This window comes from Microtus pennsylvanicus, chromosome 13, assembly GCF_037038515.1.
Source record: "Microtus pennsylvanicus isolate mMicPen1 chromosome 13, mMicPen1.hap1, whole genome shotgun sequence".
NCBI classification, from domain to species: Eukaryota; Metazoa; Chordata; class Mammalia; order Rodentia; family Cricetidae; genus Microtus; species Microtus pennsylvanicus.
The window spans coordinates 65,447,419-65,516,982 of record NC_134591.1 but is presented as its reverse complement, the minus strand read 5'-3'; the positions used below and the strand labels follow the sequence as shown (position 1 = coordinate 65,516,982).

General features: G+C 47.7%; 3 protein-coding genes across 6 annotated transcripts; all 3 read left to right on the top strand.

Moving 5' to 3' along the window:
* Positions 1-16,837: 16,837 nt before the first annotated feature.
* On the top strand, positions 16,838-28,677 carry Lin28a (lin-28 RNA binding posttranscriptional regulator A). The gene is made up of 4 exons (XM_075945602.1): positions 16,838-16,868; positions 17,329-17,525; positions 27,438-27,622; positions 28,461-28,677. Exons 1-4 carry the CDS (start codon positions 16,838-16,840, stop codon positions 28,675-28,677), a joined length of 630 nt encoding a protein of 209 aa, XP_075801717.1.
* Positions 28,678-33,472: 4,795 nt separating this feature from the next.
* On the top strand, positions 33,473-63,052 carry Dhdds (dehydrodolichyl diphosphate synthase subunit). Of its 4 annotated transcripts, none has more exons than XM_075946002.1 (9): positions 33,473-33,667; positions 33,975-34,088; positions 35,667-35,783; positions 37,942-38,084; positions 40,600-40,716; positions 41,975-42,076; positions 50,112-50,226; positions 53,889-53,996; positions 60,879-63,052. In XM_075946002.1, the coding sequence occupies exons 2-9, from the start codon at positions 34,026-34,028 to the stop codon at positions 61,113-61,115; spliced, it is 1,002 nt and encodes a 333-aa protein (XP_075802117.1). In that variant the 5' UTR covers positions 33,473-33,667; positions 33,975-34,025; the 3' UTR covers positions 61,116-63,052. The 4 variants fall into 4 exon arrangements, with proteins under 4 accessions (XP_075802117.1, XP_075802115.1, XP_075802118.1 ...); XM_075946000.1 differs by having other exon boundaries at positions 60,876-63,052; XM_075946003.1 differs by having other exon boundaries at positions 33,499-33,660; positions 60,876-63,052.
* A 685-nt stretch (positions 63,053-63,737) lies between these two features.
* On the top strand, positions 63,738-67,399 carry Hmgn2 (high mobility group nucleosomal binding domain 2). Its single transcript, XM_075945998.1, has 6 exons — positions 63,738-64,329; positions 65,120-65,164; positions 65,355-65,384; positions 65,673-65,723; positions 66,095-66,190; positions 66,566-67,399. The coding sequence occupies exons 1-6, from the start codon at positions 64,315-64,317 to the stop codon at positions 66,599-66,601; spliced, it is 273 nt and encodes a 90-aa protein (XP_075802113.1). The 5' UTR covers positions 63,738-64,314; the 3' UTR covers positions 66,602-67,399.
* Positions 67,400-69,564: the final 2,165 nt, after the last annotated feature.

Genomic DNA, 69,564 nt, shown 5'->3' with positions numbered 1-69,564 from the left:
GAAAGCCAGAAGAGGTCACCAGACCTCATTACAGATGATTGTGAGCCACTATGTGGTTGCTGGGAATTGAACTCAGGACCTTTGGAAGAGCAGGCAATGCTCTTAACCTCTGAGCCATCTCTCTAGCCCCTAAACAATGAATCTTAAAAACAAAACAAAAAGAACTCATTACTCAGCCAGGTGGTGGTGGCGCACACCTTTAATCCCAGTACTCTTGGGAGGCAGAGGCAGGTGGATCTCTGTGAGTTCAAGGCCAGCCTAGGCTACAGAGCAAAAAAGAAAGGAAGGAAGGAAGGAAGGAAGGAAGGAAGGAAGGAAGGAAGGAAGGAAGGAAAAGGAAAGGAAAAAAATTACTGAAACAGAAGTCTAGAGATGGCGCAGCAGTTAAGAGACTATGCAGTTATGGGGACCAGAGCTCATTCAGATCTCTGTACCCACCTAACAAAGTAGTTTTACCATTATGGCTTGCACATCCAGCTCTGAGGGATCCCACACCTTCCTCTTGCCTCTGTGTGTAACAGACTTGTGCATGAGCAAGCATGGGCACTGAAATACACGCATAAATAATTTTTTAAAATACTGTATTTGTTGAAAATTTAGTGAGAAGCAGGGTATTTACATAATGTGTCAATGACCGTTCCTATTAAATATTTCATTATGCCCCACGGCAGTGGCGCACAGTTTAATCCCAGCACTCGGGAGGCAGGGGCAGGCGGATCTCTGAGTTCAAAGCCAGCCTGGTCTACAGAGTGAGTTCCATAACAGCCATGGCTACACAGAGAAACCCTGCCCGGGGAAGAAAAAAAAATTACTTAATTATAAAGGGGTAATACTGGTATTGTCCTAGAGAAAGCTGGCAAACACCACTTCAACCATGTGGCTCAAATTTAACATCTCCTCTAATGAGACAAAGAGACATCACGTACCACTTGGTATGTAGAGAAAAAGATCAATTTTGTGATATTCTTGCCAAGAATCAGTGATTTGAATCTAATTATGAAGAAACATCAGGCAAATCTAAATTGAAGGACATTCAAGAATGTCCTTCTTGCAGAAGATTGAGTTCAATTCCCGCCCCCCCCAGTAGACCAGCTCCAGGGGATCCAGCGCCCTCTTCTGGCCTCTTCAGGGACCGTGCGCACACAGTGTACAGACTTCTGTGGAAGCCAAACATCACTTTGAATAAAAAGAAATCTTTACTTTTAAAAAATTATTTTATTGGGGCTGGAGAGATGGCTCAGTGGTTAAGAGCATTGCCTGCTCTTCCAAAGGTCCTGAGTTCAATTCCCAGCAACCACATAGTGGCTCACAACCATCTGTAATGAGGTCTGGTACCCTCTTCTGGCCTGCAGGCATACATGGAGGCAGAATGTTGTATACATAATAAATAAATAAATATTTAAAAAAATTATTTTATTTTATATGTATGAGTGTTTTGTGTGTGTGCGCACGTGCTTGTGTGTGTGTATACCATATTCATGCCTGGTCCCCGCAGCAGACTATGAGGAGGGGGTGCTGCCTGCTGGGTCACTCGCAGCTTCACATTTAGCTAGATTTTTCTTTTTCTTTCATAAAAATCTAAAAAATAATAAATAGGATCTAGAGAGATGGCTCAGTAGTTAAGAGCACCAACTGCTCTTTCAGAGGACCCAAGTTCAATCCCCAGCACCCACAGGGCAGCTCACAGCTGTCTATAACTCCAAGATCTGACATCCTCACACAGACATGTAGGCAAAACACCAATATACATAAAATAAAAATTAATAATTTTTTAAAGATTTATTTATTTATTAAGTGTACAGTGGTTTGCCTGCCTGTAGGCCGGAAGAGGGAACTAGATCTCATTACAGGTGGTTGTGAGCCACCATGTCGTTGTTGGGAACTGAACTCAGGACCTCTAGAAGAGCAAGCAGTGCTCTTAACCTCTGTGCCATCTCTCCAGTCCAAATAAATGATTTTTAAAAATAACATAAATATAAGGCATTATCAAGTATTACAAAAAGTAATAATATTGCTGATGGGCACATCACTGTGCTGTTTTCCAAGTCATTAGCTGCTGGCTACATATTAAATACATATATTATCTACAAATTAAATTTACAGTAGTAATTAAAATGCCATCCGGGCATACTCCCCCTTCCTCCCAGGAAGGACAGCCAAAGCTGGCATGGAGAACACCTCTGATCTACTCACTTCCTGAGGATGAGGTTTGTGGTACTTGGTTACTCTAGAAAAGCCCCGAGATTTGCTGGCTGGGAGCAACCTGAGCAGTGGAGGGTCCTTGAGTCCCAGCCATAGCACAAGAGGCTTCTGCCACTGAAAGGGTTAAGTCTCTGAGCACAGCAGAATTATATCCAGCCTTATCAGGCTCTGCCTACCCACCCGCATTTCCCCTACTGGGCCACCTTAGCCCACACACAGGGGTCCCAAATCTTTCCTGCGTCCGGGTCTTTGCAAACTGTTTCTTCAGCCTGCCCCAGTCTCCACACACAATCACATCATCTTCATCTTCATCATTACCACCATCTTCTTGACTACTTTCCATCTGGTCAAGAGAGAGAGATCTGTTAAGTCTCCATTTCTCAGGAGCTTTGTGTAGTTCCCTATCCCTGACATTAAATCGCGATGCTTAGCCATTCGCTGTCATCCTACCCTGCACGAGAGCCATGAGGTCTGGAACTTTGTGTCCTTTGAGCTTGTGTTTTTCCAGTCCGCGCATTGGATCTGGCGCACAGTGACTGGCACACAGTGGCACGCAAACATTTGCAAATGAATGAATGAACAAAGGAATTGGTGGCTAAGGAAAGGAGCCACGTGGGGAAGGAGCGCCCCCTGCTGGACATAGAGTGCCAGGAGCCCAGAACAGCCTCACTAAACTGGGAGGCGCAGTCTTAGGAACCCTCATCTCACGGCCAGATTCCTGTTCTCCCACTTCAACTCCACGATCACTCTCCTCCCAACTTTCTTGCTATCTGTCTAGTCCTGACCCCCAATAGTTTGGCTTTTACCCCCCACCCTCCCCCACACTGCAAACTACACTGGCCCCAGCTCCAGTAACCTCCATCCAATCCTATCTACAATTAATATCCCCTCCTCCTGGGCCTTTAGCTTTGAATAAGAATAGGACCAGATTCCTCATCGATCCTCTCTCTCTCTCCTCCCTAATCAATCAATCAGAGTGATTGGTTAAGGCACTGGGATGGGGGTGGGGGAGATACAGGGGTGTGAAGTTGGTTAGGGTTGGGGGTGTAGTGTTTTGTTTCTTTCCGAAACAAGAACCTACTCAGAAGAATAACAAAAGTCGGAAATACTGAAAATCTGGCAGAATCATAGGGACCTATGGCACATGGGCGTTGGGGGGGGGGGCGCAATGGCTAAAGACTCATGGCTACTTAGACAAAGGTGAAAGGGGAGTTGCCAGATACTGTTTTCTACCCAAGTCAGCTTAGCCTTCTAATACCCCCAGTTTACACACTCCGTGCAACCAGAGGGGAGGGGTTCAAAAGAGGAGCTACAGGTCAGAGCAGTGGGGAGGGACAGGAGGAAGGCAGGCTGTGGGAGACGACGGGGGCGGGGTCAAGGGGAGATAGAGGTCACGGAGGCAGAAAGAACCACACCGCGCGCGCGGTTCCCCATGCCTAGCTCTCCCTCCTCCCCCCAGCTATGCCTCCAAGCGGAACTGGGGGCGAGAGCCGTTTACTTAATGACCCAGAGTCCTGTGAGTTCTTTTTGAGTACCCTGTGGTCACTGGAGAGCTAAAGGGGACTGATACCAAAGCCCAGGTTAGTGACCTCTGGCCCCTCAGGTCAGGGCAGGGGCAGGAGTGTGTTGCCACTCTGGGGGATTGGAGGGACCCAAAGACAATGAGGACAGGCTGCACCTGGTCTGACTCCCCAACTCCCCATGTTCTTTCTTTCTTTCTTTCTTTTTTTTTTTTTTTTGATTTTTCGAGACAGGGTTTCTCCGTAGCTTTTTGGTTCCTGTCCTGGAACTAGCTCTTGTAGACCAGGCTGGCCTCGAACTCACAGAGATCCGCCTGCCTCTGCCTCCCGAGTGCTGGAATTAAAGGCGTGCGCCACCACCGCCCACACCCTCGTTAACCCCATCCTGGGGCAGGGTCGCACAACAGGCTTTGGCTATCTGGACTTTGGGGTGTCTAGGGAACAAAAAGCTGGACTTACAGGGATTAATTTACTGCTCCCTCACCCGAAAGACAAAGCCCTGGAAATCCATGATTTCCTGTTACCTAGAATCCAGTGAGATACTGAGTTCGAACACACTTTGAGGTCACAAAAGCATGGATGATAGAGAAAGCTCCAAACTCAAGACTCAGGGGGGCACAGAGCAAGCTGCTCTGGCTTTTGGCAAGCTAGGGGACCCAGAGGATCTCAGTGCTCTCAGCTGTAAAATGAAGGGATCGATCCTGTAACTTTACGATCCCTTGCAGATATGCAGATAAAAGATCCGATTCTTTCTTAAATTATATTATTTATTTATTGTTTATGTGTGAGTGGGGGGGTACTCACTTCCTAGATTGCACGCAGCGATCAAAGGACAACTTGAAGGAGTAAGTTCTAGCCACCACTGGGTGCTAGGGATGGAACTCGGGTCTTTAGGCTTAGCTGCAAGCACCTTTAACTGCTGAGCCATCCCCTCAGCCCATATCTGATTCTAAGGAAGGCAGACAGGAGTTGAGGCAATAAAAGGGGTTAGATTAGGAGATAGCAAAAAAGAATTATTGGAGCCGGGCGGTGGTTGTTCACACCTTTAATCCCAGCACGTGGGAGGCAGAGGCAAATGGATCTCTGTGAGTTCGAGGCCAGCCTGGTCTACAGAGCTAGTTCCTGGACAGGCCCCAAAGTTACAGCGAAACCCTGTCTTGAAAAATCAAAATAATAATAACAATGAAAATTATTATTATTGGAATTAAAAATGTAGGTCCTAATTTTGGCCATTATTAACTGTGGGAACAGAGGCAAATTCACTTAGCAAACAGTGCAAACACTTAACAAGGAATTATGCCAAGTCTTGACATGCACAGTACTAAAAGAACACTGGGCCAGGGTGTTGGATACGTGAGGGGCGGGGCAAAGAGATCCCTGAATGGATGAAGTGACAGCTGTGTTGAAGCATAAGGAATGGACAGAGGCCAGCGCACGCCTTTAATGCCAGCTCTCGGAAGGCAGAGGCAGGTGGATCTCTGTGAGTTCAAGACCACCTGGTCTACAGAATGAGTTCTAGGACAGCCAAGGCTATACAGAAAAATCCTGTCTTAAAAAAAAAAAGAGAAAGAAAGGAAGGAAGGAAGGAAGGAAGGAAGGAAGGAAGGAAGGAAGGAAGGAAGGAAGGAAGGATGTATGGACTAAGAAAGATGAAGCGTGGCCAGGCACGGTGGCTCATGCCTGTGACCCCTAGCACTTAGAAGGGTGAGGCAGAGCCAGTGAGACGGCCTCGCTGATTAAAGCAGTTACTGTGCAAAGCCTCGTGATCTGAGTTCAGTGCCCAGAACTGTCTTCCAGGCTGTCCTCTGACTTCTGCATGCACGTCCCTACGTCACACACACACTAATAATTATGGTAAGTTAATAAAATAAATTTTATTTTATTGCAACCAGGGTTGTAGAGAGCCTCTGTCTCAAAAGCCAGACAGGTGGGCTAGAGAGGCAGCTTCGCTGTCAAGAGCATTTGTTGCTCCTGCAGACGATCAAACCTGGGCTCAGTTGCCAGCACTCACATAGTGGCCCACGAGCTTCCCTGAGTTCCCAGGTCTGATACCCTCTCCTGACCTCCAAAGATGCCAGGCATGAACGTGGCGCACAGACATACATGCAGGCAAAGCCAGGGCTACCAGAGAAACCCTATCTGGGGACGCGGGGGGAAGCACAAAACAAAAAAACAAAACTCTATACTGTAACGGCGTAAACGAATGCAGACAGATTGTAAAAATATATATACAGCTTTAATGGCGAAATAGACTTACAGAACCACCGTTCCTGAGGAGACCAGGAAAGCAGAAGGGACGGCTGGGAGCATGGCTTGCCAAATTTATAGGCAAACATTAGCCAGAGGCGAACACGCCCCCCAAGGGGCGGGACTTATCCCTACACTATACCAGGTCTCACTCAATGCCACCCCTCTTTGAAGCTGTGACACACAACACACCTGTTTCCGCTGTGTCCCAATCACAAGTTGATGCATTTGTGTTTATCCCTCTGTCTGTTCTACTAGTTTCAGCCCTGCTAAACACAGAGGGGGAGAATGTGAATATGATCTTACGCATCTGTGAGGGTTTCACTGAGGATAGCACCCATAGGTTTATTTATTTAAATGCTTGGTTCTCACTTGGTGGAACTGTTTAGGAAGGATTAGGTGTGGCCTTGTTGGAGGACGTGTGTCACCGGGGCAGACTTTGAGATTTCTTTTTTTTTTTTTTTTTTTGGTTTTTCGAGACAGTGTGTGTCTCCCCACTTCGTTAGCAACATGGCAATACTCACAAAGCTAATATTTGTTGGTAGGGTTGACTTTCATTGGTTGGTTGGTTTTTGTGTTGTTTTGTTGAAACTGGGTTTCTCTGTGTAGCCTGGCTGTCCTAGAACTTGCTCTGTAGACCAGGATGGCCTCAAACTCACAGAGATCCATCCGTCTGCCTCTGCCTCCTGAGTGCTGGGATGAAAGGGCTGTGCCACCACCGCCCAGCTTGTTGGGAGAGATGAGAACTTGTGTACAGCATTTGGTACATTACCTGGCCAACGGTGAGCCTTCAACAAGGCTAACACTCATGTGTTTTGTTCCACTGAGAACTCAGAATCTGGAAAAGACATCTCCAGCTTCAGCGTCCTCGACGCTAGCCACAGAATGTCCTTCATTCAGCTACGGTGTGCAGAGCACAGTGTTAAAGAACACACACTGAAACTGTGGGATGCAGCTCAGCTGCTGAACACTCGCCTCATCGAAGGGCGCTCAAGGCTCTAGGTTTGATCCCCAGCCCTCAGCGCTGGGCAAACAGAACACAGTAACAAAAGATACTGCAGCAAGCTTGGACACAGAAGGTCTGCCAGGAATTTCTTTCTCCCTTCTTCTTTTCTCATGTGTGTGTGTGTGTGTGTGTGTGTCTGTCTGTCTGTTGAGGGCAGAGGATAACACTGAGGTTCTTCCTCAATAGCTTTTCCCTTTTTTTGGACACTTTCACTATGCAGTCCCGGCTGGTCTGAAACTTGTTATATAGATCAGGCTGGCCTTGAACTCACAGAAATCCCATCTGCCTTTGCTCCTGAGTGCACCACCAAATCTGGCTTCCAGGCATCTTTCACTGAGCCTGAAGCTTACTGCCTGGCCAGCGCCCAGAGAACACCGGGGATCTGCCTGCTCCTCCACACACCCTCACTATTGACTGGGTTTGCAGCCAGATGCTGAGATGCCTGGCTTCTTATGTGAGTGTTGGGAGTCAAACTCGGGTTTTTGTTTGTTTGCTTTTGAGACAGGGTCTCTCTGTAGCTTTGGAGCCTATCCTGGACCTCACTCAGTAGACCAGGCTGGCCTCGAACTCACAGAGCAAAGCCAGGTTCTGTTTTGTTTTGTTTTGCGAGGCTTTGGTGCCCATCTGTCCTGGAACTTGCTCTGTAGACCAGGCTGGCCTTGAACTCATGGAGATCTGCCTGCCTCTGCCTCCGGAATGCAGGGATCAAAGACTTGTGCCACCACCGCCCGACTCAAACTCAGGTTCTTATTCTTGAATAGCAAACACTTTTCCCCCTGGCCATCACCCCAGCCTACTCCAGTATAAACCTTTTCTTGGGTACTTACTAGAGAATATTCTCAGCCGGGCGGTGGTGGCGCACGCCTTTAATCCCAGCACTCGGGAGGCAGAGGCAGGCGGATCTCTGTGAGTTCGAGACCAGCCTGGTCTACTGAGCTAGTTCCAGGACAGGCTCCAAAACCACAGAGAAACCCTGTCTCGAAAAAACCAAAAAAAATAAAATAAAAAAAAAAAAGAGAATATTCTCTTTGATGCTGAACCCAAAACCTGTTCATGTATGAGCCAGAAAGCTGAGTATGGCGATATTGTGCCTTTAATCCCAGTACTCAGGAGGGGAATCTCTGAGTGTGAGGCCAGCCTGGTCTACATGGCAAGTAGACCAGGGGAAGCAAGCCAGAGAACAGGCAGGAGGAGGAAGAGGGACAGGCTGCAGAAGGGAGGGCTTAGCCAAAGAAAATGAGAGAACCTCTGAGAGTAAGTGAGGGTCCATCAGTGGAAAAGGCGGCGGCTAGAAAGCCAAGGGAAAAGAAAATGCCAAGCCGAAAAAGGAGAGGAGCATCTTGGTAAGGCACTGTGGGGCATTTCCATAGTCATGACAACGTAAACATCAGTTACCAATTTAGCTGGAAACGGTGATTTATCTGTACTTGGGAGGAAGGGAAAGGGACCCTGTAGGGGTAAGTTCTCATCCATCATAACAGGAAATCAATAGGGAAGAGCTAGAGCCAATAAATCAAGGAATAGACATCCATGTGTATTATTTAGAGATACAGAAGTCTCATCCAAAGAAGTGGCTCAGAGAGGCGGCCTAAAGGAACGGAGTGGCTTGGCCACGGTATCTCTTTTATTACAGTTCTTCCCACACAAACTGATTATTAATACTGTGTGTTAACTACTTTATCTGCTTTGATAGAGGAGTATCTTCTTTTGTGATCCTTCAGTTGAGGCTGTGCCTTGTCTAGTACAATGGGGGTCACGTTTGAGCTGCTGAGGACAGACAGTGAGCACAGGGTATATGACATAGTCTCACGATCAGGGGAGAGCAGGTCAAAAGAGCACTTAGGAAATGACAGTCCACGGCTAGTCACCCTGCCTCCTGCCTCTGCGGTACATGACACCCACTGGATACAGACAAATGGACACCTTGTGAGTGACAGCCGGATGGGCTGGGACAACCCTCCCCCGCCCCACGTCCGGACTAGAATCGGGGTGAGGACCCATGAAAGCAGCAGCAACTAGCTAAGCCCAGCTGGGCATCAGAAGCTCTGCTTCAGAGGCTACCTGGAGAGGGACCGACGCTGGACAGACAGACGGCTATCACATACGTGCTCATCATCTTCTCTTGTGGAGGCCGTGTCAGAAAGAGAAGATTTAGAGGCTGTCAGGGTGAGGGTCAGAGGTCAGCTGGGGTCAGGAAGTCTATTTCATTGAGGTCACTTTCGTCTCCTTTCAATCTAATGAAGCCATTATTGGTGAAAGCAAGTGCCTGGCGTCTTGCTCTGTGAAGCAGGACCGGCATGGGGAGCAGATGAAAGTCCCCTGGCTCGTCCTCCTGCCAACTCAACAGGCCTGCGAGGGGAGAGGTGCACAGCCCTGATGGATGTAGGAAGCACTGGTCCCTGCAATGGGATGGGGCTGACAGCACGGGGCGAGGACAGATTGTTTCTCATTAGAGTTAGCGATGGAGTCTCTCTTCACACACGCGCGCGCGCACACACACACACACACACACACACACGGCTGCAGGATTTCAGCTCTGGAAGACACATCTGTCACCACTGAATCCAACTCTCATTTCAGTCTTAAAGAATAAAGCTGGTCTTTGGCTGAGCACAGTGGCTTGCCTTTATCCCAGCACTCAGGAGGCAGAGGCGGGTGGGATCTCTGAGTTCAAGGCCAACTTGGTTTACGCTGTAAGACCCTGACCCAAAAATAAACAAATACCTGTGATAGTCTCTCGAGATCTCAGGGATGCACAGGCTGGAGGTACGTGCACCCTGTATCAACCCACGCTTGCTGTCTGCCTTTGTCTAGAAAGGGATGGACCGAAAACAGGAATTTGACCTCTCTGCTCCTTGCTATGTCCCCAGCATTTCACACAGTGCCACCTGGTACAAAGTAGACGCTCGATAAGTATCTGTTAGATAAGTCAGCTGATGAACTGCACACATCATGTTCCCTTCTAATGACATTTTACTGTGTGCACGTGTGTGTGTGTGTGCGTGCGTGCGTGTGTGTCTTTGTGTTCAGCGATGCTGTGGCACCCATGTGAAGGTCACAGGACAACTTGCAGTGTTAATTCTGTCTGCCATGTGGGTCTTGAGGATTGATATTAGGTCATCAGGCTGGACAGCAGGTGATTTACCTACTGAACATTCCTGATGGCCTCTCCACTGTTTTTAGTTTTGAGACAGGGCCTCACTACTGGCCCTGGCTGTCCTGCAATTCATTTTGTAGACCAGGCTAACCTCGAACTCACAGAGATCCACCTGCCTCTGCCTCCTGAGTGCTGAGATTAAAGATATGTACTTCCATACCCTCCACTGGTATATATATATTGTTTTTTGAGACAGGGTTTCTCTGTGGCTTTGGAACCTGTCCTGGAACTAGCTCTTGTAGACCAGGCTGGCTTCAAACTCACAAAGATCTGCCTGCCTCTGCCTCCCGGGTGCTGATATTCAAGGTGCACGCCACCACCGCCCGGCTCCAGTGGTAATTTTTAATTTTTTTTTTTTTTTGTCTTTTGAGACAAGGTTTCTTTCTACAGTCCTGTCTGTTCTGAAACTCACTCAGGCTGGCCTCAGACTCACAGAGACCTGCCTCTGCCTCCCAAATGCTGGGATTGAAGGTGTGTGCGGCCACACTGACTTCTCATTTTAAAATAACAATGACATTTTTTTCTTTTCAGTGTACGCACGTATGTGTGTATGTACGTGGGTACACTTGTGGACATCAGAAGATAACTTTTGGAACTTAGCCCTCTCCTTTGCCCCCGTGGGTCCCAGCAATCAAGCTCAAATCAGTAGGCTGGGTGGCAGGTTTCTTGCCGAGCCATCTTCTAGATCTTTCTTGATGAAGCACGGAACGTTTCACACCGCACAGGAAACGTGAGTAATACACTGCTTTCTGGATAATACTTTAACTGGGTTGTTTTTAATGTCAAGTTCTCAAATACAGTAAATGATGACCTTGAACTCCTGACACCCCCCCCCCCCCCCCCCCCGTCTTCGTGTTCACAGCACTGGGGTCACGGATACTCCTGTGTGAGAAAGCTTTTCCTGGGAAGACACAACACACTCGTCTACTCACCCAGATAGGGAGCCCATGATGAACCGAAGTACAGACATCCCCACAGCTCACCAAAGTCAACTTGGTGAACCGAGTTTTACTGGGGCTACTTATAGGAGGGCTGCAGGTGAGGGGTCACTTACAGGGGCAGAAATGACAGAATGATGGCTGCATGGCAAAGACCCATCATAGCGTGGCTGACAGCTCACAACCTGGGGGACCTGGAGCTCACAAAACTGGGGGACCTGGAGCACACCGTGCAGCCTGCAGGCAGCTCAACAGGTTGGGCTCTGTTGGTCTAAATCTCTTGCAGAGAGCTGACTGGTTTCTGCTTCTCCCAGGCAGCTGTCTGGCCTCAGAGACTTCTTTGTTTACTGGAGCAGGGAGAGGCTTGGTGAATCTAGTCAGTTTCAGGGCGTTCTTGAAGCATTTCGTTTAGTTGTTTACCTTCCTGTGTCAGGAGCTCCCCTGCAGAAGGGAATGTTTTGATCTGGGAGGAAACTGTTAAATAACACACGCACCACCATAACAGGCTTATATGGTCCTGGGGACCAAGCTTAGAGTTCTGCATGTGCTCATAGGCACTGCCCTGTATCTCCAGCCCCACTGGTCTGTTTTAAAGCATGGGGCGATGCATCAAAGGCTCTAAGGAGCTGGCATCTTTTCCTGTTTTATTTTGTCCTTTTGAGACACTGTTCTCATGTAGCCCAGGCTGGCCTTGAGCTTCAAATTCTGCCTCCCTCTCAGAGGTACTGGGATTTAGAGATATGCACACATGCATTTGTGTGTGTGTTCTGCCTCCCTGTCTCAGAGGTACTGAGATTTAGAGATAGGCACAAGTGCACTCGCACACGTGTGTGTGTGTGTGTGCGCGCACACACACACAGCTGCTGGGACAGGTATCTTATGGGACACATTGGGGGAATAGTTTTTTTCAAGGGCACAGTATCATTTGTGTTAGTAGATGGCCAGGGCTTTCCACTCAGCTGTTCTGGGAAGAGAACTTACAAAGATAGCTGAGGAAAAAGAGGATTAGGACTATTTTGATGATGTATCTTATTTCAATTCAAACCTGTTCAGGCTGGGTGTGTTGGCTCATACATGTAATCCTAGCATTCAGGATGCTGCGACAGGAAGATTGACGTGAGTGTGAGATGCAGAGGGTGTTGGATCCCCTGGGACTGCAGTTAGAGATGGCTGTGAATCATCCTGTAGGTGCTGGGAATTGAACTCCAGTCCTCCGGAAGAGCAGGCATCTCTTTAGCCTCATGCCCAATTTTATGAGGGCCTGTGTATCAAGCCCAGGCCTTGGCTCTAGGGCTCAAACTCGGGGCCCTGTGCATCTCCCAACTGAGCGGCATCCCCATTATAACAGTAATGACTTAAGGAATTAAAAACCACATGTCAGGTATTATTGTATGATGTTTTACTCTTTTGCTTTTGGGGGGGGCCCGCCACCCAGCTCCCAAATAAATCACATACAGAGGCTTATTCTTTTTCTTTCTTTCTTTCTTTCCTTCTTTCTTTCTTTCTTTTGTTTTTAATATAACTAACCATACTAGATTATCATTTTTGTTAATATTTATTTATTTATTTATTTATTATGTATACAATATTCTGTCTGTAGGCCAGAAGAGGGCACCAGACCTCATTACAGATGAGCCACCATGTGGTTGCTGGGAATTGAACTCAGGACCTTTGGAAGAGCGGGCAATGCTCTTAACCGCTGAGCCATCTCTCCAGCCCCCCAGAGGCTTATTCTTAGTTATGATTGACAAGCCTTAGCTTGGCTTGTTTCTTGCCCACTTAAATTATCCCGTCTATCTTTTGTCTCTGGACTTTTATCTTTCTCTATTTCTGTATACTTTTCTTTACTTCTTTCTCTGTGGCTTGCTGTGTAGCTGGGCGGCTGGCCCCTGTTATCCTCCCCTCCTTGTTCTCTTGTTTGCTCCTCTTTCCCTTCCTTGTTTCTCTTTTTATACTCCCTGCCTGCTAGCTCCGCCTGTCCTTGTTTCTGCCACGCTATTGGACCATCAGGTGTTTCAGACAGGCAAAGAATCACAGCTTCACAGTTAATCAAGTGCAGCTAAACAAAGTCACACACACCTGAAAACAATATTCCCCAACAAGGTACTATTATGAAAACATTGCCTTGGAATACCTAGTCCCTGCCCTTCATTCTCACAACGTCTCTGAGCACCAAGGTATTCTCAATATCTCCCCCAGGCAGGGCAGGAAGCTGAGGCACACAGAGAGTAAGAAAGTTGCCCCAGATCACAGAGTTGTAACATAAACGGGCAATGTTAATGCACCTGTGCTCTCAGGAAAGCATAAAGGTGGTGTGGTGGTGCACGTCTGGAATCTCAGCATGTGGGAGATGCAGGCAGAGAATTAGGACTCCAAAGTTTTTTGTGGCTATACAGTCCACCTGAGGCCAGCCTGGGCTACAGGGAACACCGCTGCTTCAAAACAATAATTTTAAAAAAGTGCTTTTCGCCAGGTGGTGGTGGCACAGGCCTTTAATCCCAGCATTCGGGAGGCAGAGGCAGGCGGATCTCTGTGAGTTCGAGACCAGCCTGGTCCAGAAGAGCTAGTTCCAGGACAGGAACCAAAAAGCTACGGAGAAACCCTGTCTAGAAAAATCAAAAAAAGAAAAGGTGCTTTTCAGCCAGGTGGTGATGGAGCACGACTCTGGTCCCAGCATTTAGGGAGCAGAGGCAGGCAGATCTCTGTGAGTTCAAGGCCAGCCTGGTCTATAGAAAGAGTTCCAGGAGAGCCAGGGCTACACCAGGAGAGCCAAGGCTACACAGGGAAACCCTGACTCAAAAACAAACAAACAAATTCAAAACCAAAACTGAAAAGCAAAAGGTACTTTTCAATAATGGAACTAATTTAAAATTATTAGTAAATAAACTATCATATTCAAAGATAATATCTTTATGATCACGTGAGTTGGCTTGAACATTGTTTTTTCCTAAAGGTGAGCTTGCAAAGCCTGCAATCCTCTAACAGAATCACTTACTTCTAGAAATTTCCTCTTCAGTATTCAAGAAATATTCAGGGCTGGAGAGAAGGCTCCATGGTTAAGAGCATGGATTATTCTTCCAGAGGATCTTAATTTGGTTCCCAGAACCCACATTTGTGATTCACAACTACCTGCAATTTCAGCTCCTGGGAATCCAACATCCTCTCCTGGCTTCTAAGGGCAGCAGTACATGCATGGCATATAAATACACATGAATACAAATATAATAAAATAAAATGTGAAAGAAAGATTGAGCCAGGCAGGTGACACACACCTGTAATCCCAGTTCTAAGGAGGCAGAGGCAGAAGAATTTCAGTGTGATTGAGGCCAGCATATAGCAAGGTCTTGTTTTAATAAAAAGCAAAAATAAAGTCAGGCGGTGGTGGTGCACACCTTTAATCCCAGCACTCGGGAGGCAGAGGCAGGCGGATCTCTGTGAGTTTGAGGCCAGCCTGGTCTATAGAGCGAGTTCCAGGACAACTTGAGCTATTAAACAGAGAAATTCTGTTTGGAGGGGAAAAAAAAGAAAAAAAGAAAGATTCTATTTGCCTCATGTGTGCCAGGGGACATTCAGGCTTTCTGAGAAAAGGGAAACCAGGCTTTCTGGGAAGGACTTGGAGGCGAGAACAAAGGAAGTTCTCAAGGCAGGAAACTGGGAAGCGTTTTCAGCACCAAGGACAGAGCCACAGACTCCCTCAGGACCCTGGACAGAGCAACTGATCGCGCCTGCCGGGGAACCCAACCACGTTGGTGTCGCCGAGAAACCTGAGCGCTCGCCTTGTTTCTCTACATCCCTTCAGAAGACCTCAGCCACCGACTTCTGAAGCTCAGGAGAAGAGGTACAGGGAGTAGCTATCTTAAAGGTGCTGATTCACGGGAGCGGGTTATGCAAATAGAGGGCTTCGGTTGTTACACTCCGTAAAGATTTACCAGTCCCATTGGGAATACGGCACTGTTAATGATACTTATGTTTTTTAGCTAAGTAACAGAAGGCTCACCAGAGTCTTTTTTTTTAAATCCTCCAAAGTCCTATCTCATACATTTTACGCTCAAAACTTTAGTCTCGTGCAAAGCACTTCCTAGGGAAGAGGAAAATATTCTTCATAGTCACTGATTCTCCTCCCTAACTTCCATTATCTTTTTTCTCGTTCTTAGATGCACACGTGCCCATGAGTGTGCACCAACACGCACACAGCTGCAGCGTGTGAACCACAAGAGATTCTACACATTCATGGAGAAGCCTGAATTCAGGGTAAGCGGATGCCCCTGAAAGCAGGCTCTGTCCCTTTAAATGGGTTGTAGCGGTGGGGGAGGGGAACTGACCGGAGCTGGCATTGTCCAGTTTGAACTGAGCACCGGAAGTGAAGGGGCAGGGCCAGGGCCGTGCACTGAGCCCCGGGCCATTGTCCATCTCTGACCAGGGCAGTGGCCACCCCCCCCCCGGTCCACCCTCTTTATCTTCTAGTAGGGAGTTTACCTCTTCAAATGAGAAACCTCCCTATCCAGTCCTTCCACCAGCCACGCTACCCGGAGGGGAGCGCAATTTAGGAAGGTGACTGAAAGCAGGAGGGTCTGGGAAGCAGAGTGTCCCGGGTACTGGAGGAAGTGCCTCCACCCACAGTATTGCCCTCTGCCAGCAAGGGATGGGACAGGACGGGACGCGCCGGACAGGATGAGGAGGCAGCTATCACAGAGGACACTCGTCCAGGCTTCCCCCATGTGCTCCCAGGAAGCTCTCTACCTAGGACCAACTTTAGATGCAGGCTGGGAAGGAAGCAAAGGATTCTCTGCACAAATCAACTAGCAGCTTGTTTCTGATTGGGACAAACCCAGAGGAACTGATGTTGAGACTTGGAGATGGAGACATCTAGTTGTAGTCAGAGGCAGGCTGAGTTTGAGAGGCAGCGCCTAGGTCAAGAGAGATCAGCTCTGTGGGGTCTCCTGCCGCCTCCCTGCACCCATATTCTGGCTTCCTAGTGCCAGAACTCCAGGTCTATCTAAGCACACGGGGGTGGGGGGTGAGAGCAGGTCAGCGCCAAGCAGCCGGGTCAGCTCGGAGGCCTGAGGGGGAAGGGGGGAGGGGCGCTGAGGGGCTGGGGGAGGGCTCATCCATTTCTCCCTTGACAGGTGGTTTGTGTTTCTGATTGGACAGCGCCAACAGGCTCACACCTCCCTCCCCCAACTCTCTGGAATGTATAATTATCTGCCCGGGGGGGGGTTGGGGGGGGGAGAGAGAGTGTGTGTGTGTGGTCACGTGGTTATAAAACTCCCCCCGTCCCCCACCTGTGTGTGTGGTCACGTGGTTATAAAACTATTTCCCCCCCCCAGGTCCCCCACCTGTGTCTGCTTTAGGTACCCGCATTGAGTCCTTAAAGTGCAGTACCCTAAATTCTAGGGTACTAAAGACTCCTAGGGCAAAAGACCCCCTGTCCTGATATGCGTATGTGGAGGGGGTGTCAAATCTCAAGGTTCTGGGAAGGGACACCCCAGAGGTGTCAGAGACCAGAGCAGTGGGGGAGGGCGGGAGCCAGAGCCGGAGGGAAAGGGAGGGGTAATGAGAGAGGGGAGGGGAGGGGGCTGCCCGCGGGGGGTTGGGTCATTGTCTTTTAGAATTTGGGAGCCTTTGAAAAGCCGTGGGCCCTCCCACCGCTATTGTGCGGGGGAAGATGTAGCAGCCTCTTCTCCGAACCACCCCTTTGCCTCCGGACTTCTCTGGGGCCAGCAGCCGCCCGACCTGGGGCCCGGGGCCACGGGCTCAGCCGACGACCATGGGCTCGGTGTCCAACCAGCAGTTTGCAGGTTCGAGCTTGCGATTCAGCGGGCACACCTTAGGGTGCAGGGCGCCCAAGAGCTAAATAGAAGGGAGGTGGGAAAGTGTCCCACGGACTTGCCCGCGGGACCCCAAGTCCCTGCGGCCTCCTGCTTCTTGGGGCCATCTCTGGAGCAGGGAACCCTGGTGTTCCAGTGGCTTGCGCGCCGAGTCTGTGGGGGCGGAGGGAGAGAAGAGGAGGGGCCTGTCCCGCCGCGTGTGCACGGGCAACGTGTTGTGGGAAGACATGCAAAACTTTCGGGGCTTCAGCATCCTCGGTGTAACCTTGGGGAGGCAGCCTGGACAGGTTTCTTCTTAGCAGCTGTTTGGTAGCTGCCTCCTCCTGGGTGTCTATCGCGGGCTCAACACCGAGATCTCCCAGACGGGTCCCAGAGAGGGCCCTGCGATGGCATGGCCCCCAGCTGATCACCTGGCCCTCCCTGTCTCCAGGTGGCTGCGCCAAGGCAGCGGAGAAGGCGCCCGAGGAGGCGCCGGCTGACGCGGCTCGGGCGGCAGACGAGCCGCAGCTGCTGCACGGGGCCGGCATCTGTAAGTGGTTCAACGTGCGCATGGGGTTCGGCTTCCTGTCCATGACCGCCCGCGCCGGGGTCGCGCTCGACCCCCCGGTGGACGTCTTTGTGCACCAGGTGAGACTGATTCTAGTAACTTTGCTAGGAAAAAGAAAAACTGGGTGTTATATGTATGGGCTTGGCTGATGGCCGCTCCTGTTGGATTGGAGGCGATAAAGGACACTCATTGTGCGTCCTTATCTGCCGGGACACCCCAATTTTGAGTTTCGAGTAACTACGGTGGAGCAAGGAGGAGGCACCACTGATTACCAGCACCCCCTCCCCGCCCCCTTCCGGGAACCCCTCCGGCTTACCACGTGTCTATTACCTCTTTTCCCCTGGGAAGGGAGCAGGGGGCAGGGAGGTGACCCCATGTGGCAGAAACTAAGGTTGTATTGTGCTTGCCGGTGGGGGAGGGCGAGCAGGCCAACCAGGGAAGCACATGCAGGGCCTGAATCGGGCGCTAGCGCCTTGAGTTCTGAAGGTCTGAATGTAGTTCACAGGGCAGGGGAGTGTGGCTGATTTGCCACCCTTCCCACGGGCATGAACCTGCGAAGTCAGGCTCTTCCCCTGTTTTAAGTGCAGACCTCAGTCAGGTGGCCATCTAAAAAGCCAGGTCCTGTGGCCAGAATAGGTTTGGCAGATCCCGGAAGGATGAGCGTGTGGCTGAAAAGCTCCCCTAGAAGGCTGGTTACGGTTCAGAACTAGCAGGCACCTCTGCTGTCCACCAGGTCCTGCCAGGCAGGAAAACGTTAAGCGAAGCCTTCATTCCTGGCTGGGCCAGTCTAGGGAGGAGACTTGGGTCGGTGCAATCCCAAGTTCTCAGTTAAAGAAGGGCAGCGCAGTGGGGAGTGAAATTCAGTGTCGAGGGGCAGGCCGTGCAAGGAGGCTGGCCTCTTGGCCTATTCTCCTCAGTTTGGCATTTATGGCCCCAGACAGCCATTGATTGCTGTCCCTAACATTCCTAACCCTAAATAAGGAAGGGAATAGTAGAGTCTCCAGGTTCTCTTCCTTACTCCCCTTTATCTCTCAGCATCCGACTGTTGTTCAAGTGCTCCCAAGCCTCGATGGTTAGGAGGTTCCTGCTACCCTGCCTCCCACGTTAGTGGTTAAGGCTGGACCAGGAGAGAAGAAATTGCTAATCCTTGGCCCTGGAGCTTGACACCCGGTCCGGGCAGGGAGGGGTTACTTCAGGGAGGTTAGCTTTAGGAGCTGTGGGGGAGGGGAAAGGAGGATGTGGGGATTAAGAGTTGGAGCCTGAGGGATGGCGTTCTTGAGGGGGAGGGGTGGGGAAGGAGATGCTGGACCGACTGGTTGGAGGCTGCTGTGAAGACTGAACATTGCCCTCCAGTCAGGAGGTTGATGGGGGAAACTAGGTGGATTTGGGTTGAAGGAATTTTGGGACCAGCTCTCTGCTCTGCTGTTGGTGTGCTAGGGTCGCTGGGCTTCTGGAACATGTGTTTAAGGGACCTACAGCGGTACCTTTAGCTACTTCCTTGAAATACCACCCCCCATCACTATACCACCAGACTGCTGGTTTCTGGATGGTGGCTTTGTGCCCCCCCATCTCATTTACATATGTGAATGATAACTCCCAGGAAGTAATTGTGAGAGAGAAGGGAATTGGCCTCTTTAGATCTATTAAATCACTTTATTGCAGGAACCCTCTTTGAATGGCCCTCCTCCGCGGGTGGCAAGCCGCCCCCCACTCTCCCGTTTATCAGATCACAGAGATTCAGATCTCTCCTGGTCTGGAGATGGGCTGGACAGTTTTCCCAATTTGGGGAGGCTGGGATATAAAGGAGGTGCAAAGCTTTCTTGATTCCTTCCAAAGGCTAAGGCTCCTTGGTGGTGTGCCTCAGACTTAGCCTTAGGATCATAGCAATAGGGACTCAGGAACACGTGGGGGGGGCAGTCAGTACATACCAGCCTGGAGAGCTATGTCCACCAGCCCAAATTTGAAGTTTTTGTGTGTTTGGTTTCCTATATTTTCTTCTTTTTTTTTTTTGGTGGGGGGGTAGGGTACAGAATTTCACTGTCTTTAACTGTGGCTGGCCTGGACTTTGTTCTGTAGATCAGGCTGGCTTCTAACTCGATCTGCCTGCCTCTGCCTCCTGGATGTTGGGACTAAAGGCCCCAGCTCCTGGCTGGCATCCATACTTGAAGACGTTCCTCTCTAATCTGCACTCTCCCCTCACTGTAATTGGTGTTTTACTGCAGCCTGAGGTTGCACGGGCTCGTCCCACACTCTGGCCTAATTTAGGCTGGTGACCCGAGTTATCCGTGCTGGAGGAATGTTGTAGATACAGGTAATCTCTGAAACTTGTTTACTTCAGGCGAGTGTCCGCGAGGCAGAGGAAGAAGTGTTTAATGGAACTTTATGTTCTGGTGTTGGGGTGGAAGGGAGGAAAGAAACTCAATACATTTGTCATGCCATGGAAAGGGAGGGGCTCAGGATCAACCCTTCTGAGAGTGAGGGGATAGGTTCTCAGCACCCTGTTAGAGACTGCCCTCCTGCTGATCCACATACCAAACATTCTTACATTTTGGGGCAGCTGCTTACACTGTAGTACAGGCAGGCCTGGGAGTTACTTTAGCCAAGCTGACCTATAGTTTGGTGACACTCCTTTCTTTGCCTTGGCCTTCTCTTCTGTCTGATCTGCATATACCTCATCCTGTTTCCAGGAGAAGAGTAGGCAGATCAGGCTATGACACAGGTTTGTCTAATACCCATTAGGTTCAGCCATAGGTTCCTTTAGATCTTGAAATCTATGTCGGGAATTGATTAGACTAGTCTCCGTATCTTGCCAGATATCTCTTGGAAGGCAGAAAAACTTCTAGTTGAGAAACAGCAAGATAGTCATCAAAAATGGTTGGGAAGTCGCCGACCACTTTAAGTTTTGGTTTAAGTCTGGTTTCCTGTGGCCCAAAATGTAGGCCACCAAGATTTGTAGGAAGTATTGGTTTTCAGCATCTTTTCAGAACATAGTTTTTTGCCAAGGCAGGCTCTTTTGTAGCACAGGCTAGCCTCCATCCTCCTACCTATGTATCTCCAGTGTTGGAATTGTGGGTGTGCACAGCTACCATCTGGCCCAGGTGAAGACTATAATGAACTATACGTTGTGTTTGAACAAAAATTCAATATTGACACAGAAATTGAAGCTAAAACTGCTCAAGCCACAATGACTTAGACCTACACCACATACCTGAGGCTAGAATACCATACTTGGGTTGTGGGACAGTGTGTAGGATCTTGGCTTCCTGGTTTATAACACTGCATGGATTGACCGTTGTGAATGTCCTGTCAAGAGAAGAACTTGACTGTCTAGGTGTTTTTTATACTGCATTCTTGATCTAAATGAATGACTATGGAAATGAAAACAGGTGAGGGAATCTTGAGGACCCTGGAGGACCAGGAGAAGACAGTGTCTTCACCAGAGAAGACAGGGAAGGTGGTAGATGAGACTGCTTTCTTTCTGGGCTGATTACCATGGCTTGGCCCTGTATAGTGTGCCATGAGTATTTGTGGGGTACATGTTGACAGCTTACAACTCCAAACCCCAGAACTTTGGCTCCATTAAGATCATCTTGGATTCCAGCCCAGGAACACTACCTGTCATTCCCATGTCAGTGGGAAAAGGTGGCTTAAAAATACGGGTTTTTGTAGAGTTGGTATAACGAAGCCCGTGTGTTATTTTGGCATCTTCAAATATTTTGGTGTTCTCTTTGAGGCGGCATGCCTCCAGAGAACAGCCTGGGTGATGCTTTGCCACCGTCCCAAACAAAGCTTCCAATATGGCAACTGTCTGCCTTGTTAATGGTGAGGTTGCTGCCTGCACTGGCAGTGGTTTCCAGGGTGTAAGGCACAAACATAGCCAGGCATAGCCAGGGCTCAAACATTCCTTTTTTTCTTTTTTGGAGAAACTCACATCTGCATGAAGAGCAGCAAGCCTGTGTAGTCCAAGCCTGGGAGGTCTCAGCAGCAAACGTTCATAATGGTACAGACCTTTTAAGCATGGTTTCGCGTTGCTGTTAGAAACCAGTATGATGGCTTTTTCTTCTATGGTTTTGGCATAAACTTCAGGAAGCTTTTCATTCCCATTCCCACCCTGCACTCCTTGCTCACAGCCGAGGATCGGGGTTGGATGGGAAGAGAGCATGCTGTCCTTGCATCTCCAGCATCTTGAGGAATGGAAGGACCAGGAAAAACCACCATGAGGAAAGAGGCGAGGTGTAGGTGCCCTCCGTTCAGAGCCTCGCGCAGGCTGATACCCCATCTGGTGGAGAGCTGCGGAGGAGCATTTGTTCTGGGCTGCTGAGCAGAGGTGAATGGCAGCTAACCTTAGAACAAGCTCTGTGCCTCTTTACCTGCAAGGCTTGGGTGAAGCCTTGACACCAGAGTGTCACCACTGTGTTGAGTCTTTCAGATGAAAAGGCATTTAGGAGTTTAAAAGCACAGCTAGAAGAAAAGATGTCTGACTTGCCTTTATTGGACCTTGCTACCAGCAAGACCAGGCTCGTGGTAGTCAGCCCAACATTTGTCCTTCCTTTCTTTCTTTCTTTCTTTCTTTCTTTCTTTCTTTCTTTCTTTCTTTCTTTCTTTTTTTTTTTTGTTTTGTTTTTCGAGACAGGGTTTCTCTGTGGTTTTTGGAGCCAGTCCTGGAACTAGCTCTTGAACTCACAGAGATCCGCCTGCCTCTACCTCCCAAGTGCTGGGATTAAAGGTGTGCGCCACCACCGCCCGGCTTCCTTTCTTGATACTATGACCAAGGTGCTTATTTTTATCTGTAGTTCTTCCTTGGAGCTTCTGTCCCAGGCACTCTCAAATACATACTGGGCTAGTCTCCTCACTTTGTTAGGGTTTCCGGTCAGATTTCTCCGCTTAAGCACGTCGCTAACCTTCAAGGCATTTGTGAATCTTCTGGTTGTAATGCCGCATGATTTTGACAGGAGTGTTTAGCGCCCTGCTCAGTCTAAAGTGAGAATTAATACGTATTTTAGTTACTCAACCTAGAATTGGTCAGAGAGATGCATAGGGTCACCCAAACCTGGAATGTCCCAAGGTGCTGGAGAAGAGCAGAGAAACCCTTCTTTTGGTCCTGGTCAACTGTTGCAAAGTCTCCCACAAAGAAAGAAGCAGAGTGGAATGGTTTGTGCAAGCCACAAGAGACAGGAGAGTCACAGATCAATCCGACCCTTTGCTTACTTTTTTTGGCTCACATTTCTTAGATGACACGGTATATGTGGGTTTAGTCAGGTGTTGATACTTGAGTGGGGTATTTGATGTGGGGGCGGGTGGGGGTTCCTCAGGACAGAAGGAAAAAGCCAGGAAGTGTGTAACCGAAAAGAGCAAGCAGCATGGGGGGGAAGAAATGCTGTAACTCCCCCACCACCAGGCTGCCCACGTGACTAACTCCAATAGGTTGGAGAAAGGAAAATGGGATTCCTAGCCCTCTTCCCCTTGAAATATTTATCTGCTGCGGGAAGGATTTGACAGAAGGCGCCTTAGGGGAAGCGTCCTCTTTATTAGTCTATCCTGGAGGCACAGGGAGGGTGCTGGGGTGGGGGGCAGAGAGAAGATGGCTGTTAGTTGACTAGCAAACTTCCCCTTCCTGGGGTCTGACTGGAGGAGATGTTCTGAAGCCATTCCTCTCACCCCACCATGGTGTAGAGGAAGGAAGGAACTGGTCCGATTTGAATGTGGGGGAGGGTGGGAGAGAGCCATCCTAGGGGGATCTGTGCCTTGGAACTCCAGGAATCCGACCACCAGAACCAACCAGTGTCAACCCTTTGTTCCCTGGGGCAGGGCTCTATTGGGGGAGCTCAGGCCATGCCCCTCCCCCCCAGGGCCTTTGCTTTTTTTTTCTTTCTTTTTTTTTTTTTTTGAGGGGATAGGGAGAGAGGCGGGGCCCTGCTTTGTGTGTGGTTGGGGGTGGAAGAAGAATTTTCAGGCTCCTTTTAGATGCTGGCCCTGGGAGTCTGGCTTGGTGGGGCTGCACACTGATTTACCTATCTGATAAGGGAAGAATTCAAACTATGTTTTAGAAAGGAGTGGGGGGAGGGGGATAGGCAGCCACCCCTGGAGACCACCAGTTTAAATCCTGCCCAGCCTTTCTGTTGAGGTGCTTGCAGGGGCGGTCTTAAGCAGATCTCTAGTGGTGGAGGAGCTGAGGGGGTTCGTCAGTCTCCTTCCCTTACCATTTGTACTGCGGCATCCCCCCCCCCCCGCCCGTCTCACAAGTCTTAAGAGTGGGTAGAAGAGGGAGGTGTTGTTCTCCCAAAGCTGGACCTCAGAGAGGGGCTGGGTTGAGGTTTTTTTTTTTTTTTTTGTTTTGAGTTCCCAAGAATGGTTAGTAATAAAAGCAGAGTTAATCTGAGCATCCCAACACTTGGCTCTTACTGGTACCCTGTCTCCCTCTAGTCTGAAAGATAATTGGTCCTCTTAGAGGCTCTCCCGTGGCTGGTGGAGTGTCAGCTGCTTTTCATGTGTAAAACCTCACAGCCTCACCATGAAGTCAGGGTATACTCCATTTTACAAATGAGAAAGGAAGGAACAAGCTCCTAAACTCAATTCTTAACCAGCTGGATCACAGCTGGAATCGCCCGCCCAGGGAGAAGGCAGTGTGTTGGTCTGGCTCCCCAGGTACCTCCCTCGCTAGTTCCTCTTGGTTTTTGGATGGTTTCTGTGCAGTGGGGGCTGAGAGGTGGGTCCTATTAAACATTATAATACTTGTATTTCCTTTTTAAGTTTCTTTCCCCCTTGCTCACATCAGATTGAAGCAGGGGGTTAGGAAGTCACCATCCCTGCCTGTTTCTGTGGGTGTGAAACACTAGGAGAGACCCGGGTGGAGTATGCTTAGCATGTGTATGATTTTGGTTCAATCCCAAGCACCCTTTATAAAAAGTGAAAGAATATATCTTCTGTGATGCAATAATTACAAATAGTCATGCAAGGTTAGTAAGTCCATGCCCTTCAGAATCTGGACTTTGTTTAGGTTGAAATGGCCTGCTTGCTTTATGATGTCTACTCTAGGCCTAATCTGTTAATTCCAGCATTCAGGAGGCTGAGGTGAAAGATTTCCAGTTCAAGGCCAGCCTGGACTACTTAGCGGGATAAACACTTAAAAAACAAGCAGATTGGCCGGGCTGTGGTGGCGCACGCCTTTAATCCCAGCACTCGGGAGGCAGAGGCAGGCGGATCTCTGTGAGTTCGAGACCAGCCTGGTCTACAGAGCTAGTTCCAGGACAGGCTCCAAAGCCGCAGAGAAACCCTGTCTCTAAAAACAAAAAACAAAACAAAACAAAAAAAACAAGCAGATGGGGCTGGAGAGAAGGCTCAGTGGTTAAGAGCATTGCCTGCTCTTCCAAAGGTCCTGAGTTTAATTCCCGGCAACCACATGGTGGCTCACAACCATCTGTAATGAGGTCTGGTGCCCTCTTCTGGCCTGCAGGCATACATGCAGACAGAATATTGTATACATAATAAATAAATATTTTTTTAAAAAAGACAAACAGATCTCTGAGTTCTAGGTAGACAGGTCTACATGGTGAGTTCTAGGCCAGTCAAGGCTACATAGTGAGACCCTGTCTTAAAAAGAAAGAAAAAAAGGAGAAACCAGGACTTACCTATTTTGCTGAGGACACTTAAGACCTCATTGAGCCTGGAGGATGGGTATGTCCCCCAAGTCTGTGCTCTTCACCAACACCCTTGATGGAGGTCTGGTTTGTGTACTATCAACTAAATTAAAACAAAAGCTAGGTCGGATGCTGGTGAGGCGCAGCTTTAGCAGAGGCAGGCAGATCTCTGAGTTCAAGGACAGCCAGGGCTACACAGAGAAATCTGTTTTGAAAAACAAATCCCCCCCCCAAAATCCCAAAAGTTAGAATGATGGAGGAATTTGTCCCCCACCTGGCTAATAGGATTTTTTTTTTCTCGCTTATTTTCCTAGAGTCCTAGTGTGAAGTATTCTACCAGCTAGAATACCAGTGGACCTCGTTAATGCTGATGGTCCTGGCTAGGTGCACAGCGGTCCCTTTGTTTCTCTGAGCTCATGTCCTTTTTCTGTGCGTGTTTGTGTGCTGGCAAGAGGGTCTCTAGATAACCATCTGTGTAGATCAGGCTGGCCTTAGATACACTGCCTCTGCTGGGATCAAAGGAATGCACTACCAAGCATTTTTTCTCTTGGAAGTGAGAGCCACTGACTGCTCTCTGAGCACACTCTACCATTGAGTCCTGTGTTCTAGGTGAGGGCCTTTTGATTGCACACTGAGCTGCTTACTCTAGTTCCAGCTGTGTAGACCGTTCTGGGAAGTGCTACCTCCCGAAATAATAAACAGTAGGGTCTGGTCTGTGCTAATGGTGGCAACCGTGAGCATCGGGCTCCTTTTTAAAGGAGCTGGACTCTGCAAACTGCACTAAGTCTTTATTTCGGACGTGATCATCATTCCCAATCAAGTAGTTGACTGTCTGTTTCCTTGTTGCTGGGAGTGCACACATGGGCCCAGCTGCTCAAGAGGCAGGAGACTTTGGAGCTGACAAATCTGAGAGCAGTTTGGGCAACACAGGTGTCAAAAAATAAAAATCTAATTCATTGCCATGGAATCCATGTGGAATCATGCCACTTGGAGGCTGAGGCAGGAGAATCATGAATTTGAGGCCTGTATGAACAGCATAGTGAGACCCTGTCTCAAAAACCAGAAACCCATACTTCATTAATTCATCCAAAAATGTACCCAGATGAGGTACCAAAATGTGGCATGAACAACAAAACCTGTTGGCTTTTGTATTTTTTTAATTTGTGTATACCTGGGTGCGTATAGTACACATGGCACATCTGGAGGTCAGAAGACCACATCTGTCCTTCCATCTCATGGGCCCAGAGACTGAGCTTACTAAATTTTCAGGCTTGGCAGCAACTGACTACCCACTGAACCACACCCTGCCAGCTTCGTGCAGCCCAGGCTGGTCTCCAGCAGTGCTTTCTGCCCAGGCCTCTGCGTGCTGGCATGGTGGGGTGGCTAGAGGTGTACCACCATACCTGGTACACTAGTATGTGTTTAGTTTTCCCCCAAGTAGTAGCTTCTTGTAGATTTGTCTGATTGTGTCTGACTTTTTGTTTCTCTGTTTTGAGACCATGCTGGCCTTGAACCTGTCTTCCTAGGTTTCAACCTCTCTCCTGAGCCTCCTCGAGATTAGTGCTGTGTCAATAATGCTGGCTTGCCATTCTTATTCTTACCAAATAGGTATTTAATTCCTCCAGATATATTTTGAGCTGGACAGTGGTGGGGTGGTGGTGAATGCCTCTAATTCCTGCAATTGGGAGGCGGAGGCAGGTGGATCTGAGTTTGGGTCAGCCTGCTCAACAGATGGAGTTCCAGGCCTCTTAGCTTCTCAACACATTCCTGGAATCTCTCCATGACATTCCATTTTAATCCTTGCCCTGAAACTGACATTTTTCATGATTTCAGATTTAAAGATTACAGGAATAGACAGACATATTCTCAGTCTTTCCCCCCAGATTCTTTCATTAACATTTTGCCCTCTTTACTGTATCCTTTTATCTCTCTGGGTTTTTTGTTTGTTTGTTTATGTTTTATTGGCGGGGGGGTATGCTTGTGGTGGGGAGAGACAGGGCCTCACTATGGTCCTGGCTGACCTGGAACTCATCCTGGTGCATGCATGGGTAAGGTTAACCTCGACCTCAGAGATCCATCTGCGTCTGTCCCCCAAGTGCTGGGATTAGAGACTTGTGCCACCACAAACAAGCCACTTTAGTAACCATAAATACAGCATTAAGTATGTTTCTGTTTAAGTATCTTAATGTGTATTTCCTAAGAATGGAGGCGATTGCTTGCTGTTCTTATTGTGACCCTACGATTGGGTGACAGGCGTGGGCTGTTTTCTCATCTGTGAAATGGTTCCTGTCTCACACAACAGGTAAATGTTCGCAGTTTTGTCTTACAGTAAAATCTTGCGTTTCCCTTTGCCAGAGTAAGCTGCACATGGAGGGTTTCCGAAGCCTCAAGGAGGGGGAGGCCGTAGAGTTCACCTTTAAGAAGTCGGCCAAGGGTCTGGAATCCATTCGTGTCACTGGCCCTGGTGGAGTGTTCTGTATTGGGAGTGAGCGGCGGCCGAAGGGGAAGAACACACAGAAACGAAGATCCAAAGGAGACAGGTATGGCCCAGAAGGCGGCTTGTAGAAGTTGCTCAGGATGGTGCTCCCACAGGTCCCACCTGAACCCCGTTACCAGTGAATTATGCTTCGGCGATGCAGTCAGTGGTTGCTTGAAACTCCCTTTGTCCTCGGGCTAGTTTCTATTGCTAGGAGTGACGCTGCCTGTCCATACTGACTTTAGAAGCAAAGGCTACCATGTAAGCAGCGGTGTAAGATGTTACATATATGTTATCTACTGTTTCCTTACGAGCTCGCTAATTGCTTACTGTGTGCGTTTTTCCTATGGGGCTTAAAACCTCTTAGCTCTAAAGAGGTAATATTAATTTGGCTTTAGAAACTCTTAGCTTGGTGGTGATGGCGCATGCCTTTAATCCTAACAGAGGCAGAGGCAGGGGCAGGTGGATCTCTGAGTTGGAGACCAGCCTGGTCTACAGAGTGAGTTCCAAGACAGCCAGGGATATACAGAGAGATCCTGTCACCAAAGGAAAGGAAAAAAATCCTTTCCTTAGCCAGGTCTGGTGGAACATGCAGGACTTGAGCAGGGACAAAAAAGGACTCCCACCAGTTGAAGGGACTATATAATGAAACCTTGACGCGAAATGAAAATAAAAACTAGGGCTGAAGAGATGGTTCCCTGGGACCCAGGGGAGGGCCCATCCATCCATCAAGGTGTGTGCCACAGCTGATGTGAGTCTGAAGGTCATCGGGTAGATCTAGAAAGGGCATAATAAAGGGAAAGGTGGTTACAGTGATGAACATGGATGAAGGTGTCATCCCTTAAGGGGCTTCAAGCTTCTTCCCATGTTTCCCTCACCTTTACCATTCTGTCTTGTGCCAGGTGCTATAACTGTGGTGGTCTGGACCATCATGCCAAGGAATGCAAGCTGCCGCCCCAGCCCAAGAAGTGCCACTTCTGCCAAAGCATCAACCATATGGTGGCCTCCTGTCCACTGAAGGCCCAGCAGGCCCCCACGTCTCAGGGAAAGCCTGCCTACTTCCGGGAGGAAGAGGAAGAGATCCACAGCCCTGCCCTGCTCCCAGAAGCCCAGAATTGAGGCACAGGAGCGGGGGGGCTATTCTTTTGCTATGGGGGAGTTTGAGGAGGCATCAATCGGGCAGAGTGGAGAAAGTGGGGATAGGGTGGGTTGCGGGTAGCTGGCACTGCCATGTATCTCAGGCCGGGGTTCCCAGTATCACCCTGTCTTCCCTTGGTGGGGGGAAAGGGGGAGGCAATGGAAACTCCAACCATGCTTTATCTAAAGGCAAGTGAAGGTTTTTGTGGGGAACCACCCTAGAACCTGCATGCTTTTAGCTGAGGCTTTAATCCAAAATGACATGCTTTTGAAAGTGGCTGGGACAGGAAGGTTCTTCTGTAGAAGGCTGTGTAATATTTCCCTTGCCAGACAGGGTGTGAAGCGAGTGTAATACCACATTAATGAACCTAACCCTCCAGCTACTACACTCTGGGAGGGACTCTCAGGAGCCAGGCAAGGGTTTTTTTTGTTTTGTTTTGTTTTTTTTCACATCCTGCTTACTCAACCCCTTCCTGGGGTGTGGTGCTAGGAACGGGGGTATCTGGCAGTGGGTTGTGATGGCAGCAAAGAGGGTTGGGGATAACCTGCTGTTCTACCTCACTCCCAGCTCTTTCACTGGCCAGTGTGATTTTTAATTTATTTACTCCCTTGGGTAACTGCACCTTGGGTCCCACTTTCTCCAGGATGCTAACTGCACTATCTGTGTGCGAATGACGTATCTTGTGCGTTTTAATTTTTTTTTCTTAATATAAATAATCGGTTTGTATTTTTGTATATTTTAATCTAAGGCCCTCATTCCTGCACTGTGTTCTCAGGTACATGAGCAATCTCAGGGATAAGTCCGCAGGCAGCTCCAGGTCTGCACAGCAGGAACACTTTTTGTTTCGATCACCATGGAGACCAACCATTTGGAATGCACAGCCTATTGAACTACCTCATTTCTGCCGGTTACAGACGGCTTTTCTGCCATATAGTCCTTAAAACCTCTGTCCATCTTAAAATGTTTCGCAGGAGGCTAGGATTTTATTAAGCTGCACATGACTTGGTCTCAGATTTTGGCAAGAGATAGGAAATTAGTCTAAACAGGAAAAGCTGGTTCAGAGATCTCAAAAGGCTGGGCCAGGTGAAAGGCACAAGAGTAATTTTCCATCCCAAACCCACCCTTCACCAGATTAGTCTGCCCGGCCATACACAGCAGGGTGCGAGTATATATACTTGTGTGTTGGTTTTGGTTTTTTAATGCAAATTTATAAGGATGAGGTTTTTTTTTTGTTTGTTTGTTTGATTGATTGAGTTTTGGATACTGGGATTGAACCTGGGGCCTCATTTGTGCTAGGATGGTCCTGCCACTGAGTTCTGGTTAAGTTAAAACCAACATCCTTATTCCCACACTGCTTTTTAGGGGTGGGGACGTGAAACAAGGGCTCGAATCCTTAGCCTTTCCCAATCTTGGCTTCTGGAGAGACTCGAGGAGTGTGCGGGCTTCTGTAGCAAGTGTCCTGCCCTGCTGCAGTGTAATAGGGCTGGTAGCTAACGGGAGAAAAAGGGGGGTTTCGTTTACATGCTGTGAGATCACCGCAAACCTACCTCACTGTGTTGAAACGGGGCAAATGCAATAGAACACATTGGGTGGTGTGTGTGTGTCTGATCCTGGTTTCTCGTCGCCCCCAAATGCTGTCCCCCCTAGTTGATGTGTTCGTCTGGCCTTTGTAGGACTTCACTGTCAGAGTCGGTGACTGCTAGGCGGCCTAGCTGTGTAAATAGGATGTCGGTCTTCATGTTCTTTTGGGGTTTTATTGTTTACAAAACTTTTTGTATTGAGAGAAAAATAGCCAAAGCATCTTTGACAGAAAGTTCTGCACCAGATGAGAGCATGAAGCCTAAGTGTGGGTCCTCTTCTCAATGTGAGCCTGGAACATGGTTTCCATATTCTCTTCCCCTGTCTCCCATTCTGGACTACACTCTCTGACTTTAAAACCGCTCCTATACTGCCCTCTTCTCTCTCATAAGAAAACTTAGACACATTTACTTCTTGAAGTCTGTACAACTCTTGAAAGACCCATGTAAGAATTCTGAGGAAGCCATGAACCTCACTTACCCCTTGTTCCCAAACTCAGTCAAGAATCTCGGTTGTTTATTTTGAGACAGGGTCTCTCTGTAGCCCAGGTTAACCTCAGATTCTTGGCTATCCTCCTGCCTTAGCCTCCTCAATGCAGGCATTGCAGGCGAGCCACTTCTCCTTGGCAAGACCATTTCTTGGTGCGATTTGCCTTTGGATGAATCAAACCGACCTAGTCTATGAGAGAAGCAATTGTGGGGCCTTCCATCTAAAGACCAGAAAAGGGAAAATGAATGTATAAGTCACTCAGGAACTTAATGCAGGTGCAAGAAACTTATGTCAAAGTGGCCACAAGATTGTTACTAGGAGACGTACGAATGTAACTCCATGTTTACTGCTAGAAACCAAAGCTTTGTGAGAAATCTTGAATTTATGGGAAATTCAAGGAGGGGTGGGGAAAGTGTGTACTTGTCTGTCCTTTCCCTGATCCCTTCTTTGTCCTGAACTGCAGGAGACTGAGCCCCCTTGGGCTTTGGTGGCCCCACCACGGGTGTGTTTATTTCATGGTTGACTTTTACTGTACCCGGGTACTTATATTCCTATCGTATAATCATTTTGTAACACATGCTGACTTTCCCTTCCCTTCTTCCTTGGGAAAATAAAGACTTATTGGTACTCAAACTGTTCTCATCAGATATTTAGGATGCTTTTCTCTCCGCATAATCCCCACCTTGGATAGGAAGGCACAGAACCATTAAGGTTTCCCCTTCCCACTTTGTTAGGGATGAATCTTGAAAGTTCAGCCCTCATAGCACCTCATTACACTGGATTTTTGTTTCTAGTTAAGGCCTCTTGTCCCTTCCTTGGAAGCTGCCACATTCAAGAGGGGATTAGAGGCCTGGCATGCATAAGAATGGGGATGCCTGTGCTACTGGCTGGGATGAAAGGACGGGGCCAGGGCTCAGGGCATGAGACCCTAATAATACTTTGTCCTTTACTCCTCAAAGCCCTTTACAAATCCTAATTAACCCCTTGCAACACCCCAAAAAGGAAAATACCATACAGAACTGGGGAAGTTGAGGCCAAAGGCAATTCACTGACTGTAAACCAATATTTTGAGATACAGTTTGCTAGCTTTCTAATGAACGCTTAAATGTTGTCCAAAGGAGAGGAAGATTTTAACAGGAAGAGGGAGAGAAAAGAACTTGACCAGAGGGAAACCTAAGTATTAACAGAAAGTGGATTAAATAAATCCTCGCCCTGTTAGCAGAGCAGAGGGGTTGTGACCCTTTAACTAATTGTACCAAAAGTTAAACCTAGCAACGCTAACTAGTGGGCTTCAGTGAGCTAAGGGGCTTCCTGAAACACCCGTGTTATTAGCAGAAACTTCACAGCTCACAAAGGGGAGAGAATGGAAGCCTAAGACCTGGTGAATGGGTTATTCATCGCTACAGCTTTGTTTAGTCACAGCTTTCATCGGTAGGACTGAAAGGCCACATTGCTTCCTTGCCCGATGTCGGTGAGACTGCAGGGCAAGTGAGGTAAGAAGGTTTGCTGGGACCAGAAGTTCTATGGCAGATGGGAGTCCCGCTTGAGACAAACGCTAGTTGCATCAGATATCCAAATTTCAGGGAGTTTTTTGAAGTTTTGTGTTTTAACCTTTGAGAAAGCAGAACTAACAACCTCTTCCAAATCTGTATCATCAGGCAATAGGTAATACTTTTGAGATGTCTCCTGAAGCCCACCTTAGCCCCAATTTTGTTGTGTTCGGTATCCAGAAGTCTTGCACGATTTGGTGTACAGGCCATACTTTTGATCTCTTCACTTGACTATGGTCATTCTGTTGTTTCTATTTTTCTTTAGTTTTGAGGCTGGGTTTCCTAAGGAAGCCCATGCTAGCCTCAAAGCCTAGGTCACCTAAACTGCTAATTTTCCTGCTGCCCACTGCCACCATGCTGTTTTATGCTGGACTCGACATCGAACCCAGGACTGGTAAACTAGGCAAACACCACCTATGCTATATTCCCCAGCACAACAGCCAGTTATCGTAAAGTAAATCTCAGTAAAGTAAATCTCATTCCGGCTTTTAAGTTCAATTAACGTGGATCTTGGCAATATAAATTACAAAACTCTGCATGTCTTAAACCAGTCCAAATAGTGACCAGAGCAAGAAACCTCTTTCTGATCAATTAATAACACTAAAAGGCGATAAGCAGAAATACGTTAATACTAATAAAAAAGTGCTCTACATAGATGAGGCTGACCTGTAGCAGAGAAGACCTTGAGCTAATAATCCTGGCCTCAGCTTCCTGAGTTCTGAGTGACAGGGCGCCACCATGTTCCACTAATAGTACAATGTTAGGATGAAACGGTAGCACAGTTTACGTCCATAATCCCAGTAGCTGGAGACTGAGGCAGGAAGATTGGTGACAGCACGATTTTAGCGGCTCAACCAAAAGCACTGCGGTCGTCCACAGAGAAACTCGTTTCTGAGGTGCAGCCCCCCCCTTCCCGCAGCTAATTGCCCCAGCACCCGAAGCCGCCGCGCACATTTCGTGGGCTGATCTCCGGATGCCCGCAGACGTCCTGGAGGGACGCTAACTCGCCGGATCACGTGACCTAGGCTTCCCAGCCCGCTGTTTCCACGCCCCGGCGGGAGTGTGCGCCACCGGTCGACTCTCCCAAGCTCCCATCCCTCTGCCTCTAAGTCCGCAGGCGCAAAGCGTGGCCCCGCCCGCCGGGGGGCGGAGGAGGTGTGTCCTCGCGCGAAGCGGTGACGTGTTCTTCCAGCGCCACGTCTGGAGTCGGGAGTGGTAGAAGTAGGCTTCCCACGGAGTCCTAGGTGTAGAGTGAACGGAGAGACCCGCGGGAGGGGAAGCTGGGTGAGGAGTCGGCTGCGGGCGATACTGAGGGCCACCCAGAGGAGTGATTCTAAGATCACCAAGGTAACAGGTGCGGCTGCCGATGTAGTGATGTAGTGATTGCTTAGCCTAGAATGAGAAATGGGTTGTAGGAGGAATTGAGTAGGAAGTTGTAGGCACCGTGATGTGCAGGATATTTGGAAGAAATCAGTGCACAGAAGATGGAAGAGAAAATGGGAACCCCCTTGTTCCAAAGGTCTCTCGTTGATTTGTACAGGCCTGGGTGGTGAAAGAGTAGACCAGTGTTTCGGGATTCAGGTGCTGGACTCTGCCCAACAGAGTCCCTTTAAGTCAGGTATATAGCAAGGATGACTTCTCTCTCTTTTCATTTATTCAAGGTTATCTGGTTGGTATTTTGTTCTGGGGTGATTTCTGACATACCAAGAGCTATGTCATGGATCAAAGAAGGAGAGCTGTCACTTTGGGAACGGTTCTGTGCCAATATCATAAAGGTAAGCAGTAGCCCAGAGGGCATGTTGACCTTTTGGATAGTTGGGTAATCTTATTAAAATTCATTATTAAATGTTAGCAATCCCTGCTGTTAAGAGGATTTTAGCAAAGAAACAAGATAATCTTAACGCAGGGCTGTATTTCTAGTGTTTACTGTTCCGAGTGAGTGACTTAGTTTTTATTTTTAAAGGCAATCCAGGATCTCTTAATATCATTGGACAACATAGACTGTTAGATTTGGTGTTGAGAGGCCAGGAGGTGGTGGCTCACGCCTTTAATCCCAGCACTCGGGAGGCAGAGGCAGGCGGATCTCTGTGAGTTCGAGACCAGCCTGGTCTACAGAGCTAGTTCCAGGACAGGCTCCAAAGCCACAGAGAAACCCTGTCTCGAAAAAAACCAAAAAAAAAAGAAAAAAAAGATTTGGTGTTGAGAATGTCAAAAGAACTAGCTGGTAGGATGTTTACTTGGTATGCACAAGACCCGGAATTAGGAAGAAAAGAGAGAGAACATGAATATGAACGAGAGTGAACTGATATTTGTCTCCCTAGAGCAGTATTCTCACCTGTGGGTCATGACGATCCTTTCACGTGGGGCTACATCTCAGATATTCTGCATACCAGATATTTGCATTATGATTCATAGCAGTAGCAAAATTATGGTGGTGAAGTAGTAACGGAAATGATTTTATGGTTGGGGTCACCACAACATGAGGAACTGTATTAAAGGGTCACAGCATTAGGAAGGTTGAGAAACTTCATCAACTTTACCTTATACTATCTATGGTGTTATTCTGTTGATGGTTAAGATCACACACCTTTAATCTCAGCACTTGGGAGGCAGAGGCAGGCAGACCTCTTTGAGTTTGAGGCCAGTCCAGCCCACAAAGTGAGCTCCAGGACAGCCAGGGCTGTTACACAGAGAAATCCTGTCTTGGGAAGAAAAAAAAAAAGGTTAATAGGGAGGATGAAAATGACCAAAGTATAACATGTCTAACACTCATGGATGGAAAAGTTAGAGTGAACTGCTTTATTTTGTACTATTGAAAAACAAAAGTATACCGAGTTCTCTTTCTCAGAGGTTTTATCTCAAAGTATGTTAATGATATTTATTTAGTGTGTGTGTGTGTGTGTGTGTGTGTGTGTGTGTGTATGTGTGTGCGCGCGCGCATGTTGTTTGGAGGCACATATATGCCACAACCCACATGTGGAGGTCAGAGAAGAACTTATAGTAGTCATTTTTTTTTTTTTTTATTTTTCGAGACAGGGTTTCTCTGTAGCTTTTGGTTCCTGTCCTGGAACTAGCTCTTGTAGACCAGGCTGGTCTCGAACTCACAGAGATCCACCTGCCTCTGCCTCCCGAGTGCTGGGATTATAGTAGTCATTTTTTTTCTCCTAGTGTGTGCACTGGTCCTGGGTCTCAAACTCAGGTTGCTGGGCTGGGCATGAAGCACCTTTACCCACTGAGTTATATTGCCAGCCCAGGGATTTTATCTGATTGTTCAAACCTATTAGTTCAAAATGTACTGTCCCCTTTTATCCCAAAGAGAATGAAATTGGCTCATTGTTTGTCTTATTCTATAGGCTGGCCCAGTGCCCAAACATATTGCATTCATAATGGATGGAAACCGTCGCTACGCCAAGAAGTGCCAGGTGGAACGGCAGGAGGGCCATTCTCAGGGCTTCAACAAGCTTGCTGAGGTGGGTGTGGGCAGCAGAACCGGAGGTGAATGATTTGCACTAGATGGAGTTGGAAATGAAACTGAGGTGCTGTGGTTTAAGTACTTTTGATTTTTGTTTTGCTGTATTGTTTGTTTGCCAGCCAAGAGTCTCGTACTGGCATTAACAAACTGTCGTCCTCACAGAATATTAGAGTTAATAACACACATCGGCCTTTTCCAGTCTTTAGTTTTACTGTCTTGTTTTATTGTGTGTCTTGTCTGGGCTACTATTAAATGTCTTAATATTTATACAATTGATGGGTCAGCAGGGACGGGTGCAGGCCACCAAGTCTGACCTTAGTTCATTCCCTGGAACACTTGTAAAAGGAGCAACCCGACTCTGGCAACCTATTTTCTAACCGTCGTAGACATTTTGTGTTCGGCATGACCTGACACACACACATGCACAAATGTCAGAGTCACCTTTTCTAATCTGATACATTCTAATCTGATCTGCATACATCACTCTGATGACTTTACACTTGTCAGGCTTTTGGATTTTTGTTTTTCCCCTTTCTACCTATATCCTAGTGACAGAAATTTGTTTGCTTGCTTATTTATTTTTGAGGGTTTCTCTGTGTAGTCCTGGCTGGCTTGAAACTTCCTCTGTAGACCAAGCTGCCCCAAACTCACAGATATCTGCCTGCCTCTGGCTCCTGCGTTCTGAGATTAAAGCATGAGACATCACAAATGGTGATATTTATTTTAGAGACAGTGTCTTATATAGCCAGGCACCCTCAAAATCTGTGACCAAAGACAATATTGATCCCCTGCTCTAGAAGTGCTAGGATTACAGGCATGGTGCAACTGCTCCTGACTTTCATATTGTGCTGGCATTGAACCGGGTTTTGTCACCAGCTGACCTACCTCCCCAACAGTCGTTTATTTATTTATTTCGACTTTTAAGAACTTTAGCCAGGTCAGGTGGTGATGGTGCATGCTTTTAATCCCAGCCCTTGAGGGAGGCAGAGGTAGGTGGATCTCTGTGAGTTTGAGGACAGCCAGGACTATTACACAGAGAAGCCCTGTCTCAAAAAAAGAAAAAAGAAAAGAAATCAACACCAAAGTGAGCGCCTCCCTATGTATCCATGCTGGACTTGCACTCAGGGTCCTCTTGCCTCAGCTCGCTGTGCTGTCGCTGCTCCCAGAAGCTCTTTATTTTTTTTTTTTTTTTTGATTTTTCGAGACAGAGTTTCTCCGTAGCTTTTGGTTCCTGTCCTGGAACTAGCTCTTGTAGACCAGGAACTCACAGAGATCCGCCTGCCTCTGCCTCCAGAGTGCTGGGATTAAAGGCGTGCACCACCACCACCCAGCCCAGACGTGGTTCGGCTTTCAGAACTGACTGATGTGCGTGTGTGCAATAGGTGACAGCAACAGTCCACTTGCAGATGGTCTTCTGAAAAGTGAAACACAGGACGGCCTTTGCCACTGTACTTTCCCACCTGGCGTTTCAGCCTCGGGCTGCAGCATCAAGACGTTCAGTTCGTTCCGTTCGTTCTGTTCTGGGCAGTAATCCCTCACTTTTGTATTCTGTCTTGGCCGTCCTGTCAGGATGATTTTGTAATCCCTTTCCACAGAGAGAGAAGCCTAGACCCAGAAAGGCCTGCAGTTGTGAGTCCATGATGGAATTGCTGGGTAGAACTTTATGTTCTTGCTGAAGAGTGCTTTGGGATAAAATGCAGATCAGTTTTTTGTTTCCTGTAGCCCAGGGTGGCCTCAAGGCGAATAGGTAGCCCAGGCTGCTCTTAAACTCATGATCCTCCTGTCCTCACCTCCCAGATGCTCAGATTGTAAGTGTTCACCTGCATGCCTGGAGCCATCTCTTCTGTTTATTTTTATGTATTTATTTATTTTGCGGCAGGATATTATTACGTAGGCTAGCTTTGATCCTTCTGCCCCAGCTTCTCAAATACTGGGATAATAGAACTGAGCCACCATAGGCAGCCTCAGGCTTTTCAGTTTCTTGAATGGTGACTTTCTTCCTAGTTGGTTTGTTATTCTAACATAAGTACTGACGTTGCCCTTGCTTTAGTTGTCGGGGAGGAGACAAATCTTTGTTGCAACCATTCTCAGGGTGGAAGCATTGCTTACTTCTCCCCATTCCTCCCGAGTCCTAACTCTTTACCTTTTCCCCTCAGACTCTGCGCTGGTGTTTGAACCTGGGCATCCTAGAAGTGACTGTCTATGCATTCAGTATTGAGAACTTCAAACGTTCCCAGAGTGAGGTTGACGGGCTACTGGATCTAGCCCGACAGAAGTTCAGTTGCTTGATGGAAGAACAGTAAGCTGCTGTCCATATTGAAAATGTCTCCTTCCGCCACCTCTGAGCCCTCCCCCCAAGCCCTGAGCCTATTCAGGAGGATGACACCCAAGGTTGTCCACGTGCACACACAGGAAAAACAGAACTATTACTAGTCTGTGCTTATTGTTGGGACATTAAATCCCTGTGTAAAGAAGAGAGGGCCTTGTAGGTGGCCACAGAAAGTTAGTGACAGAGCCCAGCTGGGAACCCAGTCCTGGCTCCTCTGGGGCCTTTGCAGTTCCTCAGTAAACCTCAAGGACTTCTTTGCCTCTGTTCTCTGGGAATGAGCATTCCTGTGCCCTTCTTTTCACTTTACCAGCCGGTGGGGACAATAGCACAGCTGCTTATCTCCAGTTTACAGGTAGGGGGAGATTGAGAGACACATAGGGGTTGAACTCAGAGAAGCCAGGATCATCAAAAGTGGGGTACTTTCATTGAAATCTAGGTCTTTTTAGATTTTGCTTTGATTAGACTGTACATGTTTTTTTAAAGGTTTATTTGATTATTATATGTATACATACACACACATACACACATATATCCACATATATGCCTGCATGCCAGAAGAGGGCACCAGGTCTCATTATAGATGGTTGTGAACCACCTTTTGGTTGCTGGAAATTGAACTCAGGACCCCTGGAAGAGCCGCCAGTGCTCTTAGCTGCTGAGCCATCTCTCCAGCCCCCATATTGATCTTTTGTAATCTAGTACAGCCTCGAAAATAGGTAAATGGTTCTTGTTTCACAGACTTTGACAAAATGTGGTTGAAGGTTATACGGGGCAGATGGGCCATGAACATGGCCTTTGATCTGGATCACATCCTTCAGGACCCGCCATGGCTCCTACCCCACACTAATAAGCTTGTGCTTCGTAAACATAAAGCATACAAACCAGTGTTGTAGGCCCATCATAGATCAATAGAAGGCACCAGGTCCTGTCGTCCTGGGACTTGGGAGAGTTAGGTTTGTCCCCAATTACAGGACATATGAGAGGTGATATTGTTGAAACTGCCAGATAGTATGAGGCTATTCCCTCATACTAGGGAGGTCCTGCTTACAGGCATAGCCAGCAAGATTCTGTCAAGCTGGGGTCAGTACTATTTAGCAAAGAAAAGGCTCCCACTATCAGATTAAACAGTCGTTGGCCTGTATTAGAGCTTGCCAGCAGTGAAGCAGGGGTTGCAGAAGGGTTTTAGCACTAGGAGTGGGGACCTCGGCAGGGGCTCACTGGCCCTGGTCAGGTAATACTGGGTTGGGCCCTAGTACTGTGGTCATTGGAGGTATTACAACTCACAGGGTGAACAGAATCCCTATGTCTTTCCTTCCTGTATCATACAATCATAAACCCCAAGTATTGCCTGTTAACCGGTTAGCTCTCTTTTTTTTCTCAGTGAAAGTGATTGTGATTTCAGATTTTTCTGGTGTGGTACGGGCAAAAGAGACTAAGTCCTTTTTGTTAACCATCAAGCAGGAGACATTGGCATTGGTTTTATATCCCCAGGTATAAACATCAGGGCAAAGATCAGCAAGCCTGGCAGAATCAGGCCTCATTGAGAGGATTTTAGATATGCTGAAGTTTTCATTTGGAAGGTCCTGGGTCGTCCTGTGGATGTGCAGGCTTGACGTGAGACACATGGATCCAGGCTGCAATACCATCCACTTTGAGGGCAGTAGGTGTAGGGTCCCTTCCAGCAAAGTTCAAGGTTCTGGGACCGGTGTCTCCAAACGTACACAGAATCGCCAATCTGGAGATTTCCGGGTGCCCAGGCTGGTGTTGGGAGGTGCTGGCAGAGAAGCAGGGAGAGTAGCTTAGTCCAGCGGGCAGCAGCAGGGATAGTTAGGGCCCCTTTAGGGAGGGTCTAGTCTGGCTGGCAGCAGAAGGCTCTGGTCAGATAAATACCATTTTATGTCCCAAGTCCTTCCCGACACCCATGGAGACATTCCTGCTGCTCGTCCCTGGGAGCTTACGGCATTGGGAGTGAGTCACTGTGGGAACGACGCTGTGAATGGTCAGTGTGCAGGCTCTTAAGTGGAGCCCCAGGTTTAGACCTGGCCTTGCTTCCATCCAGATTTCTGAACAGTTTGTCTTCTGGGCCTCAGTTTCCTTGTCTGTGAAGGGGACGTAGAGTGTGTACTTCCAAGTCTGGTGCAGGGATTGAAATAGAGTATTTCGACCATCATTTAACACAACAAAATATGCACTCTCTGCTGTCATTATTATCTTACTTCACTAGAATATAACATGTTTGTATTATTAAGGCAGACAGATCTGGTTCAAGCCAGATGCGACATGAGAAGTTGCCTTGGACAGTCCTGTTAGAGTCTCCGGGCTATGCTGACTGACTGTCAGTGTTGACACAGTTCTGAAATGATCCTCGTAACAGTGCCTGGCAAGGCGAGCACTCAGAAGCTCCTGCTTGGTTCTTGCCCGAGTGCCTCCTGCTCCTCAGTGCCGCGTCACAGTGCCGCCTCTTCCCCTCTTCTTCCCCCATCAGGGAGAAGCTAAAGAAGCATGGGGTTTGTATCCGTGTCTTAGGCGATCTGCACTTGTTGCCCTTGGACCTCCAGGAGAAGATCGCACAGGCTGTCCAGGCTACTAAGAGCTACAACAAGTAAGTTCAGGCTGCCCCTTAAGGATGGCGCCCAGAGCCTCCTCGGTCTGTGCTGGGCATGAAGTCCAGCCAGGGGGTCAGTAGTTTGGGACGCTGCTTACCCTGAGGAAGAGACAGCTGCCTTAAATTTACCCACACACAAACCCAGTTCCTCATTGCATCCCCCCCCCCCCCCCCCCCCCCGCTGTGTGTGCACATCTGGGGAGGAGACAGCTGCCATACCATTGACCACGCACAAACCCAGTTCCTCATCACTTCCTCCCATGTGTGCACGTACAGACACATCACACATTCTTTTTTTTTTTGTTTTGTTTTTGTTTGTTTGTTTGTTTTTTTGAGACAGGGTTTCTCTGTGGTTTTGGAGCCTGTCCTGGAACTAGCTCTTGTAGAGATCCGCCTGCCTCTGCCTCCCAAGTGCTGGGATTAAAGGCTTGTGCCGCCACCCCCGGCCTACACCCCACCCCACATTCTTTAGTGTGACAAGAGTTCAAGAGTTGGGATAGCTATAGGCCAGGTGTGGTTTTACATCCCCTAATCCCACCACTCAATAGGAAGGAACAGGCATGGCTCTGTGGGTTTAAGGCAACCTGGACAACATGGAGAGACCTTGCCTCAAAAAAGAAATCCAACGGCTTAATTCTTGTCTCTATGTTTTTTAAGAATCTTACGTTATTTGTTTGGTTTTTCAAGACAGGGTTCTCTGTGGAGCTCTGGCTGCCCTGGAGCTTGCTCTGTAGACCATGCTGGCCTCAAACTCAAGAGATCCGCCTGCCTCTGTCTCTTAAATGCTGGAATCAAAGGCATGCACCACCACCACCCAGCTCAAGAATCTTTTCTGTCTTGCTCTTTGGCCCATTAACAAATTTAGAGGACAGAATTCAGCAATCCGCACAGCATTGTGCGTGGCTTTGAAATAATACTGTTTGGCGGTGATTATATTTTATAGTCAGTCTTTTGCTATCCTTTGATTATGCTAATATCACAGTAAATTTCTGTTCTTTGAGCTGGTTATCAGTAGAGGGGGAGACGGTTAGAAAGGCAAAGAAAGGTCATTTGGTTTTGATCTAATTAAATGAAGAACATGTTTATTCCAAGAGCTCTTAGAAATCATAAAACAACCACACAATCTCACCCTTCAAAAATATTCTGCGAATATGAAGTGCCAGTGTCCTTCCAGGGAATGGCTGCTCCGGAATCAGACTGGCTATCAGACCCTGTCCCTGTTTGGTGAACTGTTGTTCTCTTCTGCTGTCCTCAGGTGTTTCCTCAATGTCTGCTTTGCATACACATCTCGTCATGAGATCACCAACGCTGTGAGAGAGATGGCTTGGGGAGTGGAGCAAGGTCTACTGGAACCCAGGTATCTGGGGTATCTTTCCTGGTAGCTGATAAGAAAGCTGGGGTCCACCAAGTTTTAAAACCTTTTCTGAGCCATGTACTTGGCCAGAGCTCAAATCAGGGGTATGTATGGAAAGATTTAAGAGATTTTCCCCAAATAGTGGTTAGGGTCTTCTAAGTATACTACACACCAACAACCCACTGAAAAACAGCAGAGCAGCTGCCAAGGCCATCCAGTCCAGTAAGAAGTGACACCCTCCTCGCCCCTTGTTCCAGTCCAGTAAGAAGTGACACCCTCCTCGCCCTCGTTAACACTTTCCCAGTCATTCTTTTGTGTGCTTTGTCGGAAGAGAATTTTTTAGGCTTCTCATATTACAGTTTCATAACACGGAATTAAGATATTGTGAAGCATGGGTAGAGGGAGAAAGAAAGGGAATTTGTTTGTTTGTTTTTTTATTTTTCAAGACAATTTCTTTGTGTATCTTTGGAGTCTGTCCTGGAACTCACTCTGTAGACTAGGCTGGCCTTGAACTCGCAGAAATCCTCCTATCTCTGCCTCCAGAGTGCTGGGACTAAAGGAGTGTGCCACCACCACCTGGCTAGGAAAGGAAATTTTTAATCATTACCAGCATAATAGAATCCTAATTATTAAGGCTTGGAGTAATAGAGAAATTTTTGAAGCCATCTGTCTATTTGGCCTGTCTAATGTTGTTTCTGATAATATTAGTAAATTAGTAACAGTGACAGTAAAATAAATGGTAGCAGAAATGTTGAGGTAATGTGTCATGTTCTCTGTTTACTGTGAGACAGTCCAGCCTTTTTTATTTGTTTGTTTGTTTTTTGTTTTTCAAGACACGGTTTCTCTGAGTAGCCTTTGCTGTCCTGGAACTCACTTTGTAGACCAGGCTGGCCTGAACCGACAGAAATCCACCTATTTCTGTTTCCCAAATTCTGGGGTTAAAGGTGTGTGCCACCACCACCCAGAGGTCCTTTTATTTTATTCATGTGAAAACTGTGAGTAGCGTATCCGACGTCAGCACCAATTCCAGTCATTGTCTTTTATATTTATTATGTGAGCTCTTGGGATGCAGGCAATTTTCTGATTTCCTTTTCTAGTATAATATGATTGGCTGGAAACTAAAGTCATGGAGTTAGGCTGGGCCTATAATCCTGTCGACTTAGAGAGGCTCGCAAGTTGACAGCCTAAGAGCAGAGCTCCTAGGAGGCTGGGGCTTGTTTGTGGGGCACTTGCTTGGTAGGTGGACGACCTTGGGCTTGGTCACGTGAACAAACAAGAAGACAGTTCGCCCTTTTTTATTTTATTTTATTTTATTTTGCTTGTCCTTTTTTAACGAAATGACTAATGCTTAGCCAGAGGGACCCTCAGAGTCCAGAGTATCGGATCCCCTGGAGCTGGAGCTGCCTGTGGTGCTGGAAACTGAGCTCAGTTGTCTGGCAGAGTAGCAGTCCTTCTTACCCATGAGCCATCTCTCCAGCCCCACAAAGTGCCATTTTCTTTCTTCATGTTTTCATACAGGGTCTCACTATGCACCTGGCTGGTTGGAACTTGCTGTGTAGATCACCAGGTCTGCCTGCCTCTGTCTCCCATGTGCCAGGATTAAGGATATGTGCTACTCTGCTGGCTCAACCTTTTATTTATTCATTTTTGTAATACAAGCTTTAGGTAAGCACATTGCTCTATATAAGGAGATAAGTGGTGAGAATACAAAGATCTACTTTTTTCTATGTTTGGAGCTCTAGTAAAGAAAACAGACGTGGGCTGGAGAGATGGCTCAATGGTTAAGAGCCCTAGCTGCTCTTCCAGAGGTCCTGAGTTCAATTTCCAGCAAGCACATGGTGGCTCACAACCATCTGTAATGAGATCTGGCGCCCTCTTCTGGCATGTGGGCATACATGGAAGCAGAATGTTGTATACATCATAAATAAATAAATAAATCTTTTTTAAAAAGTAAAGAAAACAGATGTTAATCAAGATACAAATTAGCACACATAATGCTGACACATATCACAAAGGCATTGGTCATGGTACTGCAAGGATTTATGATAAATGGAACATTCTTGGTAGAGAAGGCCTTCCTCCTGGAAAAGTGGCCTAAGAGGGAAGCAGCAGCAGTAACTAGGGCAAGGCAGAGCTATGAGTGAGGTGAGCCTTGGTCAGAGCAACTCTTGAATAATGAAACCACTCGAAGAGAGTCGGATTGTGGCAGTGCTGGAATGGACAAAGCAACCTGTACTGAGGGGAAGAATTCGAATCAGTGGACTGGTTCTGGAGAAAGGATATGTTATCCAGGATGTTTGACCTGTTAGAGTCCCACATTGGAGTGACATCTGTTGGGGTCCAACCTCGACAGGGTTTGCACGTTCCAGGGTAGGGGCATGTGGATTAGAAACACCAGGCATACAAAACAGAGATACAAAAGAAATAGAGACACAGAACAGAACCAGGAGGGCAATCGGTGAATATTGAATTTTTCCGCATTTATTTTCCATATGCTTATATATCCTAATCCAAAAAGGTGGGAAGAGGGCAAAAGACGGCTTTAGTGTGAATCAAAGAACAAACAGAGCAATACCTCTTCAGTACCTGAAGCATCAAGCAGCTGACACCCTGAGTTAAGTATTCTGTTTGTTTAGGCAGGGCGACACCTTAGGCCAAGTATCCTGTAGGCAGGAACTCTCTGGGTCAAACCTCCTGTCACAACCTTGAAGGAGCAGGAATAGGCTCTCTGACCTTTGTTCAAGGTGGAACGGATCTACCTCTTTAGCCCATTTTTAATACCCAAAACACCAAGTAACCACACCGAGGTTAAGGTCAAGACACCTTGTTAGTAGCCACACCTTAAGTCAAGCCTCAGTAACCTTGAAGGAGCAAGACTAGTCCTGAACTCTGATCTTTAGACAAGGTGGGCTCCCACATTGACCCATGGAGTTTAACAGTGTGCTTAGGAACCCTAGGCAGGATCCCATTTAAGGAACAGCCAAGTTTGGTTCTGGGCTTGTCACACAGCGAAGATGTTGGATCAGTGGTCCAGGGGGTAAGGACCAGAGGTACTCCAGCAGGAAGGTTGATGGGGTGTGGAGAGGAAGAGGGAGCTAGAAAGTCTGCTGTGAGTAGAAGGCCAAGGGTGGAGTTCTGAGAAACTGTAGGACTGATTGGCACTGAGAAGAAAAGTGGGCAGTCTGTATTACAGAACCCAGAAGATAAAATTTGTTGGTAGAGATTGAGAAGGAGGTGGGCACAGGTTGGCGTGACAGTGCTAATTAGGTTGTAGATTAGAGATTGGCTGGTGGGGGAACTGAGCTGTTGGCTAAGTGGGCGGGTCTAGGAGGCAGTCAAGCTGTTCAGGCAGGAGAGGGACATACAGTAGTGGGGATGTGTTTGACCCTAGCATGCGCAAGTTCCTGGGTTCAATTTCTAGTACTTCCTAGCTTCAGAGAGACAGAGAAAACATGAGAACATACATATGTAGATGCAAGTGATTGGTGATTAGCTTAGGAGTAATTTCATAGTTCATTATATTATGTTTATGATTCATGGTTTGACTAGTCTTATATGTATAAAATAATAATTGAAGTGAAAGTGGAAAATATCTATGCTAGAAGGAAAGCTCTAACTTAGCAGGCCGATTTAATACGTATTTGCTCCTGGGAACTCTGATCTGACCCCGGGACAGCTTTAACCTCACCCTGTGCTTCAGTGTCCACTGTCTTGCGTCTTGCCCACCTCCCAGGAAGTGTTTCCTAACCGTCTTCCGGACTCCAGCGTTTTGTAATCTGCCTCTATGGGGCTGTCATATTACCGGGTAGATAGAATCACCAGGGTTGAGACCAATGTCTCAGCCCAGCACCTTCTGCAGCTTGATTCTCAGCTTATACTGAGCTCATCAGGGCCTAGGCTGTACTCTGTACTCCAAATTGAGACGTCTCCTTTTATATCAGCGTTATAGAATGAGGTTAAACCAAATAGCTAGATTTTCTGTTCTCTTGGTACTAGTAGCTAGTATCCAACTCCTTTTTTCTTTAGGATAAAGACCTTTTATTTATTTATTTTTAAGAAAGAAAATTAACAGGTGGTAGCTGGTAGTGGCATACACCTTTAATCTCAGCACTTGGGAGGCAGAAGCAGGTGGATCTCTGAATTTAAAGCCAGCCTGGTCTACAAAGTGAGTTCCAGAACAGCTAGGGCACACAGAGAAATCCTATCTCAGAAAACAAAGAACAAAACAAAACAAATTTACTAGTTGTTTGTTAGTTTGGGATTCGAGAAGAAGGAATAAAGGCTGACCCTCAGGGTTGGTAAGTAAACTGTTAGGGAGTTACTTTGAATAGGCTGCGGTCCTCTGTCCTCTGTGTGAAGTAATAATGTGACTGTTTACTGAGTAAGTGCGAGGGCCATTTGCATTTTCTGTGTTTTGGTTTTTGTTTTTTGTTATTTATTTGGTTTTTCAAGACAGAGTTTCTCTGTGTAACAGCCCTGGCTGTCCTGGACCTCACTCTGTAGACCAGGATGGCCTCGAACTCAGATATCCACTTGCCTCTGCCTCCCAAGTGCTGGGATTAAAGGCATGCGCCACCACCTGGCATTGTTCCAGTTTTAAAATAAGTACCCTTAAGAGAGCAATGCCTAAATTCTTGATCTTACTCCTCCAGTCTCCTGAATGCTGAAGCTATAGGCATTTCTGTCATACTCTGTGCTCAGATACTGTTATTCCCTAGACTCTAGAATGGATATATTGTTTTTATCTTATTTATCTGTTTAATTTATGTGTTTTCTGCATGCCACAGTGCATGAGTGAAGGTCAGGACAGCCTCCAGGTGTGGCTCCTTGCCTCTCCACGTTACTCGAGATGGGGTCTCTGCTGCTGTGTCTACCTCTCCCCATACAGACACTTGATTTAATGTATCTGGTTTTTACAGGATCTGGAGAGCCAGCCTCCAGTCATCAGCAACAATTTCACATACTGAGCCATCTTCCTAGCCCTTATCTTCATTTTAAAGATGAGAACATAAAAGCAGAAAGAGTACTTTTCCTAAATTTACATGGTTGGCACACCTGCCTTGGGATCTTTCAGTTTGGTGTAATGACTGTCTTATAGGAAGGCTGAAGTGGACACAGGAATCTAACAATGAAAGCAGCTAACAGGCTGGAGGGATGATTCTAATTTCTCATTATTACAAATGGTGAAATCCAGCCAGCATGGTAACACACGCCTTTACCCAGCATTCCTTAGGCAGAGGCAGACAGATCTCTGTGAGTTCCAGGACAGCCAGGGCTACACAGAGAAGCCCCGTCAAACAAAATAAAAACAAATGGTAAAATCCTTGAGCTTAACTGTTGTCTGCATCTTCATCTCCTCCTCTGGAGCTGGGGCTGGAGATGCCTGTTCACATTGTTGTTACCAGGGTTGACAGGATTGCGTGTTTTGTTTTTCGTCTTCCTAGTGCTGGGGGTCAAATCTAGAACCTTAAATATGCTAGATAAGTGTTCTACCATTCCAACCCTCACGTCTGTTTTATTTTGGTGAATACAGACAGTTTGGGGATGGATTGTCTTAACTGTAATCTGTAGTAATAGGATCGGCGGGGCTGCGTCCCCAGCACCCCGGCTGCCTGGCTAGCTTATACCCCGAAATAATTACACGGACACTGTATTCTTTTAAACACTGCTTGGCCCATTACATCTAGCCTCTTCTCGGCTAACTCTCGCACCTGGACTAGCCCATTTCCAATCATGTGTTGTAGCACCCCAAGGTGCACTTACCGGGAAGATTCTAGCCTACGTCCATCCTGGGTCGGAGCTGAATGCGGCTGCCTCAGAGAGCAGAGCTATTGCCTCTGTCCGGGAGAGGGGAGCATGGCGTCTCTGCTCTAGGGAGCAGAGCTGTCGAGTCTGAGCTCACTTCCTCTTCCTCCCAGCATTCTGTTCTGTTTACTCCTCCCACCTATGTTTTAACCTATGAGGGCCAGCCAAGCAGTTTCTTTATTTTTTTAACCAATGACCTTCCTCCATCAGTAATCTACAGATGCTTGGTTTCCATTTGGTCAGTTTTATCTTTGCTCTAGCGTTCCCTCCTTTCCTGTGTAAATTCTGCCCATAGCTTTGAAGCAGGTAGCAGCAACCTGTGAGAGACTTGAAACTCAGATTCTGAGTGGATATCCAAAGCCACACAACCAGGCAATGAGGCTAGAAATAATGTTATTACTATTTCTTATTTGTTTAGGCACTTTTTAGTTCCAAGGTACGCTCGGGTCATTTCATTTGACTCTCCGCTGAGCAATCATGTGGATTATACAGATCTTAATACCTTGGTTAGGGCGTTAGCATGTAGTCAAGACAACAGTATGTGATTGCCAGGGCAGTCTGAACCTACGACCCTTCTTTTTTTTTTTTTTTTTAAGTTAAATATATTTGTTCCCAACTTAATACAACTGATGAGTGAGGCTTACCTAAGCAGAGCTAGGTTCATATATGCAAATGTAACCACCACAAAAAGACTTTTAGAATTTTCAGCAGCTGATGTACATTGCTACCTGAATAAACTCTGGCTATATAAGAAGGTAGCATGTCTCCATGGGTATGAAGGTGGGAATCCACTTTTACCTTTGGTACTTTTCTCCCAAGTAATCATATACTAAGAATGGTCCCATGGTTAGTGGTTGTAGAGTAAACCCTCTGTAACAGAGTCCTGCCGTGCCATGCCAGAGTGATAGCAAGCCACCTTAGCTAGCCATAACCCTGCTCTGTCATTCCTTGCTTAGCTCCCAGCCCCTAGTTCATCCTTTGTGTTACAGATATCTTTTGATGCCCTATGGGAATCTTGTCTGAGAGTTTCCTATGGATACAAAGCCTGTGCAAACTTGGTTAAGGGGAAAACAACCCAGGACCCTTTCTTATTGCCTACTCATAAGTAAATATTGTTTGCTGTGTGATAATACAGAGAATGCATTTTCCTCTGTGGCTTGAAAAAAAATATAGCTGATACAAACACCTCTTAGGGTAAAAAAAAGGAAAGAAAAAATATAGCACAAAGCACCCAACTAATAAGTATGCTTCTTCTGTTTTTTTTTTTTTTTTTCGAGACAAGGTTTCTGTGTAGCCCTGCCTATTCTGGAACTTAGACCAGGTTGGCCTCGAACTCACAGAGATCTACCTGCCTCTGCCTTCTGGGTGCTGGGATTAAAGGTGTGTGCCACCATTGCCTGGCCTTAAATTTTTTTTTATTTCTTCTTCTTTTTCTTTTCTTTTCTTTTTTTTTTTTTAGTAAAAGCTAAGGATTTTATTACCTTCCTAACAAAATCAGCTTAGAATCAGATCACTTGGCCCTTTCTTTTCTTAGCACCTCCCAGTTCAAAATACTTGCATCTCTCATTAGCCGGTATCTTCTTTGATCTACAGTTGGGCTCAACACACTCCGGTCTCAGCACAACCTTTTTTGGAGTTTTAGCCCTGGGCATACAAAAGTATCCTTGCCCATTTTGTCCTGTGTCACTTTGTGGGGTCAGAGCTTGCCACATTTCTTGCCAAACATCCGGCAGGTAGTTCACCATGTTGGCGGAAGCAATATTGGCACAGAAATAAAGCTTAAATTTTCTTAAAAAGAACAAAACCTCACACTGCTAGGTCACAGGTGCCTTTTAAAAGCAAAACGTCAATGAAGAACAACAGTCTAGTGAACACATCTGGTTTCAGACTGAAGATAAATGAGTTTGGGCAAATTATTCATCTCTGAGCCTCACTTTTCAGTATCTATAAAACCAGGTTATGAATATCCTACATAGGGCATAGGATGATGTAGTATAGTGTTAGAATACTTGCCTGGCATGTACCAAGGCCCTGGGTTCAATCCCCAGTAATGCCCCCACTCCCCCAGAAAAAGAATTGTATGTGGTTGTTTAGATTTAGAGTCATTCTTGGGGTTGGAGATCTACTGGCAAATGCATTTGATGATGGTCTATAAACTGGGAGGCTGTGTATGGAGGTTCACCAAGAGAATACTACAGAAAGAGATGTGTGCTTCTGTTTCCTGATCGCCTAGTGATGTCTCTGAGACTCTGCTCGATAAGTGCCTCTATAGCAACCACTCTCCTCATCCTGACATCTTGATTCGGACCTCTGGAGAAGTGCGGCTGAGTGACTTCTTACTCTGGCAGGTGGGTCATTTTGGAGCATGTTATTTGGGTGTTAGACTGAACCCAAGAACCTTACACAAACCCTGAATGAGAGTGATTCATTCATATTGAGCACCATCGTGTGAGCAGGGCCAGAGGGCTAACATCTAGACCAATCCCTGTAGGCTGTACTTGGTAGCATGTACTTTTCTTTCCTCACCTGAAGCTGGGCATATGATGTGGTTCTTGCTCTCTGACATTCAGGGCTTTTGTCCTAAAGAGAAAACAAAGCCATCCTACCCTAATGGAAGCTTCACATATGCTCCTTTTCAAGGAATGGGCCCTTGAAACCTTGGTTAACCTGGCAGTCACTCTGGCACGGCAAGAACCTTACCTTTCTGTTAGTAGTCTCCTCTTCAGGACATGGGCTACATCTCTGCAGGCCTATTTCCTGAGACTTAACTCTATAGCCAAACTCTCAGGATTACTGCTGTCTTTTTGCTCAGATATTCCAGCATAGGTAGTTATCCTAGCATAGGTAGTTATCCTAGCATAGGTAGTTAGTTATCCCAGCATAGGTAGTTATCCCAGCATAGGTAGTTATCCTAGCATAGGTAGTTAGTTATCCCAGTATAGGTAGTTAGTTATCCCAGCATAGGTAGTTAGTTATCCCAGCTTAGGTAGTTATCCCAGCATAGGTACTTATCCCAGCATAGGTAGTTATCCCAGCATAGGTAGTTAGTTATCCCAGCATAGGTAGTTATCCCAGCATAGGTAGTTATCCCAGCATAGGTAGTTATCCTAGCATAGGTAGTTAGTTATCCCAGCATAGGTAGTTATCCCAGCATAGGTAGTTATCCTAGCATAGGTGGTTAGTTATCTCAGCATAGGTGGTTATCCCAGCATAGGTAGTTATCCTAGCATAGGTAGTTATCCTAGCATAGGTAGTTATCCTAGCATAGGTAGTTATCCCAGCATAGGTAGTTATCCTAGCATAGGTAGTTAGTTATCCCAGCATAGGTAGTTATCCCAGCATAGGTAGTTATCCTAGCATAGGTAGTTATCCTAGCATAGGTAGTTATCCCAGCATAGGTAGTTATCCCAGCATAGGTAGGTAGTTATCCCAGCATAGGTAGTTATCCCAGCATAGGTAGTTATCCCAGCATAGGTAGTTATCCTAGCATAGGTAGTTATCCTAGCATAGGTAGTTATCCCAGCATAGGTAGTTATCCTAGCATAGGTAGTTAGTTATCCCAGCATAGGTAGTTATCCTAGCATAGGTAGTTATCCTAGCATAGGTAGTTAGTTATCCCAGCATAGGTAGTTATCCCAGCATAGGTAGTTATCCCAGCATAGGTAGTTATCCTAGCATAGGTAGTTAGTTATCCCAGCATAGGTAGTTATCCTAGCATAGGTAGTTATCCTAGCATAGGTAGTTAGTTATCCCAGCATAGGTAGTTATCCCAGCATAGGTAGTTATCCCAGCATAGGTAGTTATCCTAGCATAGGTAGTTAGTTATCCCAGCATAGGTAGTTATCCCAGCATAGGTAATCCCTAAAAATTCGCATTCAGTTAGGACTGTTGGTTGTTTAAGAATCTGCATTATGGCTCACACCTTTAATCCCACTGCTAGGAAGAGAGAGGCAGGCAGATCTCTGAGTTTGAGGCCAGCCTGGTCTGCAGAAGAAGTTTCAGGACAGCCAGGGCTACAAAGAATGATCCTGTCTCAAAAAAAAGCAAAAACTAAAAAAACAAAAAGAAAAGAAAGAAGAAGGAAAGGTTAAGAGAGACAGCTTAGAAATATGAAATATCTCATGTGTCAAAGTCCAGAAATTTTAATGGATTGATCTTTTAAAAGTGAGGGGCTAAGAAGATAGTACATTTGATAATCCTTGGTGCGTAAGCATGACAACCTGAATTTGAGCCTGCACCCTTAAAAAAGCCTGCTGCGATGGAGCACACTCAGAATTCTAGTGCTCGGAAAGTGAAGACAAGGAGCCCTGGAGCCCTGGCCAGCCAGCCTTGCCTGGTCTGCAAGGCCCTATCCCAGAGAAAGAGCCCATGTCTGAGGAACAATAGCCAAGATTGACCTCTAACCTCTACACACAGACACACACAACTGACAGCTAGCTACTGGAAATGCTTTTGTTTAGTCTTTGGGTATCTTTAAGGAGATGCAGTATACCTAATGGTTCTGTAGCCCTTTACTCAGATCACATTATAAGAGTTTACATTGAGCTGAGATTTAAGAAACTGCAGTGGGGCTAGATACGTAGCTCATTGTTACACTGCTTGCCGAGCATGCTCAGTGCCCTGATTTGATCCCTGAAACAGTTGGGGGAGGACAAAACGGAAGAGAGAGGAAAGGAATTAGAAGATGGAAAAGAAAAACACAGAGAGTCATACTGGCAAATGAGGACTTACCCGATGAAACAATCCCAAGTCTTTAAAAAGGAGATTTAGCAGTGGACAGTGATCTACAAAAGCTGACTGTCTGCTCAGAAAAGTTGCTTGAGTTCCTCCTCTGCTGGAAGTGTTGCTGTGATGAACTCAGCAGTGGTTGCTGCTCTCTGCAGATGGGAAACTGTTGGACGAGTCTGGACTCTGAGCAAGTCATCACAGCCCTAGGGAGGAGGAGACTCTTGAGCCTGTAGGTTCCACAGCGAGACTGTCTCACAGCTAAAAACAAAATCAAAGGCACTTTCTCAGACAGGTGGTCCTTTAATCCCAGCACTCGGGAGGCAGAGGCAGGTGGATCACTATGAGTTTGAGGCCAGCCTGGTCTACAGAGCAAGTTCCAGGACAGCCAAGGCTACACAGAGAAACCCTGTGTGTGTGTTTGGGGGGAAGGGTGTATGTATTCCAGAGAAAGTACTTGGTGTCTTGGTAGCAGCTATTGGGAAGGTGCCATTGGTCTAGAATAGCAAACACGTTATCCCCTGTGAGACATTTGGTTGTAGACAGTAAGCCTTGGCTGTCAGGAGTATTTGGGACTGGGGATAGCTCAACTGTAGTAATGATAGTTTATGTTTCTGCTGTCTGAGCTTTCCTTCATGCACATTTAATCTTCATAGTTCATAAAACCAGACTCTTGGTGTTTCCTTTACACCTGAAGCTAAGTCCCAGAGAGGTTAAATAACTCAATCAGTTCAGTGGTAATGGTAGATCCAGGCGGTTTGGCTCCAGAACCCCTGGGCTTAAACATGGTATCACACTGTTGCTACTTAAAATAACAAGAGCAGCTACCATTTGTTCTGGCTGACTTTATCAGATTGCGTGCATCTCAGATGACCTCCATGAGCCAATACCACAATCCAGATGCTATTTCATAGTCCTAAAATTGGCTTTTAGGGACGTGGTGGGGCTGGTGTAGTGGCCTAGACCTCAGGCTGCAGGCAGATCAGTGTGGGTTCCAGGACAGCCTGAATTCTACATTGCTGCACAGTGAGAAAAACGGGAAAAGACCTGGTATAAACATTTACCTAATCTGGTTCTGCCTTGCCACAGGCAGGTGATCTCATTGCCTCATGGTTGTTTTTCCAACAGTGAGGGAAATGGGCTGACGGCAGAAACATCCAGGCCTCTGGAAAGCTCTGCCATCTTGTTTTAGGCCTTCTCTCCCACACAGCCTGCCCTCCATTGGAGGACTGACCAGCAGTGCAGTTCTGTGCTCTGACTAACTCCTACTCCTTATTTTTACCAGACCTCTCATTCCTGCCTGGTGTTCCAGCCTGTTCTGTGGCCAGAATACACATTTTGGAACCTCTGTGAGGCAATCCTGCAGTTTCAGATGAACTATAGTGCACTTCAGGTATGAGTCGGGCAGGATGGGATGGACGAGGTTGGCCCTGACAGACCCACCTTGTGCTATACCTTGCTATGTCCTTCTTTTTAAAAAGGTTTTATTGTGTTTGTTTATTTGTACATATGTTTGTGTGCATAGATGTTCCATAATTAATGTATGCCTGTGTGTAGTGTGTGTGTGGAGGACAGCCTTTGGGAGTGTGTGTGCATGTGTGTGTGTGTGTGTAGTGTGTGTGTGGAGGACAGCCTTTGGGAGTGTGTGTGTGTGTGTGTGTGTGTGTGTGTGTGTGTGTGTGTGTGTGTGTGTGGACAGCCTTTGGGAGTGTGTGTGCCTGTGTGTGTGTGTGTGTGTAGTGTGTGTGTGGAGGAGTGTGTGTATGTGTGTGTGTGTGTGTGTGTGGAGGCAAAGGCTGGCGGATCTCTGTGAGTTCAAGGCCAGTCTGGTCTATAAGAACTAGTTCCAGGGGGCTGGAGAGATGGCTCAGTGGTTAAGAGCATTGCCTGCTCTTCCAAAGGTCCTGAGTTCAATTCCCGGCAACCACATGGTGGCTCACAACCATCTGTAATGAGGTCTGGTGCCCTCTTCTGGCCTGCAGACATACACACAGACAGAATATTGTATACATAATAAATAAATAAATAATTATAAAAAAAAAAAAAAAAGAACTAGTTCCAGGACACCACCACCGCCCGGCAGGACAGGCATCAAAGCTACAGAGAAACCCTGTCTTGGCGGTGGGGACACAAAACCACAAGAGACTTTGAGGGGCCAGAGGCAGAGTTGAGACGAAGCCCCTTTGATGCTGGAGAGTAAATCCAGATCTTCATGTTACTAGGCAAGCACTGGACCAACTGAGCTTCTCCACCCCTACATCTGCTTTTTGTTCTTCCAATTTATTTTTACTATCTTTAATAATGGTTGGGTATGCACACATGAGTGCAGTTACCCAGAGGCCAGAGGTGTCAACCTCGGCAGCTGGTGTTACAGGTGGCTGTGACCTGCCTGCCCTCTGCGTGCTGGGACCCAAACTCAAGAAGAGCAGCGCACGCTTTCAACCACTGAGCCGTTCCTCCTTCCCTTTTATTATTGATTTTTTTTTTTTTTGGTTTTTCGAGACAGGGTTTCTCTGTAGCTTTGGTGCCTGTCCTGGAACTAGCTCTGTAGACCAGGCTGGTCTCGAACTCACAGAGATCCGCCTGCCTCTGCCTCCCGAGTGCTGGGATTATTATTGATTTTTATATTTTATTTATGGACTGGAATAATGGCTTGGAAGCTTAGGGCACTTGTTGCAGAGCACCCACGCGGAGGCACACAGCCATCCTTGACCCCAGTTTCAGGGATCCAGGGCCCTCTGCAGACCTCCGAGGGCACCAAGCTTACACAAAGTGCACAGACACACATGTAAGTAACACTCTTACACATAAAATAAGTCTTCAAAAAACTTTCTTTCTCATCTGTACTTGTTTCTTTTTTTTTTTTGGGTTTTCGAGACAGGGTTTCTCTGTGGCTTTGGAGCCTGTCCTGGACTGTACTTGTTTCTTAAAAAAAAAAAAATAATTAAACTGGGTGTGGTGTGGTGGTGCACGCCTTTAATCCCAGCAGTGGAGGCAGAGGGTCTCTGAGTTCAAGGCCAGCCTGGTCAACAGCTTGAGTTTCAGGACAGTCAAAGCTACATAGAGAAACCCTGTCTTGAAAAAGAAAAAGACCCCCTCCAAATAAATAGATAGACAAATTTTTAGTGTGTATGAGTGCTTTGCCTGTATGTGTATGTGAATGTATACTGTGGGGGTTGTTGTTTCTGGTTTTTTAGGAGGGCAAGGGAGAGTATTTTTTTTTTAAGATTTATTTATTTAGTATGTATACAATATTCTGTCTGTGTGTATACCTGCAGGCCAGAAGAGGGCGCCAGACCCCATTACAGATGGTTGTGAGCCACCATGTGGTTGCTGGGAATTGAACTCAGGACCTCGGGAAGAGCAGACGGTGCTCTTAACCACTGAGCCATCTCTCCAGCCCCCAAGGGAGGGTATTTTTGAGATGGGGTTTCTTTCTGTTGTTCTGGCTGTCCTGGAACTCATGTAGACTAGGCTGGCCTGAAACTCACAGAGATCTGCCTTTCTCTGCCTCCCTAGTACTGGGATTAAAGGTGTGCATCACCACTGCCTGGCGTGATTTTTTTTTTTTTAAGATGTTTTTACTGAGCTCTCCCTGTCCGTCCTTTATAAATGTTCTGAACCCCAGGCTCTGGTAAAGTGATGAAGAACTCAGAGCTTTGCTCCATATTATTATCTGTGTCTCCTGAGGGTGGAAGGGCAGAGAGGGTCAGCACCGTTTCTCAGAGTGACCTCCCTTAGAGTCTTGGCACAAGATTGCCTCCGACCTGTATAAAAATTTCTCTGAGAATCAGTGTTCTTGAGATGGAGTGGCAATGCCCACTAGGAGTCATCCCAGCTACATAACACATTTGAGGCTATGGCTTATCTGAGATCCTGTCTCAAAGAATGTTTCCTTGATTGTTGTTATATAGGACATTACATACGCTCATGAGAGACGCTGACCTTTAGGACTTCTGTCCCCTGGCATGGTTGTACACACCTGCTACCCCGGACCAGGGAGTCAGGGGCAGGAAGACTGCCATGTGTTTAAGGTAGCCTGGGCTAAGTTGTAAAAGTTGGTCTCAAAAAACTCCATAAACAAGCAAACAAAAAGTAAAGAAAAAAAGGTGGGGGACCTAAAGAGATACATCATTCAGCTGGTAAAGGACCCAGACTGGATGGCTGACAACTGTCTGCAGCTCCAGCCCCAGGGAGAGCCGATGCTTGTGGCCTCCATGGACACCTGCACTTAACGTGCGCATAACCAGGCACACAAGTGTCAAGCTAGTGTGAGACGCTGTCTTAAAAACAAGGCAGAGCAGGCAAGTTGGTGCAAGCCTCTGTCCACACGTGTCCAAGAAGAAAAAGGAAAGAGAAGGGAAAATAAGGACTTTGGTAAACTTGAGGGTTTTTTTTTTCCTCCTTTTTTCTTTGAAGTAAGGCTAATAGCTCTGGCCAGCATGGTACTTACTATGTAGCCTAGGACAGCCTTGAATTTACAGCAGTCCTGCTTGGGTCTCCTCTGTGATGTGATTTTAGGTGTGTGCTGGAATTGCCAGTGTGTCCTACTCGCTTGGATTTTCTGAGGACAAATAACTGAGAAGAGCCCAGGGCCCCTCTGATATTGGGAGAGTAGCTCCAAACACATGAGTGTGCCTAGGAGGTATCTAGAAGATGGCTTTTCCACCCCCAGGAACCACTTGAGTTGTAGGTACAAGAACTACTCCCCATCCCCTCTTGAAACCATGTTGGGCCAGTGTGGTGGTGCAGCCTTTAATCCCAGCACTGGAGGCAGAGGCAGGCAGATCTCTGTGAGTTTGAGGCCAGCCTGGTCTATGTAGTGAGTGTGAGGAAAGCTCAGGTTATATAGAGAGCCCGTCTCAATTGTTTTGTTTTGCTTTTTTTTTTTTTAAGAAATTTAAAAAGCCACTTTTGATAAACCAACAAAATTTCAGACAGCTGTTTATGTATGACATAAAGAGTCCCTTTGTGTCTGAGCCTCAGTGTCCTTGTCTGTGAAATGAGGAAAGCAGCCTAGCGTCTCTCCCCTTGTCATGGTGGTGGGTGCCTGAGTCCTACACAAGCTCAGGCTTGGTTGGCCTTGGCTCCTGCTTTATTTACTTCTGGCCCTGAGCTGTGGCTGCCATCTAGAGGAGCCCTGAGCCTGCAGGCATCTCTGCCTTTCCTCCCTCCATGGCTGTTTCCTGGGGACAGGACAGCAGATAATTCTAAGTGAGGTATTCTTTATCTCGTTTTTCTTGAGTCAGCCCGTGGAGGTGGGCGCTGTCGTCCCCATTTCCCAGATAAAGACAAACTTTTTTTTGTTTGTTTGTTTTTTCGAGACAGGGTTTCTCTATAGTTTTGGAGCCTGTCCTGGAACTAGCTCTTGTAAACCAGGCTGGTCTCGAACTCACAGAGATCCGCCTGCCTCTGCCTCCCGAGTGCTGGGATTAAAGGCGTGCGCCACCATCCCCCGGCCAAACTTTAGAAGCCAGGTGTGGAGGCACACGCCTTCAATCCCAGCACTCAGGAGACAGAGGCAGGCGGATCTCTGTGATTTTGAGGCCAGCCTGGTCTACAAAGCGAGTTCCAGGATAGCTAGGGCTGTTACACAGAGAAACCCTGTCACGAGCCTCCACCCCCCCCCCCCAAAAAAAAAGCCTTGGTGGCTGGAGAGATGGCACAGTGGTTAGGAATACTGACTGCTCTTGCATCTGATATGGTGGTTTACAACCTCCTAACTAGTTCCAGGAGTTCAGTGCCCTCTTCTGATCTCCCCAGGCATACCCAGGTGCGTATACATAAATATGCAGGCAGAACATTCATACTCATAAAGTTAAAGTAAAACTTATTTTAAGGAGAGGAAGCCTTGGGGCCTGGTGACAAAGGCTGTGATCCCAGCACAGGCTGCAGAGAGAGGATCACAACAGCTTTGAGGCCAGTCAGGCGGTGGTGGTGCACCCCTTTAACCCCAGGAGTTGGGAGGCAGAGGCAGGTGGATTTCTGTAAGTTTGAGACCAGCCTGGTCTACAAGGGAGTTCCAGGACAGCTAGGACTGTTACACAGAGAAAACTGTCAAAAAGAAGAGAAAATAAAAGAAAGAAGGAAGAAAAGAAAGGAAAAGAAAGTTCAGGAGGCCAATCAGGACCACATAGCAAGAGCCTGTCTTTAAATAAATAAGCCATTTTTAAAATCATGCTATAAAAGTAAAAATGGTATAATTTTATAGCTGGCTGTTTATTTTAACTGACTGAAAAGTTTTGTGTAAGATATTCAATATCTAAGGTAAATTTGATTAGAGATTTTTGTTATATTACCAAATCTCAAATCTCAGTATCTGGTTTATAAAATAAAACATGTAGTTGTTCAGGATTTCTCTTTGTTTTTGAGACTTGGTTTCTTTGGGGTTTTTTTGTTGTTGTTGTTTTTGTTTTTTTTTGTTTTTTGGTTTTTTTTGGCTTTGGAGCCTGTCCTGGAACTCGCTCTGTAGACCAGGCTGGTCTCGAACTCACAGAGATCCGCCTGCCTCTGCCTCCCGAGTGCTGGGATTAAAGGCGTGCGCCACCATCGTCCGGCTCTTGTTATTATTTTTGAGTCGGGGTCTCACTATGTACCTCTAGATGGTCTGGGACTCACAGTGTAGGTTGAGCTAGCCCACCACTTCCTCTGTAGACCAGGCTGGCCTCAAACTCACAGAGATCCGCCTGCTTCTGCTTCCTGAGTTCTGGGATTAAAGCGTGGACTACCATAACCAGCTCTCCTGTCACCCTGCATGGCGTCCGCAGATGGAATCCATTTGTCAGGCTTTACCAGCCCCTCTCCCTACCTATGCATTTGCCAGCCCTCCTACCTCCACCTTTGTTTTGAGACAGGATCACCTCTGAAGGTGAAGTTCATCTATTCTGCCAGGCCGGAAGTTTCAAGGATGCCCTCTCTCTCTACCAGTGCTAGGGTTATAGGCATATTCTGCCACCTTTGGTTTCTGGGGCTCCAACTTGAGCCCCCCCCAAGTAATTATTTTATTTTTGGGGGGGTGTTTTGAGACAGTCTCCCTGTTATGTAGCGCTGGCTGACCTGATCGCTGTGTAAACCAGGCTTGTCTGGAACTCAGAGATCACCTCTTGGTGCTGGAATCACAGGCGTATGCCACCACACCTGGCTGCTCACAGCTCCATTCTCAAGGTTAGTGAGACAGTGGGTGAAGTGTTTGTGAACATAACATAGGCGGCTCCTAAAAAGCAGAGCCATGGTGGCACATGCCTTTACTCACAGAACTCTTAGAGGCCCGTGAGTTCCAGGCCAGCCAGAGTGACACAGAGAAACTCTGTCTCAAAACAAAGTGAGGACAAGGCCGTGAGCTTGTAGATGATTAGGACACGGTCGGACTCTGGAGGCCAGGTATAGTGTCAGGACTCGTCTGTGAGACACGCCAGTCACTTCTGTTCTAAAGGATTTCCCACTTTGGTCACCTGCACCCTTCCTGTCCTGTGAGTGACCTCTGCATATGCAGAGTGTTCTGAGTGCCAGAGACAAAAAGTAGTCTCTGCCCTCGTAAAGAATCTCTCTGAAGACATATATGCACAGTCTGGGAGGCACTCAGAGCCTGTGATCACCACCAGCTGTCAGGGTGGCTCTGGAGCCGCCAAAGGATTCTTTCCAACAGAAAGATCAGACTAAAGACTAATACCTGGTCTAGGCAGCCTAAGTGGCTTAAGAGTTGAATTTGCTTCTCATCATTCCTAGGAGAGCTGTTTGCTCAGAGAGTCAAGCCTGTCTTCAGTATAGGAGGCTGGACCCTTTAAAATAGGTTAGGGAGCTGGAGAACAGCACCTCACACTGACATAAGAAGACCCAGTGCATATCGTCTCAGACAGTAGACAACAATGCATAAAATGGCTGTTTCTCTGCCTGCTGATATGTTAGAGTGGGTTTGCATTATTATCCCTAATCCCTTAAACCTCTCTTCAAGGTAGACACAGTCCCACGTTACAAATGAGCAAAACCAGGGAAGATCTCCCCATGGGTACAGCGAATCAGAAGTCAGGCTGTTTACCTGTTTCCAAGTGTAAGCTTGAAAGAATTTTAAGAAATACAAATATTTCCACACAAAACAAGCCAAGACGGACTGCTGCTGACTTCTGTGTAACACGGGCACCATCTACTGCCTCTCCACGCTAGTAGAAACTCTCCGGAGTTACTCTGCTTGGCCACTCTGGTACCCTAGTCCCACCTTCTCCATTCCATCTTACCCACACCTAAAATTATCTCCCCAAACCCCACTTTTCTCTAGCAGAAGGCCCGAGACATGTATGCTGAGGAGCGGAAGAGACACCAGCTGGAGAGGGACCAGGCTGCAGTGACAGAGCAGCTGCTTCAAGAGGGGCTCCAGGCCAGTGGGGATGCCCAACTCCGACGGACACGCTTGCACAGACTCTCTGCCAAACGGGAAGAGCGAGTCCAGAGCTTCCTGAAGGCCTTGGAACTTAAACGGGCTGACTGGCTGGCACTTTTGGGCACTGCACCTGCCTAGTGAGGCTGGCTAGTGGCCACTTTGCCCTGCCCTCTGCCTCTTGGGCCCCAACTTCCTTTTCTTTTCTTGGTGAAAGGCACCTCCGTTTTGATGATTTGTGCTCCCTTTGCTTTTTTGCAGGGAGCCCCAAAGGCAAGGCCTACAGCCTATAGTCAGACACCTTTGGGCTCCCTGTGACAGGGACTCACCTAGAGTTTGAGGGAGTCTCCCATGCTTACACTAAATCCAAGAGCAGTCACTGATAATCTGGAGAACAGGGGACCCTAACATAAGCTGTGTTTACTGTCCGTGTCCCCCTCCCCCCCGGTTTTGGATGCATGTTCTTTTTCCACTAGCATATCCTAAAACATGCAGAAGAAGTTTTCCCAAAATCGAGGCCATTACCCATCCTGCCCAAGCCCCCACCACGTGACTTTGACAAAAGAATGCATCTACTGGTAAATAACTGATAGACAGCCAGCATCGCTGGGCAGGGGAGAAAGGGGTGGGAAAGACAGGAAGAAAATTTGCCCATCTGCTGCTCCTCCCCTTGGCTCTCCACCTGGGATTTGCTATTGAATCTCCACCCCTCCCACCACCAGTACTGATTGCTCACTGAAAGGCTCAGCGCCCCCAATGGCTCATGGAAGCCAGGCGGGTGATTACAATCCAATTACCTATTGTTGACTCAGCCCACACAAGCTTTGCTCCCCCTTACAGGGCATGGGGCCAGGCTCCACTCCCCAATGAGACCCAACCCCCTCCATGGCTACAGGGTAGCAGAAGGGCCTAGAGAGGTCCCAGAGTATAATCGAACACATCAGGACCGAACAGAACCAAGCATCTCCTGATTGACTGTCTCCTTCTGTCGCCAGCTCAGACTGATTCCCAATCTTCAAGGCTCCTCACAGCTCTTTGACCTGACTCCCTAAGTAGACCCTGAGACGCTTTACTGTCATCATGGCAGAACTTACTCAGCCTGAGGGCCAACACTGCCTTTCAGGAAGAGACAAGATTGCCTGCCTCCCCCATAGGGCTGAAGAGAGGTCTGCAGAGCTATTCTGCATCAGGTGCCCCAGAGCAGTAAATACCAGCCAGGAACACTGACCAGTTGCCACTCTGGTATTCTCATTGTCTCCAGACCCTTTCCATGGCGCCTTCCTCCCGGAAAGAAGTGGGCTATTATAAGCCATGGTAAATGTACTCTTTAGATTCCTAACTTCTAGCCTTGCCCCCCACCCAGTTTTGCGCCGAGATACCTGTCACTGGTGACTTTTGTCCATCATTCTTCCTCTCAGAATCAAGGATAAGAGCCTGACACTGTAACCAAAAGCCAATCAGTGCACCCTTTGGCAAGGCCCCCTCTACACCTGGCACTCCCCAAAACCAAATGCTGGCACTGAGTTCCCCAAGAGCAGGTGCTGTGCATTTCCCAGCTTTACAATGAGGCTGTTGACAGCCTTAATTAGGGAGGCATGAATTATGTGGCTATAATACAGAGCCCTACAATTAAGGCGGGAATGAGAGGCTGGAGGCAGCAAACGGAATCTGCCCAGCAAGCATGGCTGTTGAGTCCTGGCTGACTTTCTCTTACGATTGGAGTACAGTACAGGTGATTAATGGACAAGGTATCTTCCAGCCTGGGGACCTGTATTCTGGGAAAGGTGCACAGGGCGGAGTGGGCTGGGGTGGGGGCTGCCTCAGGAGGCGCTGTGCCAGTGGAAAGAAGAGGCAAATCCGTTGCTACCCAGAAGCAAAGGCTGCAAAAAGATTGTTTTGGATGTTTGCTTTCTGCTGGAATGGTTAGTGCAAACTAGCTTCCACCCACCCTTGCCTCAAAAAATAAGGTGGGAACCTATATATGCATCTTCCACCTGAGCGCCAAACACCCTGTTACAGATGTTTAGCCGGTTGTGTTCTGGGTGTCAAATAGAATTTTTAAAAATTCTTAGATGTAAGATTTGTTCCGTGTCTATAACGAAAGAACGCCTTGCTTTGCTTCTGCGATTGGCACCCTCCCGCGAGTGTGCTGGCCAGCTCTAGAACGCCGGGCTTTGGACTGGGGTGCACAGGAGGGCCCCTTGGCCATCACACCTGTTCGTCTACTTGTTTCCTAATCTTCCGGCGCTTTCCTTCAACGGCTTCTTCCTCACGCAAGCGAGAACAAGCCGGCTTGAGAGTGTGTTGGGGGGGGGGGGGATTTCGCCAGCTGTGGCATCTGCACAGCCCAGGTTTGGTGGCCTCTGTCGAGTGGGGGCAGCTGGGCTAGCTGTATCCGAGACCCAGAGGGCTTAGGGGGAGGGGAGTGCTCTCAGACCGTGTTGGCGGCTTTTCTCCACCATTCTGTGATGGGTCCAGGGGGCCGGACGTGCAGGGGCTTAAGGAAGCCACCCGGCCGATATTGGGGGGCTGTGTAGCGTTTGGGGAGGCCATTGCGCAGTAGGTGCTGAAAGGACAGCTCCTACCTGCCCGGCCGTACCCGAAAGGCACCCCTGTGTGCAAAGTCTCCACTTGGAGCCCACGCCCCCACCTCCAGTGGACGGCTTCCCAGGTGAGGCGCACGGAGGGATTTCCCGAGGTAGCAGTTCGGAAGGATGCACGTCCGACTGCGCCAAGCCAGCCCCCTCTCTCTCATCCCACTAGAGCCCGTGGCCCCTGGAGCGGCCGCCTCCCGTCGTCGCCTATGGAGCCCGGCGGCGCGGCCAGGCCTCGCCATCCCCTCTTGTGGGGCCCCCAGCGGGAGCCGGAAGGAAAGCGGCCGAGATGTGCCCAGTGTCGCACGGCTTGGAGAAGTGGGTAGCAGGGTTGCATAAGGTGGAAGGAACTTGGGAGTTTGCAAAAGCCAGCTCGAGCGGGAGCGGAACCCCGAGCCCGCCGCCTCGCGCGCCCCTCATTTACTGCCTCGAGCGCGCGCCTCCCCCACCGCGCCCCCTCCCCCAAGGCGCGCGGCCGTCTAGCTCACCCTCCCCCGACACCCCCTCCTCACTCCAGAGGAGGTGAGTTTAAACCCCGCCCACGTGACCCCAGCTGGGCCAATGAGCGGCGGCGGGAGGTGAAATCCGGTTCTAACCGGTCCGAGGCTCCCAGCGCTATAAAAACTTTATAAACCCCCCGGAGCCCGAGCAGTGTGAAGAAGCAGCGAGAACGACCCCCGGACGGACCCGAGCCGCACACCGCTGCAGCCCCGCGTTCAGCGCCGACGTTCCCCCCCGCCGCCGCCATGCCCAAAAGAAAGGTACGTGGCGCGAGCGCGTGGGCGCCCGGGCGCAGCCACTGCCGCCGCTCGCCTCGAGCGCGGAACTCGGCGGGGAGAGCGGGCGCGGCGCGGGGTTCCAGCCTGAGTCCGGCCGCGGGCGAAGCCTGCGCGGCACGCTGCCCGCGGGCGCCAGAAGCCATATTGGAGGAGCGGCGGCGGCGACGGGAGGAGCCATGTTGGCCGCTGTTTATCCCGCTTCCCTCGGCCGCCCGCGCCCCCTCCCCCACCTGCCGCCCCCTCCTCTCCGGGCGGGCGGGCGGACGGGCGGGCGATTCAAACCCGAAAGGGCGGGAAGGCGGCGCTCGGCTGGGCGGGCGGGGGAGCGCTCTACCGCCAAAAAACTGACGCCGCGAGGGGCGGGGTCGCTGCGTGGCTCCGCCCCCGGGCCGCCCACGTCCCCGGCGCAGGGACCCGCGCCGCCGCCCACGAGTTCCCCGAGCTCCCGCCCTCGACGGCTGCCATGGCAACGGCGCTGGGCTCCGCCTCCGGAGGGGTTTGTTTGCACAATCTGCAGCTGTTGCGCCTGCCTGGCTGGTGGCGCCCGGCGACTCGCCGGCCCCGCTCCAGCTTCTCCCGCGCTTCCCGGAGGCCGACCTGCGGGGTCTGCTATGCGGGCCTCGACCTTCGTTGGGGCTCCATCCCCCACTAAGACTACTTTTAAGAGACGCTGAGTCGATACGTTTTAGAAACGTGGTGTCGCTTTCTTTTAAGGTCGCGATGGCTGAGGTTTACCTCCGAGGTTACAAATTTTTGTCTTCTATCTTTATAGGCTGAAGGGGATACTAAAGGAGATAAAGCCAAGGTGAAGGACGAGGTGAGTCTTACCCACACAGGGCTTGTTGCACAGGGCTTTGGGTAGTAAACACCATGGGCTGCTTTGCTATTGTTTGACCTCAGCCCCAGGTCTGGAGTTACCCTAGAGTTTCTTTCTTCGTTTTCTTTTATGTGGAAAAACTGGTGCAGAAGTTGTGTTTATTTTTCTGACTTTGTTTTCTTTTTAATAGCCACAGAGAAGATCGGCAAGGTTGTCTGCTGTAAGTGTGTATACTTGACCCTGAGGTTGGGAAACATTTTGGGGATCCCTTTGGTTTCGCTGAATTATAGTTTGTGGCTGGTTTTGAGTAAATTATCTTGTGGTGTGGCACCTCTGGAGTTTCGCGTTGTCCTAAGTTGTGATTGTTAAGACCAAATTGGGAGATCACTTTCAGATCGGAAAAGAAAGGCAACCCCAATGATAATTTTTTTAGATGTGGTTCGAGAGGTTGTTTCTTTTGGTCCTTTGTACTAATAGTTTCCTCTTCCCCATTGCCTACCAAAACAAGAAACCTGCTCCTCCAAAGCCAGAGCCCAAGCCTAAAAAGGCCCCCGCAAAGGTAAGCATGACTGTGGCGCTAATACCAGATGGGTGATTTTCACAGAACTGTCCTTCCCCACCGTAGCCTAAGTCACCATAATGGGCGTCCACCAGTGGATGTTGTCACTTTGGCCTTCTTCCTGGTGTTTGTCATGTTAGTGTCTGTGGCACGAATTACAGAAAACTACCCTTGGCTGGGAAAGGAGTGTTTTTAGCAAACTTGGATTTCTATAACTTAATTTATGTTCCTCAGCAAAAAAAGTAGCTGAAATTATACTTCAGCCTAGTGGAGTGGGGTATATCTTCAGTAGGCAAGCCTGTAGAACTTGGTAGGTTACATCCTGGTATACAAAATGAAAAACTGTAATATCTGTCCTTCCTTGGCATTAGAAGGGAGAGAAGGTACCCAAGGGGAAGAAGGGGAAGGCCGATGCTGGTAAGGATGCCAATAATCCTGCAGAAAATGGAGACGCCAAAACAGACCAGGTACAGTGACCAGAAGTACACAGTTATCAAAAACATCCCACAATTGTTTATTGCCCTTATATCTGGATCACTGTGTGGGGTGTGATTTTTTTTTTTCCTCCTGTCTGAAATCCTCAGTTCAAGAGTCTGTTATAATCTAAAAGGCACTTGCTGTGTTGGCTTATCCTGACATGAAACTAAAGGTCTTGGGTCCTCTGAGCCTATCTATCCCAATCAGTCAGTGGGCGGGGTGATTTAGTAAAGTGGGCTGTTCTTGAAGTACAGTCTTGGTGGACCCAAACCTGGATTTTATCATGGGAACGATACCGTGTGTGTAGACCAGAGTAAGCAAAGGTAGAGTTTAGTTTGTGTTGACTTTACTTGTTCTTCTTTTAGGCACAAAAAGCTGAAGGTGCTGGAGACGCCAAGTGAAATGTGTGCGTTTTTGATAACTGTGTACTTCTGGTGACTGTACAGTTTGAAATACTATTTTTTATCAAGTTTTATAAAAATGCAGAATTTTGTTTTACTTTTTTTTTTTTAAAGCTATGTTGTTAGCACACAGAACACTTCATTGTTTTGGGTGGGGAGGAACACGTGTCACTAGCAGTGTCTCCCAAGCTGGATGAATGATGGTTCATGATGGAAAACATCTTTCCCTGATAATTTTGAAAGACTCCTCTTGGCTCCCAGGAGAGGCGTCCTGGGGACAACATGACATGTGTGGGAAAACTCAGTTCATTTTTATATCCTCCTCCCCCTGTACCATCAACATAGACTTAACTCCCGTAAGACCAGAGACCTGTTGGAACCTGATCCCCAAAATTGGTTTTGCCAGTCTGTTGGGCAATCCGGACTTTGCAGTGATATCATTGAGTATCCTCAAAAGCGCAGCGGTTCCTTTTATAGAAGATTGTGGATCTGCAGGTTGATAATTCTGCCATTTTCATTTCATTTCCTGAAAGTCAGGGTCGGCTTGTGAAGAGTTGTGAAACAACATCCTCGATGTGAAATGTCAGCCCTCACTCTAAACTCCTCCCCCTTTGCAGAGCATCCAATGAAGACTCACCAGGTTTTATAGTGGCTTTCTGATTTTGGTAGTCGATACAAGAAGGGAGTTTGGAAGTTCTTGTATACTGTTACTGATTGTCTGCCCATGTTCTGCCTGGAAAACCATGATTGATTATGGAAAGTGTCTTTAATAAAGCTGGATACAGTTTGGCTTGGAAATGCTGCCTCTGGTCTTTTCCTCCACATTGGGGAACCTGGCTGCCAGTTCTCTTGGTTTGACTGGATGGTCATGGATCCAGTCAGTCTCGCAAACACACAGTGGGAAGTGGTAGTGGGTATGTATGCTTCCCAGAATAGACCGGATCGTTAGTGGGTGCAGGGAAATGGTTCTTGAAGGGTGTGGCAGTCCTTAAAATGCAGAGCTGGGCATCCCTCTGCTGAGCATTGACCCTCTGCTGTCTCTGGGCAGTGCTGTGTTTGACCGTGAGTCAGATGGTCTACCACTATGCTGACCTGCCACACTGTTAACAGACTGGCTAATCAGAAGGTGTGAAGACACAGATCTGTGGCGGTGCACGCCTTTAATGGGAAAGCAGGCAGGAGTTCAAGGCCAGTCTGGTCTACAAGAGCTAGTTCCAGGGCAGCCAGGACTATGACACAGAAGCCCTGTCTGGATAAAACAAAAAAATGATTTGTGGCTGTAATTTGAACTTGTTTCACAGAGTTTCGTGTGGCTCAAATTAGAGGGAAATTAATTGGGAGACAACAGAAACTGTCTCGTTCCCTTCTGTCAAAGGTTAGATGACACTTGAAGCTTCGGGGTGGGTGTTCTGAGGCAACTGGTTCCAGGTGTGTTGAACTCCTTTCTGGGCGAAGAAACCGTAGTTAAATTTGACAACACTGAGCAATGAAATGAATCTTAGACCTCTATCTGAAGGCCACTTGTTTTCTTCTGGTAAAACAGTTCTAGGGGTTCTGTGACCAGTCTGGAGTTGAAGCAAATCTTGAAGCTGTAGTTGGGTTACCAGTGTTCCCTTTGTGCACTTTGCTTACCTGGAAATGGGATGTAGCTCTAACATGTGCTGTGCTAGTCATTGGGTCAGTTATAAAGAGACATCACTTCATGTGTGATAGCTGGATGGAAGTATTTTTCTGTTCTGGACTTGTGTTGCCAAATAATTCGGATATGTAAGCTGAGCTTCACCTTTGATTTTTTTTCTTTTGGTTTTTCGAGACAGGATTTCTATGTGGTTTTGGAACCTGTCCTGGAACTAGCTCTTGTAGACCAGGCTGGTCTCGAACTCACAGACATCCACCTGCCTCTGCCTCCCGAGTGCTGGGATTAAAGGCGTGCGCCACCACCATCTGGCTTTTTTCTTTTCTTTTTTTGAGACGATTTCTCTGTAGCTTTGGTACTTGTTCTGGAGCTAGCTCCCATAGACCAGGCTGGCCTTGAACTCACAGATCCCCCTGTCCTTGTCTCCCAAGGGCTGGGATTAAAAGCGTGTGCCACCACCACCTGGCCACCTTTGATTTTTATTCCTATAGATTGGTCTATTTGAATAGACCTGATCTGTCTGCCCTGTGTGAATTAAAGCCTGAATGTAGCCATGTGCTACCTGGCTATATTTTATACTTGGGCCTGAGTACTTATTTAGTCAAGATCAGGAGTTCAGGGTCATCCTAAGCTGCATGAGTTCCTTGGCCACATGAAAACCATTTCAACAGCAAAAGGTGGGCCCCTAGAGGACTGGAGATACTGCTTGGTGGTTAAGAGTGCTTAGTCCCTCAGGGTGCAGGTTTGGTGGTCAGCACACACATGACATGCTAATGCTAACACTTGGCACTTTTAACTCCAGGGAATCCAATATCCTCTCCTGGTCTCCATGGGCACCAGGCACACACATAACCTTCTAATACCTGGCACTTTTAATAAAAGTAGACCCTTCCCAACTCAAAGCCTGCCATAACTATGTAACTAATCTCAGCTCTCTCTTTTTAAAATTTACCTTTTTTAAAAAAAATTTCTTCCCTTTTTTTTTTACTTTTTTTCATATACATTGGTTTGCTTGTAAGGGGGTGTTGGATCCCTTGGAATTGGAGTTAGAGACAGATGTGAACTGCCATGTGGGTGTGGGGAATTGAACCCAGGTCTTCTGGAAGAGCTTAACCACTGATAACCTCTCCAGCCCCCATAGTTGTTTGTTTGTTTTTTACATGCATTAGCATTTGCCATGAGTTTCAGGCCCACTAGAACTGGAGTAACAGTTATGAGCTGCCATGTGGATGATGGGGATTGAACCTGGGTCCTCTGGAAAAACAAGTCAGTGCCCTTAACTACTTAGCCATCTCTCTGCCCCACCCTACTCCATCTCAGCTCTTAG

What these genes read in the sequence shown, in the direction of transcription:
- Lin28a (XM_075945602.1), top strand. Translation starts at nt 16,838, where the DNA reads ATGGGCTCGGTGTCCAACCAGCAGTTTGCAG. An exon ending in GTCCAACCAGCAGTTTGCAG is followed by an intron (nt 16,869 to 17,328) that starts GTTCGAGCTTGC and finishes CCCTGTCTCCAG; the next exon opens with GTGGCTGCGCCAAGGCAGCG. An exon ending in TGGACGTCTTTGTGCACCAG is followed by an intron (nt 17,526 to 27,437) that starts GTGAGACTGATT and finishes TCCCTTTGCCAG; the next exon opens with AGTAAGCTGCACATGGAGGG.
- Dhdds (XM_075946000.1), top strand. Translation starts at nt 34,026, where the DNA reads ATGTCATGGATCAAAGAAGGAGAGCTGTCACTTTGGGAACGGTTCTGT. An exon ending in AGTTGCTTGATGGAAGAACA is followed by an intron (nt 38,085 to 40,599) that starts GTAAGCTGCTGT and finishes TTCCCCCATCAG; the next exon opens with GGAGAAGCTAAAGAAGCATG. An exon ending in GCTACTAAGAGCTACAACAA is followed by an intron (nt 40,717 to 41,974) that starts GTAAGTTCAGGC and finishes TGCTGTCCTCAG; the next exon opens with GTGTTTCCTCAATGTCTGCT.
- Hmgn2 (XM_075945998.1), top strand. An exon ending in AAGCCAAGGTGAAGGACGAG is followed by an intron (nt 65,165 to 65,354) that starts GTGAGTCTTACC and finishes TCTTTTTAATAG; the next exon opens with CCACAGAGAAGATCGGCAAG. An exon ending in GAGACGCCAAAACAGACCAG is followed by an intron (nt 66,191 to 66,565) that starts GTACAGTGACCA and finishes TTCTTCTTTTAG; the next exon opens with GCACAAAAAGCTGAAGGTGC.